This window comes from Orcinus orca, chromosome 4 (genome assembly GCF_937001465.1).
Source record: "Orcinus orca chromosome 4, mOrcOrc1.1, whole genome shotgun sequence".
In the NCBI taxonomy this organism is placed as follows: domain Eukaryota; kingdom Metazoa; phylum Chordata; class Mammalia; order Artiodactyla; family Delphinidae; genus Orcinus; species Orcinus orca.
The window spans coordinates 135,934,872-136,006,960 of NC_064562.1; the positions used below are offsets into that span (position 1 = coordinate 135,934,872).

General features: G+C 40.6%; 1 long non-coding RNA gene and 1 other non-coding gene across 2 annotated transcripts; one reads left to right on the plus strand and one right to left on the minus strand.

The window, feature by feature from the left end:
* Nucleotides 1-27,533: 27,533 nt before the first annotated feature.
* On the plus strand, nucleotides 27,534-32,078 carry LOC125964329 (uncharacterized). The gene is made up of 3 exons (XR_007477267.1): nucleotides 27,534-27,575; nucleotides 29,869-30,016; nucleotides 32,003-32,078. It is a non-coding gene; the product is annotated as an uncharacterized LOC125964329 (long non-coding RNA).
* Nucleotides 32,079-65,915: 33,837 nt separating this feature from the next.
* LOC117199603 (U6 spliceosomal RNA) lies at nucleotides 65,916-66,018 on the minus strand. The gene has a single exon (XR_004480876.1). It is a non-coding gene; the product is annotated as a U6 spliceosomal RNA (small nuclear RNA).
* Between the last annotated feature and the right edge of the window lie 6,071 nt (nucleotides 66,019-72,089).

Genomic DNA, 72,089 nt, shown 5'->3' on the forward strand with positions numbered 1-72,089 from the left:
TTTTTCTAAAATGTTATCTGGCTAAGATAAATTGGACTTTGGACTTGATTTGCTTTGAAGGTTGTTTGTAATCTTTTTACCGTAAAATAAAGGTATCGAGAGTATCCAGGTTTGGTCTTAAAGAGTAGATAAAAATTCTTACCAAAGATCAAGAAGTCCTCCCTATAATCATTAAATTCCATAGGGGAGGGTTCATGTGTAAACCCATGAAATACATATGGACTTGGGGTTGCCAGTTGGCACCTCAACATTGCCTGCATCACCTTTGTGCATGCTTTCTGTATCTGCTAGAGAGATGTGAGTCTCCTTGAAGACACTAACCACAGTGTTCAAGAGCTCAATTTCTAAAGCAAAGTGCTTGAATTCAAATCCAGGCCATAACAATTAATTGTACATATGACCCTGGATATGTTATTGCAAAAAGAAGGTAAGTATAGAATCTAATCATAGGGTGTGATGAGGCTTAAACAGACATTCCAAGTAAAAGGGCCAAGTACAGCACACAATAAAATCCCAGAAGATTTGTGTGCTGACCGTGGATGAGGGTAGAGAGGAGAATTTATAGAAGCCTGGAGACTCTAATGGATCCATGGAAGGAAGAACATGGGCAGGTCATCCAAAATACAAGGGTGTTCCTCTGCTGGTCATGAAAAGGTCAATAGTCTTTGGTGCTGCTTAGAGAGAATCACTCATCCCGACTCTGGAGTGCCTCACTACCACCCTAGACACCGCAGTTGCTCCCTGAGACCTCCCAGCCCTCTGCAATCCATCAGCCAGCATGCCAGGATCTCCAAGGTCCCACTCTAGCCTTAGGACCCAAGAGCTTTCTGAGTCAGATCCCCTGCTTTAAGTGGCATTTCAGTTGTTAAGCATTTTGAATATCACTGCTGGTATAGTAGGCTGAGTAATAATGGCACCCCAAAGATGTACACAACCTCATCCCTGGAACCTGTGAATATGTTACCATCACAGGTGACAAAAGGGACTTTACAGATGTGATTAAATTAAGGATCCTGAGATAATCCAGATTCTCCTGGGTTATCCGTGTGGCCCAATATAATCACAAGGGTCCTTATAAGAGGAAGGCAGGAGTGTCAGAGTCAAAGAAGATGTGATGCCAGAAGCCGAGGTCTGAGTGATATGGGGCTAGAAGCCAGAGAATATAGGTAGCCTCTAGAAGCTGGGAAAGATGGGGAACAGGTTCTTCCCTAGAGCCTCCAGAAAGAATGCAGCTAACACCTCAGTTTTAGCCCCATTAAGCTCATTTTGGACTTCTGAAATCCAGAACTGTATAATAACGAATTTGTGTTGTTTTAAGCCACTGATTTTGTGGTAATTTGTTACAGTAGCTGTAGGAACATTACACACCTAGGTATGGAATTTTTACTCTTGGAAGAAGGGTGGGAAAGAGGAAAGGGTGATAAGGAGAGAACTAGTAAAGGCTGGAATTTGGTTTGTTGGGCTTTGGAGGGTGCAGGTAGTGGGGACAAGGAATCATGAAGAAGAGAGGGAAGTAAGATTAGTGTAACTACCATGGGGTATGGGATATTAGGGAGAAGAATGTGTAATGAGGACTTTCCTGAAAGTCTCGGTGTATTATAACAGCTTCTTCCTGGCACTGAGAAGGCTTGCTCAGGAGTGACAGTGTGTTTCAAAGTTATGGAGCCCAATTTGCATTGCACTTGAATTTATCACTGTGTTGAGACGGAACTTAGGGTGGGAGTAAAGAGGCTCAGATTTACTTGAGTTATGTATTCTGCTTAGAAATACTAACTTTTTTGCTACCTTTGCAGCATCATTTCATTGGGATGTTAATGTATTTTTACTCTTTAAATTATAATCTTTTTTATTATTTAGATTCAGTCAGTCCTGCCGTTAACACTTGTAAGGAAAATGAGAATTTATTTCACTGTGACTAAGATACCAGGGCACAATTTGAGTATAACAAGAACTTTGTATTTCCTTATATGTGATTTTGTCTGCAAGAAATACTAGGTGAATGCAGAATCCGGCATCCAACCGAACCGAGCCATATAGGAATGTACAAAATGTACACACACCTCAAACACCCACCAGTCACCTCAGTTTACTGAGTGTGTGATGAGCCCCACCTGTCCACATCTGGTGTTCCATCCTGGGAACCCTCTGTTGCCATTTCTCAATAGCTGGTAGCTGCAACCTCCACGAACAAACGTCAGGTCTTTTTCTAGGTAAAATGCCATATTTATTGTAGTATTTATGTGTTTCTTAACCATTTAACATGTGTAAGACTGCTGTCTTTTTTATTAGGTTCCTGTCATCTTTTTAATGTGTCACTGACAAAGTTTTAGTGTTGTGCCCCTAATCCCATTTCCCCCATAAGCTCTGTGGTTGTTATTGTGCGATTTTATATAGTGTAGTTGATTTTTAGAAAAGTGTATGTCACAGTGTACCGGAACTGACTCTATTTTGTCTGGAAGTGTCACACTTAAGTCTCAACAGCATCTAGTTACATCCAGGTAAAGAACAAGACTAGGATAAAGGATTTATTCCTAAGAAAGGAGAAAAGGGGGACGAGGGAGGAAGGCAGAAAGAATGAAAAACAAACTCTTTCTTATTTTTACACATGGCTTATCTGAGCTCAGATTTCAAAAACCCTGGTGGTACCGCTCCTCCCCTGGCCCCTCCCCATTAGCACAGGGAAGCTCATCTTGGCCTCCATGAGCCTCCTGAAATTATTTGCAAAATGTTGTGTTTATGTTTGTGGGAAGAAGAAAACCTTAAATTTCATTCTTTTCTCCAAGGAAATATCAGGCAGCTGCTATTTTTGTTTTCTAGGTTCCAGAGACTTCTGTGAAGGGCAGTGCGATCCACACTCCTTCAGCACGTCCAGAGCACTGTGCACAAGAGCGACAGCTCCAAACTTTCTGTACAGGACAAGTGAAGGGACAGCAGTCTGGCTGAAATTACACTTGTGTAGTAAGCACCCTGCTTTTACTTAGCTGCCATGTTTATTTGGTACCTTGGAGTGAGGTGTTGGGTTCTGCTAGATGCCTTCTTTCCAGGAAGATAACCCAGGTCGTCACCATGAAAGCATGAAACTTTAGTCACCCACCCGAGGGGATTCGTGGACATATTTCAAGAATTTCTCAAATGGACTGTGCTTATAGACCCCCTGGTCAGTGTAGGAAGGAGGCCAGGGCACTGAAGGAAGGCTTCCAGCAGGGAGAGCAGGCTGAAGGTGAGAGGAATAAAGGGAAGGAGGGGCTGAAGTCTGAAAATGAATGCTGCTAGGTCATGGGGAAAGATGTGCCAGGTCTAAAACAGTGCTGGTCACTCTCTGCACCCAACTCTTCTGCCCTGTCTATACAGCTCTTCCTTGTGACCGCTGGGTGTCAAATACTCCCTTTCTGCTTTCACTTGCTTTGGCCACTCATGGGTAGGATTAGATGTCCTGCCTGGCAAACTCTGCAAAGAGAGGTCTCCGGTGTTTAGAGTGATATATGTTATTATAATATGTGCCACTCTGACATGCCAAAGGTATTCCAACAGGTGGCTTGTCTATAGACAACTATGACACCCATCAATGAGGCTAGAGATCAGATGTCCATCATTCCACGACCATCAGGCATAAAGGATGGAGAAAAAGAACCAGAAGATCCAAACTGTCCACCCAAGTTCCATCCTGACCCCACAGCACGAGATGTGACACGTTCCACTGGACTCACGGCCTGCACCTGTTTCCTTCCCTAGGGTGAGGGGCTGCTAAAAACATCTTCTGTCTTGACCTTGCAGCTCCCGACACATGGTCATGAAAATAAAGAAGTACACCATTGGCCTTTGCTGTGTCCTCTTCCTAAGTTGTCTGCTGAGTTCCTCATTCATAGGAACCTCCTTCCCATGTTCTCCAAGGGGCGGCATCAGGATCTCAGAGAGAGGAGTCTGCAGATTGAATGCCACCCTCATTCTGGACAGTTATTTCTGTTTCTAGTGATGAGGATCATTTTTTGGAAAATCACTACTTTTCATCGTTGTATCTACAAAACTAATACATGTGTGTCATAAAACAAAGAATTCAAAGAACATATAATTGTGTAAAGTAAAAAGCAAAATTTTAAATTGCTCTCTTTTCTTCCCTAATTTTCACTTGCTGGGGGCACTCTTGAGAGTTTACAAAGTATCGTTATAGACTCTTTTCCTATGTACTTAGAACAACAGAGAGGCATAGATATAGATACATACATATTGAAGGAAGTAGAATTATAAATGGACGTAAAGAAGTATAGAAAAACAAATATAAAGATATAGACATAGAAAAAATGTGTTTTTACATAAAAATTTAATCTTACCATACATATTCTACAACTTTCCTTTTTCACTCAGCAATATGTCAGAGACAGCAATCCATACAGTACTCACACAGGGCTATCTCATTTAAATAGGTAGATTGATATTCCATTGTATGGCTGTATTATGATTTATCTATTTATAACCCTGCTGATAGACATTTAGAGTGTTTCCAATTTTTATCTCCTACAAACAGTGCTGCAGTGAACATCCTTAAACATCTATGTCTTTAGCATATGTGAACTATATTTCTTTTAGGTACATATCCCACATTTCACTTCCTGAGTGGAAAGATTACATCCTTTTAAAAATGTGATAGAAACTGCCAAATTGCCCTCCGACCTGTCATACCAGTTTATATTCCCACCAGCAAAAGAGTCTCCTTTCCCACTCCATTCTCACAAACACATTTTTTAATAAATACTTTATTCATTTTTTAAATTAATTAATTAATTAATTGGTTGCATCGGGTCTTAGTTGCAGCAGGTGGGCTCCTTAGTTGCAGCTCTCCAGCTTCTTAGTTGTGGCATGTGAACTCTCAGTTACGGCATGCATGTGGGATCTAGTTCCCTGACCAGGTATCAAACCCAGGCCCCCTGCATTGGGAGCGCGCAGTCTTATCCACTGTGCCTCCAGGGAAGTCCCTCATAAACACTTTATATTGTGAATATTTTAGATGTTTGCCATTATGCTAAGGCAAAAAAAAAAGGCAAAAAAAATTAGTATCCTATCATTGATTTGCCTTTCTTTGATCAATAATTAAGTTTGGCATATTTCATAGCTCTATTATCAGTGGTTTTTTGTTTTCTTCTGTGAAAAGCCTTGTTCATATTCTTTGCCCATCTATTGGGTTGTTTCTTACCTGTAAAGGCTCTTTTTCTCTTAAAGATATGTTAAACATGTTTAAATTATTTTCTCTGTGGTGTCTTTTGCCATACAGAGATTTTGTTTTTATGTTACTGGATCTGAGAATCTTATGTTTTATGACATAAGCTCCTATTGGATATCAAAAATGTCTCTCCTTCCATAATAATAAATGGTAGAAATTGGTTTAGTCTTCCTCTTGCTTGAGAAATCCTAATGCCAATGAGTCACTATGAATTTAGGAGTACTTTTAAATGAATTTGCATTTAATTCATCACAAGACTAGTTACATACTTTTTTGAAAGTATGAATAATACATGTATGGTTGAAAATGATTTAGTTTATAAACAGTGGCCCACACATCACTGGATTCATGGCACCTGAATACCATCGTTTTAGAACAAAGTTGGATATGATATATAATTACTATATAAGTCTAATCTTATACCACACCCAAGGGGACAAAGCACTGCAGAATCCTAACATGGCATCTGAGCCATCAATTGTCGATTGTGTTTGCTACACTTTTAGTGCTGAGTGTTTTATTTTACTTAGAGTCTTCAAATATGGATTCTGCATGTACAACGTACACGGTAGCTCTATAATCAAAATTGACTGATTAACAAAGTGGACAACAGGAAAACAGTCTCTGAGATTTGCTCAGTGGACTCAGAGGTTGCCCTGAAATCAGCCTTTAAACTGAAAAATAGTTACACCTGAGAGCCACTTCTGTCACTAATAAAGGGGGTGGGGTATCTCTGGGAAAAGACCTTGGACCAGTCGAAAAGATACTAATACTAATAAGTATTAGAGCAAACACTTATATAGTTAAGTGCTTTACAGACATTATCTCATTTAAAGCACCAACATGAGATGAGGTACTATGATTATCCCTCCTTACAGATGAGGAAATCAAGGCACAGCAAAGTTGAAGTGATTGGAGGACAACTGTTTGCAGAGCTTGACCATTTCTCTCCATGTAAGGAAACTGCCACTGGTGCCAAGGCCATTGGGTTATAACAGAATAGCCTCTGCAGTTCGTGAGACCCCATAATGGGATTAAACCACAATGGTGATGCTTCTGACATGTGGATTTGGAGAGAGGTGAGGAGTCCTTTTGCAGAATTATTCTTGGTGGTATCCAGAATGTAAATGTATACCTTGTCAGAGTTAATTAAATAATCAGCTTCCCATCTGAGTTGGAATATCCAATTGCCTGTCTTTTATTTTACCCAACCAGGTCCAGTGTAAGATTTGACTTTTTATTACACTAAGTGTAATAACTTTCTGGCATTTTATACCCATACAGGAAGAGAGAAAGAAGTGAATAAACCCTTGCAATCATTTGGATCATGAATAGCACAGACAAAGTCAATCAGGAAAATCAGCTATCTTGACAACTTAATGGCCAAAATGTGATTAAGTTAGTTACATGTATTTAATCAATTATTGTTCATTTGCCATGTTTTTTAAGCCTTCTCACGGTAATGAAAACATCAGAACACTCATCTTCTGCTCCAGTTAGCTTCCACAACTTTAAAATAGACACTGAGGGGGCAATCAGTACAGAGGAAGACAAAAGAAACGTGCTTACAAAGAGAGCCAACTAAAATTAAGTCTTCATGAAATTAAGAGATGGAAGCGTCAGTGTTTTGGTATATCCACAGTTAAGTCATCACAGGGCACGTCAGTGTATTTAAAAAAAGTTGTCTGTTACTTCTGCCATCTGTATATGTATCACCTGGAAACTTTAATGGCATGACAGGGATGAGGGACTCCTGCCCTTGACTTGATTTTCATCCAGGCCTCAGAATGACTGCTTTGATCCTTGCTACTATGTTCAGAGAATAATTTTTAATGGGGTTAGTGTTCAGGTCAACATTTATTTTTATTTATTTATTTTTGCTTTTTATTGGAGTATAGTTGAGTTACAATGTTGTGTTAGTTTCTGCTGTTCAGCAAAGTGAATCAGTTATACATATACATATATCCAGTCTTTTTTAGATTCTTTCCTCATGTAGGTCATTACAGAGTATTGAGTAGAGTTCCCTGTGCTATACAGTAGGTTCTTATTAGTTATCTATTTTATATGTAGTAGTGTGTATATGTCAATCCCAATCTCCCAATTTATCCCTCCCCCCTTTCCCACCCCCGGTAATGATAAGCTTGTTTTCTACATCTGTGACTCTATTTCTGTTTTGTAAATAAGTTCATTTGTACCATTTTTTTAGATTCCACATATAAGTGGTATCATATGGTGTTTGTCTTTCTCTGTCTGACTTATTTCACTCAGTATGACAACCTCTAGGTCCATCCATGTCACTACAAATGGCATTGTGTCATTCTTTTTATGGCTGAGTAATATCCCATTGTATATATGTACCACATCTTCTTTATCCATTCCTCTGTTGATGGAGATTTAGGTTGCTCCCATGTCCTCGCTATTGTAAATAGTGCTGCAATGAACATTGGGGTGCATGTATCTTTTTGAATTATGGCTTTCTCCGGATATATGCCAGGAGTGGGATTGCTGGATCATATGGTAGCTCTATTTTTAGTTTTTTAAGGAACCTCCATACTGTTTTCCATAATGGTTGTACCAGTTTACATTCCCACCAACAGTGTAGGAGGGTTCCCTTTTCTCCACATCCTCTCCAGCATTGTTTGTAGATTTTTTGGTGATGGCCATTCTGACTGGTGTGAGGTGATACCTTATGGTAGTTTTGATTTGCATTTCTCTAGTATTTAGCAATACAGGTCAACGTTTAGGATGGAGACCTTAGAAATGTAAGGATTAAGGTGTCTAGAGAAGGTCCTCAGTAATTATGAAGAACAATGACCCCAGCAGCCCACAATCCAAGTGAACCACAATACCTAGAAAAGTTTTGAGTGTCCACCTCTCCCTCCTTTGATCTCCTCCTGGCTTTCTCTCTGGATCTCTCTCTTCCCCTTTTCTCTTTTGTTGCTCATTCACTCCCAGTTTCTCCTCCTCTTTTCTTCTCTCTCCCTGGCTTTGTTTTCTTTCATCCTAGTTTGTTTTTTGTTCAAATCCTCACACCATGTATGTTTCTCATAAACTCATAACTAACACACAATAATAGTTTATTAAATTTCACTTATTATTGGTTGGAGTCCTCCTGAGAAAGAGCTCAAAGAGGGATTCAAGAAAAAGACATTAGAATTAAAAGTCCTTGATAGCAGAAAGCTTTATGTGGAACAAAAGTGTGACATCCTTCACGCTGTGTCCTCTAAGAGCATTAAACTACATCTGGGGAGGGTCATGAGGTGACTTGATTGAGATGGAAGGATGGTCTCAGTCACATGTGACAGATCGGAAGGAGTTTGAAGACCCAAGTGGAGGAAGATGAGAAAAGTACATTGAAAATATGTTCTGTGCAGTGCATGTGTTGGGCACTAAGTAATGCCACTAAGGTGGCATTCGGTGAAATGCCACAAATAAAGTGACATTTCAATAAGGTGAAATTTGACAGGGTTTTGTGTGATTAACAAACATCCATAGGAGTTTTAGAGACTCATTATCTCAGCTACGACAAGGAAGTGATATTGCTGCTCTGAAAGGACTCCTTGGGGGGGCTTCCCTGCAGGTGAAGGGGAGGGAAAGTAGGCAGGGCTTTGTGCCTCTCCACCCCTGCTTCAATCAGAGAAAATCTTCTTTCATTTGTTTTATACATTGCGTCCTGTGTAAGATTTAGTTTTAAAAAAGGTTTACCCACTAGGGAAAAAAAAGAAACAGTTTTAAAGTGACTGATGGTGTTCCCTATTTGTAGAGCCCAGGGTGGTGGTATCACCTACCTGTGCCCAGGTGTTCTGCCTTGGATAAGGAAGCCATGCCATGGTCCGCAGAGGGCATGGAAAGCCCACTTTTGCACTGTGGTTAATTGGTTGCTAATAGATATTACAGTTAACAATTTATTGGGCGCATACTATGTGCCAGGCATTATTCTGATGATTTTTGTCCCTATTCTATCTTTTAGTTATTACTGTATTAAATCAATTCTTGGACAACACATTTGTATATTTATGTCTTGGAAGCCAGGCTGCCCTTTATAATCAATGGCACCTTAAGGTTAATAAAGTCCAATTAGCCACCTACCCTCACATTTATGAGGTAACTGCTATTGTTATACATTTTACAGATGAGAAAACTGAGGCACAGAGAGTTTAAGAAACTTGTCCAAAGGGGCACTTATAAGAGGTGATGTGATGGCTACTGCTAAACATCAAGATTGCTACTGACTAGGTAATAAGATGGGCTAGGATGATGCCTGTTAGTGCTGAGAATAAAAGTTTTGATATGGGAACCATGATGAGGGTGGCAATATAGCACAGCCATAATATGAAATTATGCATAACTTGTCGGAAAAAAAGAAGACTAAGTCTTACCTTTCTGTATATTTTCTATAAACTCTGCCCTCTCTAACTTCATTATTCACAGTAAAAATTATCTATTAATGAATAAGATGATGAGAAGGTTTTTTGCCTTTAAAGGTTATAACTTAGGTAAGTCCATCAAAACTGTCTTTGCACATAGCAGGGACCCATTAAATGTTAGTTCCCTGCTTTTTTTCAGGGGTCAAAAAAACTGTCTTGTGGATCATACTTTTAAAATGTCATGGTGGTGGCTACCACCTCGGATATTAAATTTATTTGCTAAATAGAAGTAAGCATGGGGGAATATTGCAGTTAGAGCTTTGATGATTCCAGTTGATTTCTAAACAGATTTATCATGTGTAAAGCAGTTTTCCTGACTACTCGAGAAATAGGAAGAGCATTTAGGCAATGGAGGATCGTCTACAATTTTTTACTGTAAGTTCACTGGAACATCATGGAGGGAAGGTGAAGAGAATTAAAATTAATAGCTATGGTCAGGGACAGAATGTCTTGATTGTTAGAAAAGTGAATAAGAACAAAACCAACAGGAGAACTCAGTATACGTCCACTTTGTGTGAGCGTGAGGTGGGGAAAATACAGTTTCCCTGTCACCTAGTGAGAGCAAATAGGCAAATGACGTGAGTTTAGCACACGTCACCTAAGAGGTCTGTGGCTTAGGAACATGCTGAGTCAATTTGCTACTTGAGAATTTACATCACCTTGATAGTGGACTTCCCCAAAAGTGGAATTCTAAGCAACCTCATATCCCTACCTGGGGAGAGCAGAGATTTCCTTTTTCCTCTGTCTCTGACTGTCCAAATCATGCGATGGATACAAATCAGACCTCATTCCCTCCACCCACATTTTCCTTTACATAATACCACAGTAAGATTTTTCCTACAGCTTAGTCACCGGTAGTTTAAACAGTATTCTGAAAATTAGGAGGCAAGGTGACAAAACTGCTTTCAAGGAATTTTTTTTAATCTCTAAATTGAGGATTCTTAAATTCATTATTCAGCAATTACCATAAGAATGTTCCAGTCTGAAAGATAAAGTGGCTTGCTATTTAAAACAATAAATAGGAAACATTACATCATCAGAAAACATTTATTGAGGCTGTGTGTATTTGGTATCCTCCTAGATGCTATCAGGTCACTGCTCTACAAAGATACAAAGCAAACCTTAATTATACACATGATTGAGGAAATGAAAGCATGCTGGTCTTTACGTGTGAAAATGACACTAAATATGATCAGACAAATGTGCATTTGAGGTTTGTTTTACATTTGCACTGAGTTTTCTTTCCACAATTTCTTTAGCACATTTACTGCTGGTGACCTGTGTCATAATTCTAAGATGATTAGCGCAGGTTAGACGTATAGTCTTTGCTCACGAAATGGTTTTTGGCTTTGAGATCTTGATAGTAACTAAAACCATGAGCAAGTACTATCATCGTCTTATGACTGATGCTTCAGTAAAAGTAATCTGGACTTATATGAATTCGGGAAAGGTTAGTAAAACCTACATTAGTGTAAGACACTAGTAAGATACAGAAGTTACAACAATATTAATTATATATGAATTCATCTACCAGAAGAAAATTAATTGGGGGAATTATGGAATAAGAACTTCAGCCATTAATATGCTAGTGGGATTCCTTTATTAAGCTTTGCATTAGAATTCATCTTGATAATATTGGCTTAAATTCGTGGTCATTTTTTCCCCTTTTGAGGCAGGAGAACCTCTGATAACTGCCTTCTGCCACAGTGGAGTGTAGAGAACCCATGTGACTATCTTGCTCACTGCTGTCTTTTCATGGTCCAGCACAGTGCCTGGCACAGAAAGGCACTTAATAAATATTTGTCTCCTGAACATATGAATGATTGGTTGATTGATTAAATGAATGAATGAATGAATTCATCAACTGATTATTGGCCTGTATTGGGTTGGCCAAAAAGTTCGTTTGGGTTTTTACAAATGAACTTTTTGGCCAACCCAATACAAGAAATACAATTGGATATAGCAGAAAACCAATCACTAGCTCGACCCTGATTCTTGCAAACAGAAGAATGAGACTTAGTGGACACCAAAATGGGAGGAGACCACCCACAGTCTGTTTACCTAGTATCACAAAAACAGATAACTCAGGTTTTAGAAGACAGATGGTGACTTCCCTACAGTTACATCCACAGAAAAAAGCCAGCAGTTGTTCCCTAGATAAGACAAACTGTTTCCATTCGTGAAACAGAAGTATTTGTTAATCAACAAAGAAGTGGTCACTGGAGCAGAAACCTAGGCAAATGCCTTGAGCAGTTAAAATGAATTTCCTGCAGAAAAGCATTTCTTTTGATGATAACTTTAAAAAATAATTTATGTAGTTTCTTTTTCAGTAGCCGTGCTCCATCTGTATCATGCAGCATTATTAGCATTTGTTCACATCAGAAGTGGTAAAGAAATTACTCACCACAATTGTTAGACCGGCTTATTAGAGGCAGAGAGAAAAAGAGTGGCCTTCATGGGTACTCAGTTCAGATGCTGCAGTCAGCAAAGGTGTGGGCCACGGTTGGGGAGGATGTGAGAATGGAGGAGGGAACCAGCTTGCTTCAGTTTCTGGTGAAACATTAAAATTTGTAATGCAAGCCAGCTAGCCTGACAAGAGTGATTCGTTTCTTTCATTCTAGAAGAGAAGGGCTGCTGGGGAATAAATTCAGATAAATAAATATGGCTCTAAACTTTCTTTGAGTGTGAATTTCATGAAAGCCTCGCTTATGACGTCTCAGGAAATAAGTGCATATACTGGTTTTTTTTTTAACTTTTATAGAATGTGCAAAATTAGATTATATCAATCATTTCTCATGAATGGCTTGATGCCATGGCTTCGGTCTTCAGTTATGAATTTGCATGTCCCATGCACTTTGATCCTTATGTGTCTGTGTATAATGAGTGCATCTTTGTTCATTTAAAATTCATTCAACAAGTATTTATTGAGCACCAACTAGTCACGCTTTCTCCTCTTGTTTTTCCATGTGTGAAAAACTGGGATGGTCTTTAGCTGTGTTTTATTGGGCACAACTTTATTGGGCAAATGTTTTAGCAGGGACTTCCTAGCACATATGGTACTTTTGTAGAAACGAAAAACAAAAACAAAACAAAAACCCCAGCCCCCTCTGTGTGCAAAAGAATTATTTGCAAAAGTGTCTCTTCCTCTCAGAAGATGAAGCCCTGGGCACAGGGCTTGAGGAGGTGAGTGGGGCATGCTTCAGCCCCTTCCTGGGCACCATTTCGCAATACACAAGAGGCATACCTAAACGTGGAAACTCATCTAGATGAAGCCTCACAGAAACAGTTTGGGTTTTGTTCAGCTTTTGGTGATTTGGACCAAGAGTGGGGAGAGTTCCTTCAATCCATGTTAGTCAGAGGATCTCTATACCAAGACTCTGTTCTTCATTGTCCATCTGCCAAATAAAGGAGTTAGACTCAATGCCTTTTTTCCCCCTAAAAAATATCTATTTTGATTATATAGTAGAGAGGTCAAGGGTGTGGGCTTTGGAGTCAGGTGCTTGAGTTTGAATCCTGGCTCTGTGATTTAAGAGCAATTTGGCCATGGAGAAGGTCTCTGAGCCTCAGCTTGTTCCTTTGTAAAATGGAGATGATAGTACCTAGTAGCCAGTTCTTAGAGTTACGATAAGAATTAAATGATATAAGGCACATAAAGCACGTAGGACCGTATCTGGAGTAAGTGCTCAATAATCGTTAGTCATTATTATTGTTAGTATTATTTAGTCAATGTGATTCCATATCTCCAGAAAGCCAAGGGCAGCCATCTGCCTAGCATCAGTCATCTTACTAACACTGAATAGTTTATCCACACTTGCCACTCAGCCAGTTAATACACCCTCTGGGTCACTTATCTGTAGTAAATAAGGGCATTCATTTGGTAGGCCTTGACAAAGTTACCGCCCTCTATCTCCTAACACTATTGTAATACCCCTAAGACATTTTTGATCTTTCTAGGGAAGGGTCAGGTGGCAAGCAGTTTATCCTGAATCAGATAATTGGAATCTGTACTGACACCTCAACATGCTCCTAAAAGCAGCCCCTGGAGATTCTTAAGAAGTAATCCCTCAAGCAGATGAATTCCTGAAGCACCCAAGGAGTACAGTGTACAGTTAGCCGTTGCTGTATGACCAGCAATCCCAAAGCATAGTGGCTAAAAACAACCACAATTTATTATTTCTCATGAGTTTATGGGATGGCTTAATAGCTCTGCTGATCTTGGCTAGGCTCACTCATTTGTCTGTGATCAATGGCGGGTTGGCCTTGGCCCAGACAACTAAGTTCTGTTTTACTTGGCTCTCACATCGCTCCAGCCTAGGCATATTCTGATGGTGGTTGCCAGGGTCCAAGAGAAAAAGTGGAAACAGCAAGTCTTTTTCCAAGTCTTTGCTTGGGTCAAGTCATTAGCTAAAGCAAGTAAAGTGGCCAAGCCCAAAGTAAACTTGGAAGAATATGGGTAGAGGGAGGCATGAAAAATTGGGGCCATAACTATAATCTACCGTACTCGGCAAATATTATTTTAAGGAATTTTCTAGCTTATAAACTTGTCTAATAGTCAGCTTCATTGTTTTATTGTTCGTTCACTAATATGTATATATACTCATGAATACGTACATATATACGTATTAGTGACTGAATGTGTATACAGCATATATGTATTATATATATAGTATATAATACTAATATGTATATATATCGTTTTTTCTTGTTTTAGTCACAGGAAATGTCTTGAAAAGCAGTACAAAATCCAGAAATAAGTTGCTAGTTTCTAATCAAATGATAAAATCATGTCTGAAACGTTCTGTTTTGTTTTATACTTCCTTGCATGGCTCAGTCTGGGTCTTCAGAAAAGTGGTCACCACAAATATACTTGCCAGCAGCCAGAGCAACTGAAAGACTTCCCTATGTTCCAAACAGCGTCTTATGGAGGTCCCCAAGAGCCCCGTGTGCTCAGAACATGAACACTTTAGACAAAGAACAGAAAGAAACCTGGCAGGCATTTTAAGGAGTGTTGAAGACTGGGTGAAATCTTGATCAAGTTCTGTTCATGAGCTTTTGCTTTGCTCTTTCAGAAATCAGTTAGCAAAGTCCTTCTAAGGCAGATTAAAAAATTAAAAGGTAGGGTGAATTTATCTCTACTAAGGTAAGACTGAAGCATTGAATTATGCAGTTAAGTGACATGCTTGGGGATGCCAACACCTAGGACAGTGTGAAAGATGGAGTTCCCACTTCATAACAGCCGGCTGTCCTGGTGCATAGAAGCCAGCTGGAGAGGGCAGAGGGTAGCCATCAAGGAGCTGGTTCCAACTAGTTTGCAAAACCACAGTTATAATGACCTGTAAATCCTCCAAGTTGCTAAGTTGTCTCATAGGACATTCATTTAGACCTGAACTTTAGGATCTAAAAAAATCCTCTTAAAATTGGCAAATATACTTTCTAATTTAGTTTATGTCTCCAAATTCTGCCACAGAAACACAATGGCTCATACCCTTAAATATTTGAAGACACTGTGTGGTCTGCTTCTCTCTAACTTGTTAACCAAACTTGTTTAATATTTTCCTACAGGACCTAGTTTCCAATAGTACTATCGTTTTGTTCCCCGTTTTTCTCTAGACCCTGCAGCTCTTTGCCACATCTGCTTTTAAATGTGGTGACAGTGCTGTCCCAGCTGTGGTAAATTGGGACAGTTCCCAGGCTCTGCACTCTGCCACACACACACACACACACACACACACACAAGTTACAATGACAGGTGGGTAGGAAATGACTCAGGAGGTGCTGTGTAGAGGAACCAGAGGAGGCTTCCAGCACAAGTGTGGGGAAAACCTTGAGGGTTTCAGACATAAGTGTACTCAGTCAATAAACTCATCCTTCCTCACCACTGCAGATAACAGCAGAGTCCCTCGCTCTTTCCACAGGCTCTTCAAGATGCATGTGTCAAATTAAGACTCCTGTCTCCTTCCAAGTTTATCCTTGCTATTCACTGTAACAAGAGGTTGCCTATAAATGAGAAGTCGGCACCAAATGATATGATTTACCCTCACCTGTCTCACTGCACTAACCACAATGACCCCCAAGGAGTAACCAAAATCTCTTATAACTGTAATAACAGCCAAACAAACTCAAACTCCAGCCTTAATAAGTCATTCTTCTAACGATGCAGCCTGATAGGTGTTTTTCTTTTGACCAGTACTCCAATGCTCACTATACTCAGCTTAAACTATGACAACTCCCTGGTCTTTTTTTTTTTTTTTTTTTTTTTGCTGTACGCGGGCCTCTCACTGTTGTGGCCTCTCCCGTTGCGGAGCACAGGCTCCAGATACGCAGGCTCAGCGGCCATGGCTCATGGGCCCAGCCGCTCCGCGGCATGTGGGATCTTCCCAGACCGGGGCACAAACCCGTGTCCCCTGCATCGGCAGACAGACGCTCAACCATTGCGCCACCAGGGAAGCCCCTCCCTGGTCTTTTTTTCCCCGCTCCCTCCCTTCCTTCCTTCCTTCCTTCGTTCCTTCCTTCCTTCTTTCCCTTCCTTCCTTCTTTTCCCTCCTTCCTTCCTTCCGTCCCTTAACTACTCAAACCTTAGTCTTTTCTCACAAAAGTAGCTGGAGTGGGTTGGCTGAATGCATGAAGAGGAGAGTTATCCCTGCAGGTTCTGCTTTACATACTTGCCTCTAGTGTACTTCATCCTACTCTAATGTGGAGTTTCTAAAAATGCATTTCAAGTAAATACTAAGGAGTTGCAAACAAAAGCTTTCTGTGATTAAATATGCATGGGAAAAGCATTAAGCCAGGCTTCTTGATTGCAGGACTTGCTGACTGTTTAATATGCTGTTGCATCTGTGACTTTCCAGCAGTGTGCACGTAACCATGGAGACCCTTCCTCTTGGAGCATCACATGGGACGAGTCGTACAGGATTGACCCTGGGAACTCTGGTCTAACTCGTGAAGGTACATCCCCAACACAGTTGTGGAGCGTCCCTCCCAAGGGGTGCCGCTGAACAGAACGAGCTCCCCCACCCAGGTTTCCTTTTAGTTACTGACTCTCAGTGGTCTAACTTCAGCTGCCACCACACAAAGGCAAATGAGGAGAGTCTATAGAATACCATTAAAGTTCTCTTTGTTAGTGATCTAGTGTGGAAGAAGGGTACTTTCTATGTTTTCTCCCACTGATTTTCAGAATCTAAAGTTTTGGATCATTCATTCAGTCGAGAAATGTTTATTGAATACACAGTTTGTGCCAGGCAGATAGACCAAGAATCCCAGCCTTTATAGCGCTTATATTCTGGTGGTGGAGTCAGATAATGAACAGATAATAAGGTAAACTGTAAGGTACGTCGGACACGGAGGATTGCTTAGGAGAGAAAAAGCAGAGGAAGATAGGGAATGTGGGGTCTGAGAGCAGGAGCTATTTTTCACCACGTTCACAAAGAAAGCCCTATGAATGAAGGAGTAAGGAAGTTAAACCATGAGAATATCTGCTGGAAGAAAACGTCAGGCAGCGGACATAGGTCTGGAGTTTGGGAGAGCACTCAGGGCTGGAATCTACATTTGGTGTGATCAGCATGCATATGGTGTTTAACACTGAGAAGCTGGTTGAGACCACCAAGGGAGTTAGTGTAGATGAAGAAAAGAGAAGGTATGAGAATTAAGTCACAAAGTGTAAACACCTCAAAAGTTTAAAGTTCGCCCTGATGAGGAGGAGCAATCAGCAAAGGAAACTGACGTGAAATGGTCACTGACAAGGGCGAAAACCCAAGAGAGTGGCAGCCAAGTAAAGAAAGAGAATGATGGACCCAATGAAATGCTGATAGAGGAAGTGAGATGTAGACTTCACATTGACCTGGATAGAGCAATGTGGAAGTAGCTGATTTAGGAGAACAAAAACTCAGGGAATAGTGGGGTTAGAGAGAGAATGGAAGGAAAGAAAATAGAGTCAGTAGGAAGAGATCGTTATTCAGAGAGTTTTGCTGTAAAGCGTAGCAGAGAAGTGAAGTAGTAGGTAGAGAGGGGTGAACAGTCAAAACTATTTTTAAGATGGGAAAAATAATAGTCTGTTCTTATGCTAGTGTAAGTGATTCACTAGAAATGAGAACACTGACGATAACAGAGAAGGGGCAGAATGGCTGCAGCGGTGTCCTTGAGTGACCAAGTGGAGGTGGAGTCCAGAGCACATGTGGAGGACTTGCCCTTAGATAGGAGCACAGTCTGTTCTTCCAGGACAACAGGAGGGGAGGCTGAGAATATGGACACAGATGCAGCCAGGTGAGTAGATATGGTGGTGGGGGCACGAAGAAGCTCTCCTCTGATTGATTCCATTTTTTCTGAGAGAAATGGAAGCAAGGTCATTAGCTGAGAGTGCAGATGGGGAAGGAGGTATTGGAAGATAAGGTGTGAAATAATCATATGGGAGTGGAGGTAGTGAAAGGACTAGGGAATTTAGTGAGGTTCTCAGATAACCCTATGGCCCACTTACGGCGGTTAGTCATGCATTTTTAGTGAGAGTAGTTGGTATGGATGCATGTGTTTCTCCAGCCAAGCTCAGTTGTGTGCATATGAGCACGGAGAAGGTGAAGAGGTGGATTTAACCACGGTTGTACTTTTGGTAGATGAAGACAATGAAATGAGAAAGTGGGCGATAATAATGACGAATAATGAGGGAAGTGATGACAAAAGGCTTGAGCAAGGGACAATCCAAAGTTAGTAAGAGCAATAAGTTGTAAGTGGTGAAGTGAAGGATTGTTTGGAGTTGGGGCACTAGAGAGAATAAGCCGGAAAGATAGAAGACGGTGGTCAGAGGGTGGGATGCTTGCAACTGAGGTTATAAAGGGATTGAAATGACTGATAATGACAAGGGCTAGTGTTGTCAAACCCAAGTTCATGTGCCCAATGCACAGTGAGGCCAAACAAACCTAAACGTCAGAGTTTGGAGAAGAGAAAGTTTATTGCAGAGCAGAGCAAGCAAGGAGAACAGGCAGGTCTTACTCAAAAAACCCGAACTCCCCAGTGGTTTTCAGGGAAGAGGTTTTATACGCAACATTTGCGGGGATGTCTACAGGGTCTGTGACCTTCCTCTGATTGGTTGGTGGTGAGGTAACAGGGTGATGTTCCAGTAATCTCAGTCATGAGCTGTCTGGTTCCAACCAGTCTGGGGTCCACAGGCTTGTATTCAGCCTGAAGTTACCCTTCTCCACCTGGGTGTGGGCCTTAGTTTCTGTAGAAGAACTCAGAGATATATTATTATGTACATCCCTTGAGGAGGAACCAGGACTGCTTTATCGCTGCACTATTGTTTCTTGACTGCTTCTCCCTTGTTTCTGCATTCCTCCCTTCCCTGATTAGTAACTGTTTGAATCTGCCCTTTGGAACTCAGGGAAGGTCTAGGAGGCTGAGGCCTTTTTCCTACAAACAAGAAACAGGGGATATGGAAAGGCTTTGTACCTTGGGAGGGCCCCAGTCCTGCTTGGTTCCACTAGTAGAATGTGACCATAGAAGTGAGAGGCAGATGAGGTCAAGGAATTGATGTCAATAACTTAAATCACCAAGAATTGTCAGGAGCAACGTTGTAGGAGGTGAGTGACAGTTAACTAAGAGTTAAAATTTCAAGGAATGAGGGAAGGGACCTGGGTGGAGGGAGAGTGTAAACACTGAAACTAGGAGACTAGCTGGAGGTATGGGCCTTGTAGTCTACAGTTCAAAGCAGGTGTTTTGTTTTTAGGGTGGAGGAAGCAAGAATAATCTGGGATTAGCAATGAGGAGCCAGTCATTTGACATCTTGTCTTCTTTTCTCATCGTTTTATACCTTCTATAGTATATCCTGCTAGCTGGGTATTTTAGAGGCTTTTTATTGCTTGGTTTTCTTTTCTCTTAAACGTGTTTTCTTGTTGTCTTCGCTTAGTGCCCCAGGGCTCTAATCCTCAGCCCGACCTGTTCATTAGAATCACCTGAAGTGGTTTTAACATTGTACCATACCCAAGCCCTACTGTGATCCGTACTGATTTAATCGTTCTGGGGTGGGGCCCAGGCATCGTTTAAGCTCTCCAGGTGATTCTGATGGACTGGCACTTTGAGAACTACTGCCCTAGGGAAGAGTTTGACAGTGTTTGAGTCTTTGTAGGCATAGGCATTTTTACAGAGAATGGCCTGTAGTTTTCATTACATCCTTAAAAACATTCCTGACTCAAGATTAAGTCTAAGCTCCTCATTTTTCTGATGAGAAAACTTAACTTTAATTGATTTTTTAAATATCTTTTTCACTGGAGCTGGAGCTAGGAGTTGGGAAAAGGGAGTTTGTTAAAAGCCGCATAGCACAGGGAGATCAGCTGGGTGCTTTGTGACCACCTAGAGGGGTGGGATAGGGAGGGTGGGAGGGAGGGAGACGCAAGAGGGAGGAGATATGGGGATATATGTATATGTATAGCTGATTCACTTTGTTATAAAGCAGAAACTAACACACCATTGTAAAGCAATTATACTCCAATAAAGATGAGAAAAAAAATCAGTTTGAAAAAATTTTTTTTAAAAATCTTGGAAGAACAATATCATATTAAGCAAAATCATGGTGTCTTTTCCAAAACATCAGCAGGGCTCTGAAACCTCCATTAAGTGGAATCCATAAGGGGAGCCCGCCACCCTGTGCATCCAGGATCCTCTCGTCCTCCCTTCCTGCCCTCTAAAACTGCGAAATGTACCCAGGTAACAGATTCCGGGGGTTCTCTCACTGCTGGTTTCTGCGTAGGAGTGCTGCACACACCAGGCTCACTTAGCACCTGCGTTTTATGATGTGAAAACTGCACATCCACCATATGAGCATCACCTCAAATTGTATAATTTTTTTCTCACAAAGTGGAAAAAAGAAGTTTCATAATATGCATTCAACCGCTCCTGACCTCCTGAAGGAACAAGATGAGTTAAGAATGGGGTCACGAAGTTGGAGAGCCCTGGAGGCAGAAGCCCTCTCCGAGCTGTGATGGCCTGCACTGTGCTTTGCCTGCTGTGTCCAGGCTCTCACCCTTTGCCTGCTGCAGCAGGGCCAGCCCCAGCCACCAGTGCACTCGGTTTCATGAATTTACTTGCTTATGTATTAAAATGCTTGCCAATGTGAACTCTGCGGACCTGGTTCCTTCACCACAGACCTTAAGCCTTTGATAGGGAAGGCAGGAATGTCTTGGAATCATGCACTTTAATTATAGCCATAATCTTTACTTAGCCATCCTTTATCTAGTCAGTTGGGATTCTGAGATGCCCAAATTAAAACATGACATTTATTTTTTTTAATTAAAAATTTTTTTAAATTCTTTTTTTTAACATTTTTATTGGAGTATAATTGCTTTACAATGGTGTGTCAGTTTCTGCTGTATAACAAAGTGAATCAGCTATATGTATACATATATCCCCATATCCCCTCCCTCTTGCATCTCCCTCCCACCCTCCCCATCCCACCCCTCTAGGTGGACACAGAGTTATTTGTAGTGAGGTGGATGGACCTAGAGCCTGTCCTACAGGGTGAAGTAAGTCAGAAAGAGAAAAACAAATACCATATGCTAACACATATATATGGAATCTAAAAAAAAAAAAAAATGGTTCTGAAGAACCTAGGGGCAGGACAGGAATAAGGATGCAGACATAGAGAATGGACTTGAGGACACAGGGAGGGGGAAGGGTAAGCTGGGACAAAGTGAGAGAGTGGCATGGACATATATACACTACCAAACGTAAAATAGCTAGTGGGAAGTAGCCACATAGCACAGGGAGATCAGCTCGGAATTTTTTTAATTTTTTACAGAACTTTTAAAGGTTACTTTCCATCTGCAGGTATTACAAAATATTGACTATGTTCCCCATGTTGTACAATACGTCCTTACAGCCTAGTTTGTACCTCCCACTCGCCCACCTTCATATTGCACCACACACACACACACAGACACACACACCCACACACACACACACTGGTAACCACTAGTTTGTTCTCTGTATCAGTGAGTCTGCTTCGTTTTTTGTTATATTTGTTAGTTGGTTGTATTTTTTAGATTCCACATGTAAATGATATCATAGAGTATTGAAGACATGACATTTCTAAGCAGTTAGCACAAAGATGATAGGAAACAACTTATAACTTGTTAGGGGAAAAAAGGGTTCTGGAAAGCACTAGCCAGAAGAAATTCCTGAACATACCTGCCTTAGCCTGTAGCTGCCATCTTTGACCTAATGAGTGCTAACACCTCCTCATCCCTGCATGTAGTAGGGGAAAATAGACATTGGCAGGTAGAACGCGTCCACAAATGAACTGGGTGGAAGTGGCTTCTCCCTTCTCTCTCCTTCTCTCCCTTCCTCCTAACATTGGCTGGCATCCTCCTCCCTTTTCTCTTTCTGCACGTAGACTCTACACCAACCTCAAGTGCACGCTTGACTCACACCCCCACTGCCATCCACTGACGCACTTTCTCACAGCCACCCACGCAGTTGCTCACTTGTGCTCCTTTCATGTCCATTTCTGTCCAAGATGCCTTGGTTGTAAGCATTTTCCTGACACTCAACAGCAGTAGCCTGTAGGTCTGCAGGCCTCTTGGACTCCGAAGCAGCCAAAGCAACCATGGGTTGACCTGTGACGCTCCCCACTCCTCCATAGTATTTGGATCAACTTTTGGAGGAGCCTGGGATGACACACATAAATGTGAAGATTTCAGCACGAGGTCTCCAGAGTGGAGGCTGCACGTTAGCTGTCCTTAGGTGCCTCTGGTCAGAGTTCTGTTTAGCTCACGTGGCATCTTAAAAATATTGTTGGGGTCACATTTGGCAAAAATATTGAGATGACATTTAAAACTAGGAGGTGCCACAACTTCTTTTATGTAACCCTGGGTCTGAATTCCAGCCAGGCAATCACTGGCTGGAGTTGATTAGCTCCTGTGCCCCTTTGACAGGGTATCTCCCCAGTTTGCTGTACTCCCCACCACTCCTTATCCATCCCAGCCCCCTGCCTCTTCATGTATTTGCCGTACTTGTCTGGCTTATGGAGGCACTTGTGCTGGGCACCTACCCTACAGCTAGAGTCTACAAATGGAATCCAGTCCAGTCTGATGGGAAGCCAACCCCAAAAAGATAACCTACATTTTATCTTTATTTGGGGTTGTGAAAACCCAAGAGGAAGGGCAGCCCAGGGGGGACAAGGCTGCCCCAGGCTCTTTGGTACAATAGAAAGAGCATCTGCTTCAAGAACAAACAGCCCTGGGTCTAAATCTAAGCTCAGCTACTTGCTAATAGTTTAACTTTGGGTGACTCAGCTGCTAAGAACCTGTTTTCTTTTTTATAAAATGGAGGTATTAACTGAAACATGTTGTGAGGATAGGAAATAATATATATAAGAAAATACCTACCACCGTAAATGCTAGCTGCTGGTATTATCTACTCCTCCTCTCCTTTCTGGCCCATGCACATTCTGAGTACTAGAGTGTACACGTACACAGTGCTGGTGACCATGTCAGCAGGGAGAGAGGGTGCTGCCAGTAATACTGGCCAATAATGATGACGCCAAACAAACTGAAAGGTATTCCAGAGATCTCTTGGCGCCTCAAAGAGCTAGGTGCGCAGAGCTCTTGTCATAGCGGGTGGTTTCTGAAGTACCAGGACCCTAAAACCAGGACCCTGAAACTGATCAAATGTTTTGTGTCTCTGCTGTGCTGATAGGCCAGGAGAGAAAGGCCAGGAATCTGCACTAGAGCGGTGGTGGGAGAAAAGGAAAGGAAGGGACATATTTAAGAATTCTGTAAGAATTAAAACTGAGATATGTAAGGAGTGTGTTGGTTTTGTACTCTGTCTACTTCGCTTAGCTTGGAGTCAGCATTTCCCAGAATTCCCTTCTTTGTACGGTTCTGGGTCGGGGATAGCCACACAGGCATTTTGGTGTCATTTGTAAGGTGGAAGTGAGACAGCAGCCACCCTGTGGCCACTGATCTTCTGGCTCCCCTGGGCAGCAGCTGACCCACAGCCTCCGCGAGTGCTGGGCTGGGCACATGAACAGCTCAGACTTGTGGTTCCAGCTTTTCCTGCTGGTCATCAGAGTTAGGTGCAGGGAGAGACAGACATGAGTTCCAATGTTTCCTTGTAGGTTCTAGTTTATCCTTGTGATTCTAGTTTTCCCTCACTCTTCCCCAAGTGTGTTCAACTTTCCTTCCTGACTGCCAGCCCTCCTGACCAAAAGTGACGCCACGGGATGGCTTACTGGAGTAGCCGGAGGCAGTTGCCATAAAGGGCCAAGAGCATCAGCCCTCATAGTTCCACGCTAGCAGCTGGTTAGTATTTTTCTCTGGAAATAGCTAATTCAAATCGAAATGTACAGTTTGTTTTCAGTCGTTTACTTCCCTAGCTTCTCCCATAGTTGTGTGAGGTCTGATTCCTACAATCAGTTCCTCAGTCCGTAATGTCCGTAGCTGTTCTTCTCCCATGGAACCCTGACCGATACACGGAAGAAGGGAAGGAAACGATGGAAGGTTTCCAGGTCTCTGGCTTGGAATATGAACTGGATGGATGTGTATGAAGAGTCTCCAAAAAATAGCTAAAGATACATAGCCAAAGCTTTTGAAAGGAAGCCCCTAATGGCTCTGAAACGAAGAAGCATTGAACTAATCTAGAGAACCCAGAAATCTAGGGAAGCTTCCTTTCCCAACTCAGGACTCATTTTCATAAGGCTTCATCTCCAGGTCACACCTTCATCTGCCTTACTACTCCGTGCGAAAAGAGATTTATCTCTAGATGAATTTGTCTTTGGTGGATCAGACCACCACTGCCCTCAGAAATAATGGCCAAAACTATTTATCCTTGGTCCACATAAATATAACGTCCTTACAATCCATCTGTATATTTTTATTTTTATTTCTATATGCCTATCATATACAGTCTGAACAATTCTGGCAGAGAAGGTTTGCATAGCAAGGTGGCTCTGTGACCTTAAGGAGACTAAACTTGATTGGGAGAAGGAGTTACAATGGAAGGAGGGTCTCGCCGTCCTTTTATTCCTTTTATTGAGGGTAGAGAAGATTACTAAGAAGAAATAGCTAATCCAGTTTGAAATGTGAAGTTTATCTTCAGGATCCGTTTTCACGTCATATCATGATGGCCTCCCTAGTTTTCTCCAGCTACTCATTAACCACACTGTCTATGGTGGTTGCACGCTTTTATGGTGGGAAGGAGAGGGAGCTTTGAGAGAGGTGCTAGGGAGAGCACTTGGTTTTTTCTCTGATCCAGGACTGAAGACTTGAGGCATAACTCGCAATCATTGTGTGTGTTTAAGTGTGGTTTTTTCCAGTTGGATAGGAATGACTTCATAGTGTATGAGCATTTTGGAAATGTGCAGTATATCATAAATTTGTTCCTAGAGTATCAAAAAGTTGTTTGTCAGCTGTTTTTCTTTCTGAGAATTAAAAAAAATTTTTTTTTAATCTAGGAGAAAGCTACAAAACTGGAGAGCAAATGAGTATACTCACATCCGTCAACCTCAGAAGACGTTTTAAAGCATTTTATTGAGGCATGAATTGAATTGAAATACTACTGAGAGAGGTAAAATCTTTGTATTATCTGACCACTTCTCACCACCTCCACTGCTGCCATCCTGCCAAGCTCTCATCACCTCTACCTGGAGTATTACAACAGCCTCCTACATGGGATCCCTGCTTCCCCCCTCTCCTCCTACAGTTATTCACAATGCTCTACAGCCAAAGGGATACTTTTAAAATATGTCAGATTATGTCAGTCTTCTGCTCAAATTCCCCAGTGGTTTGCTTTTCCCTCAGGGTAAGAGCTAAAGTCTTTGCAATGCCCAAAAAGGCCCCACATCATCGGCCCTTTGACCCTCACTCTTCTCCAAATACACTGGCCTCCTTGCTGTTCCTTGAATATGCAGGCACACTGCTGCCCCAGGGCCTTTGCACTAACTGTTCTCTTTGCTTGGAACACTTAGCCAACTTCTTCAAGGTTTTGTGCAAATCTTACCTTCTCTATGAGGCTATGCTGACAGCCTTATTAAATAGCAAACTTCCACCTACTGCCTCACTTCTCATCCATCTTACTCTGCTTTTTCTTTTTTTCATTGTAATTATCACTTGTTAATATCCTGTATAATTTACTTATATGCTATGTTTATTGTTTATTTTTTGTATCCTCCCACTAGAACGTAAGCTTCATGGGGCCAGGTATCTTTGACTTTTTGTACATTGATGCAGCCAAAGTACCTAGAATTGTGGCACATAGTAGGGGCTCAAAAAATAGTTGTGGAGTTGAACTGAATGCTCATAGTAGATACTGAGATTCAGCAGTTATAGTATAATGAGCTTTATTATATGTACAATTGATCTTTGAACAGTAACACGGGTTTAAACTGTGCAGATCACTTACAGGTAGGTTTTTTTCAATAAATATGTACTACAGTACTGCACATTCCATGGTTGGTTGAACCCGTGGATGTGTTCCCCTGGATACGGAGGGCTGACTGTAAGGTAATACACAGTTTTCCACTGGGCAGAGGGTTGGTGCCCCCTAACCCTCCAACTATTCAGGGGTCAACTGTTCAGAGTCAGAAACAAGTGTGCAGAAAGATATAAAAATGATTTGGTTGTAAGAGTTGTCTGTCACATATGATATGATATAAATCAGAATTAAAGTGCTTATGGCTTTTGTGTCCAGAGGTGATGAATGTTGTTCAATGTCACACCAACATCACGGCCACCTCGTTGTCCTAACGATGATAGAAGAAGCTGTCTCAAAATATCAAAAGAGACAAGCAAAGCATGTTTTAGGAGGGATACTCAAGTACTAGTATCTGAAGTCAGTTATCCTTTGTATAATAAATTTCCCGTAATCTAGATATAATAAACTTTAATAGCTGTTGAACACTTTTCCAATGTGGCTGGCACTATGTGAGTCGCTTTCCATGTTTGAGATCACTTAACCCTTTCACAAGCTAGCAAATGGATGTTATGATTTTGCAGATGAGGAGACTGAGATAGAGTAATGCTCCCCGACATCCTCAGTGTCACACTGATAGTAAGTGGACTCGCCTGAGCCAGGTGGCCTCCTGAGACGGGTTTCTTTGCTGAGCATACCAATGAAAAAAAAAAATTGCAGGGAATTTGTTTGCTTGTTTGTACTTGTAACATGGACACTCTCACTCTCTCTTCCCCATTCTTTCCCTCTAACAGAGGATTCTTTGCTTTCAGGATGGCTCTTGGGTTCCCTTTTGTTGTACAGAATGCAATTGATGAGAAGGTGGGACCCTGAAAAGACAGAGGTTAATATAGATCCACATAGTAAAACTTTAATCAAAGAAGGGAGTGGCAAAAGCCTACTTGGCTTGAGCTTATGGTAGCATTTTTTTTTTTTACATGATCCTGAAGATAAGTTTTGGAACTAATTTAATATTAAGGCAATATTGAGGATAAGATGGGGAAATCAGATTTTAAACAGATTTAGCTAAGTGTGTATTTTGAAAGTAATCCCCCTATGACACATTCAGGAGAGACTATTGTGAGAGATAAAATAGTGTTTATCTACTTTTCAGTTGCTGGACAGTTGTTTCTTGGAATTTCACATGGGATTGTATCACAAAGTGGCTTGCTTATATGGATTATTATGTTTTGAAAGGAAGGAAAATGGTTCATTAGCTCCACCATCACCCAAGCTCAAAATCACAAAGTAACCTGATGCCTCCTCTATTGCTACATAGTAAATCACCCCAAAATTTAGTGGCTAAAAACCACAATAAGCACTTATTATGTCTCACAGGTTCATTCCCCTGTGGACCACCCCACAGGACTTCTGGAAAGCCTCACAGCATCGTGGCTGGCTTCCCACAGACTGGGCAAACCAAGAGAGCAGGAAGCTACATCGTCCTTAGGACCTCGCCTTGGAAGTCACACACCATCACTTCCACCATGTCCCACTGGTCACAGGTCAGTTCCAATGTGAGAGGGACTCACCAAGGCATGAATACCAGGAGGTGAGGATCACTGTGGGAAGGGGGTCATCTTAGAGACTGGCAACCACACCGCCCTTTTTCTTTCTCCCCAAATCCAAATGGTCCCTGAATCCTGACTCTTCGTCCTTTATGGCCTTTTCTATTTCTGCCGTCTCACTATTTAACTCCAACACCCCATGCTGATCATGTCTGGACTAATGTAGTGGTCAGAAGGCCCTGACTCTCAAGTTCTCTTTCTTCAGCTTCCAGGGACTGCCTGTAGGGTCCTAGAGCAGCGCCATCCAGTAGAACTCTCTGCAATGATGAAAATATTCTCTATCTGTACTGTTCAGTAAAGTAGCCACTCACCACAGGTGGCTATTGAGCATTTGAAATGTGGTTAGTGTGAGGAAGTGTGTTTTTAATTGTGTTTGCTTTTAATTAATCTGAATTTAAAAAGCCACATGTGGTAAGCGGTTACCAGAGTATTCAAGACAGATCTAGAGCCTATAGTTCTATAGATTTAAAAAACTTTTTTTATTGAAGTATAGTTGATTTACAATGTTGTGTTAGTTTCCACTGTACAGTAAAGTGAATCAGGTATACGTATACATATACCCTCTCTCTTCTAGACTCCATTCCCATATAGGTCATTACAGAGCACCGAATAGAGTTCCCTGTGCTATACAGTAGGTTCCCATTAGTTATCTTTTATATATAGTAGTGTGTATATGTCAATCCCAATCTCCCTTTTTAATTCCCCCTCCCTAGTTCTATAGTTTTATAGCACACAGTAGGCATCCCACTAGACAGACCTTCTTTCCCTCTTCTCTGTGGCCAGCTGTGGTGCTATAAAAACCGCTCTGTGAAAATCTGAAGTCGAACGCTTAGAGATAGAGCAAAGAGAGTGTTCTAATTCCCACACAGACTGACTTACACTCCTTCTGTGCCCATGAACCAGGCATGCTGGAGAATAAAAAGATGTGACTCTGTCTTGAGGAAGGTATGATGATCTAGGGAATTCAAGCTGCACAGACACCAGGAAACATCTTGGGTTAATACGATAAGTGAGAGAAAATAGTTAACTTGCAGTTGCTATTTATGATTTTATTGTCAACCGAAAGCTTTTTAATATAATCCCATTTACATCATCCCCACCACCTTCACCATCCCATCCCCAGGCCCTCTGGACCATATTGTGTGTAACCCTCACAAAGACCTATGGTGTAGATGTATTACCCTCCCTCATTTTTATAGATGGGGAAACTGAGGCTCCGGGAGGCTGGGAAACTTACCTAAGGCCCACACTGTGAGTGAGTGGCAGAGAAGGGCTTTGACCCCAGGACTGTCCTGATCCAAAGCTTATTTTTTCAACCATTCTGCTCTACTGCCTCATTCTTTATAATACGTCCTTCACATTGCTTACTTGGTTTTGAGTGTCTCTGTGTATGATTCCTTTTTCTCGATATAATTTTAAGTATACAATTACATAAATAAATACAGTTTGAATTTGGCATTAGTTGTAGCCTGGTTTACCCATTGGTGAGAGTAATCACAGAACATAATTTACTACCCAGCCTGTCTCCTCTAGGGAAGCGGGAGGCAGCCCAGTGTGACTTGTACGCTTAACATTTGCTTACAGGGTCAGCTTTTTGTATTTTCTCACATCTGCACATTGGACTGTCAGAATCTGAAGGGAACGTATGATTATCAAATGTTTCTAGACCAACTTCCTCATTTTCAGAGGAGAGAATTAGAAGGCCCATGAGTTTACATAACTTGCAATGGTAATTCTCAAGAAGGTTAAATTATCCCTCACCAAAGAAAAGGCAGCAGAACTTTTAGAAATCCCTCTATGCACATATGGGTTATATTTTATTTTATGATATTCCCAAATCCACTTGTTCACAAATTCAAAGTGACAGTCTATAGGCAGCTGCTGCTGCCATCTGTTGGCGATGAGCAGAGCTGATGCATAAGATGGTTTATATCTATGAAAGTTCTTAAGTTGGAACTTCATCACAGGAACCTCTGCATTCATCAAAAAAAAAAAGAAAGTAAAGCGTGTGGAGTCAGATAAACCCGGGTTCAAATCTCGGCATCATGCGAGAAGTGTAACCACTTTAATTCTTGGTTTTCCGTTTGTAAAATGGGGATAATATCTAGTTCACAGAGATGTTGTAAGCATTAAGTAACAAAAGTATATTCGTTTGGGTAAATGCTAGCCAAAATTTCAATGGCTTAACGTAGTCTCTTGTTAACATCACAGTTTCTTGCTCACATCACAGGTCAGAGTGAGTGCTCTAGATCACCACGCAGCTCTCCTCCAAGCGGCAATTCCGGTCCAAGCTCCTTCCATCTCATGACTCCACCATCTTCACCTTTGGCCTCCAAGGTCACCAATATCCACCAGGAGCAAGAGGAGAGGGCGTGGAGGTGTGTAAGGAGGTTTTTGTGGGCCAGGCCTGGAGCTGCATACATTACTTCTACACCCACTCCATTGGTCAGAGTTCATCTCATGGTTGCATCTCACTGATGGGAAGATGGGGAAACATGGTCCAGCAGTGTCTGCCACAGCCATAATTTTTAGCAATAGAAACATAAGCATCACTTTAGTGAAGTTACGAATTTTTCTTTAGGTATTATATAACACTATATTTTTCTCAGTTTTTAGTATGAGGCAGATCTGAAACTAAAAGGTAGTGTAGTGTGGTGAAATGAACAGTGGTCTTGGAGATGTGGCTTCGAATCCTGTGTGATCTTGGACATATCACTTGGCCAATCTGAACCTCTTCTGGAGAACGATGGGGGTAAAGCCAGCTGGTACCTGCATAGTCTGCCGTCCCTCCCATCTCTCCAGTTCTACAGGTTTACAGCTTTGTGCACAGAGGTAATGCAAAACAAGACAAAACAAAACATGCCAGTGACTCTCAGAGTAGACAAGTGATAGGACACAAGTGTGGATGGGCTTAGATGGGAAGATTTCTAAAAGAGAAGTCACTTTAAGCCCATTCTTGGAGGAGGTGATGGTCCTGAGTAGAGGGAATGAGGTATGGGATGCTGTGCAAAGAAGGCATGAAGAGGACCATACAGAGAATCTGTGGGAGAGAGCATGATGAGGGGAAGCGCCTGGCTGAAAAAGGAGAATGTGTTGGAGTAGGGCTGGGGGTGCATTAAAGATGTAGTTTGATAGGAGGGGGAAAGAACAGGTTAATCATAGGCTGCCAGACTCGGGTGGTCACATTTAATACAAAAGGATCCCAATAGGAAGCCAGTTATGGTTTTTGTATGGGTGAATGACATCGTGAAAATCTGCTAGTCATTGTGAAAAGCAATCTGATTAGATCATAGCTTGCCCGTGACATAGCACTTGATGGGACAGTACTCCTTATTAAGTTGCTGAAATTCTTACGTTTAAATGCTCCATAAATAATCTTTCAAATATGTTATCTGAATTACATACCCATTTCAAGGAAAAAGAAGGAGTTTTACCTGGTAATGGAGGAAAGATGAGGATGTGGGAAGAATCAAATTGTTTACATTGAAAGAGAGCCCTCATTTCTCTGCTTTATTTTATTTTATTTTATTTTATTTTTAATTGAGGATATATACGTAGGTAAGACATGAGTCAGAGCAAACTCAGAAAGTACCTAGAAGCCTTCAGCATTTGAAACATGCTAGCTAGTTTCATGTGGGTGAAGCCTGGTTTTCAGGAAGACAAATTGAAAATAGAACTTGTTTGTTTAGATTTTGCCATTCTCTGGGGGACAAACATACAAGGATGGTCCATGAACCAAGAGCGGGAAGAATTTCTTCTTGGGAACTGCTGCAGAGCCTTGATTGGAGAGAATATGGCCCCAGAGCATCCCCTGAGCACGTTGCAGCTTTTCTCTGGACCGAGTTTGGGGAGATGCTGTCTTAGCAAAGTCTGAGCAGAAGTTCAGTCCAGTCCTTCAACCAGGTCTCCAATAAAGGCCTCTGTCACACTCTCGAGAAACACTAGAGGATTGAAACTTTCCACGGGAAAGCTGTTGATGATGCCCTTGACTCTCCGTCAGCTCTAATAAGCTCGTGGGAAGCATTATTTCTGTTTGTTTGTTTGTTTTTAAGAAAAAGGTTACATTTTACATGAGTAACTATTTGTTATTTACTACATATGATTTTTTTTTTTTACAGAAATGTAATATTCTACTCTTAAATAACCACATGAGCTTGGCGAGTCACGAGCCTTTTCTGGGCTTCGGGCTTTGGTTTTCTTCTCTGTAAAACACAGAGACTAGATTATATAATCTCCGAAGTTTCTTCCTGATCTGAAATGATAAGTTCTAATTCAAACAACTTCCTCTTTCTGGTGAACTGTCATGAAGCCTGAGGTTACTTTATCACACTGTTCTAAATCTCTATCACTCTTAAAATGTATAGGAAGAAGACTGGCAGCTCATCGAGCGTGCACTGCAGGAAGGATCCTCAGTTCAGCACAGCAGCAGGTTGGTGGGAGACTGAGCTCAGAGCTATTTCCCTCCCACCCCCGCAGTCAGGGGGGTGTTCACACCTTTACGCTTCTTAGAAACACCAGTGTTTTTATTGCGGCTGTGCAGTAGATTCTCTGGCTGAGCGCACTTCCCAGTTTGGCAGTAGTTTATTTGCTATCTACTCTTATTCTTTATCCACTTCCATGTTTTTAAATGGGTTTTACTTCTTTCTCAGAAGGTAATTTCTTCTACAGCAAGACCGTATCCTAAAGAAAGCAATTTTATATACAGGGTCCAGGACAGAGTGTGATGTGATGATAATATGGTAGTCAGTGATGGGAGCTAGAAAAATACCGTAGGATTTTAGAGCTGGGCTAATTTGGTAGCCATCAGCCACATGTGGCTTTTAAAATTGAAATTTACTAGAATTGAATTAAATGAAAAATTCAGTCTCTCCACCATACTGGCCACATTTCAAGTGCTCAGTAGGCACACGTAGCTAGTGACTGCCATTGTGAACAGCCCAGATATGGTACATTCCCATCACCGCAGAAATTCAACTGGACACTGCTGCCTTAGAGCTCAACTAGTCATAGAAACATATTCTTAAGAGATGTCAGGGAGCTTGAAAACCACCTAATACACTCTTCTATCCAAGATGGTTCAGATCTTTCCAGGACCAAAGACTTTATCACCTTGCAAAGCAGTCCATTCCATTTTGGGAAAACATTATACTAGAACGTTCTTCCTTACACTGAGTCAAAATCCATATCCCTGTAACTTCTGCTCTCTCTCTCTCTCTCTCTCTCTACATTCAGGATAAGTGTAATAATTCTTCCACTTAGATCTTCATCAGAGCAATAATGCCACTATTGTGTCAGCTTCCCCTCGTCTTTTCCAGTTAACCCATGCCCCCGGGGAGGAGGGTGAGGCCAGGAGCAGTTCTGCCTCACGCCTCGCAACTCCACGGCAGAGCTGGGACTGAGTCCAGGTTCCCATCTGGTGCGTTCCAGTCAAACCTCACTGCTTCCAAGTCTACCAACTACACCGTTAAAAAATGTGTGTATATGAGTTTATGGAGTTGCAGTTCTTGGTCTTTTATCTTTCTTTCCAGTTTGCTGTTGTTCTCTAATGTTTTATTCTCTTTTTTCACCGCGTGCTTCCTAAGAGACTCCAGGCTGTTTCTTCCCCAGTAGAACAAAGATTACAGGAACTCTGCATGAGTATTTCAGAACATAAAACAGTTGCTTCCCCGGTCCTAATGACCCCAGCTGCCAAGCATAGAAATCACATTGAATGGCTTGCTTCAGTTTGCCAGTTTGAAAGCAGTATGAGGATAGAAGAGGAAGCTGGAAGCATTCAAGGTAAATGATCTACTTCCAAATGGTGTCTAGAAGAGAGGATACTCTTGATAACTGTTCACTAAGAAAGGGCAGCTACCTCTCCATGGGCTCTGTGGAGACTTTGCAAGTGAGGTATTGCGTTAAGTGCCAGTTAACAGCTTCAGATCTGTTTGACAAACGCTCATCCAGGTGTGGGGTCTGTGCCGGGGCAACAAAGATGACTGACACACGGTCTTTACCCTCCAGTCATTGGCAGGGGGGCCAGGTGGAGTCAATGAACAGGCAAGGACCACTCTAGACAACCCCACTGAGCACTTGGATGTGTGTGTTTCAAAGCAACCAACAGATCAGTCTCGGAGCTCAGCTGGTCACAAGCAGTTGCTGTCACAGGAAAGCAACTGAGAGTCACTAAATAAGGGGAGCCACCAACCAAGCTTTCTAGGGAAGAGGACTCTGGACAAACCAGCCTGGGCCCAGTGGGAGGTCTGGCATTGCACAAACAGCTATCCTCTCCACCAACAAAAAACTGCTACCTGATTTCACTTCATTAAATTTGGCATACCATCAGAAACAATAATAATGTCACCAACTTCCACTGCCAGCCATGTCCCTTAACATCCAGTGCTAGGTCCATGGTTGACTCCATGTATGTATGTATATATTCTTATGTGTATGTGCACATAGCACATATAAGTAGGATTTTATAGAGAATTATTTTGTGTGTATGTATACATATACATACATATATAGGCATGATTTTAGGTTATATGTTTTACATTTTAATGGTCTTATAATTTGTGCATAAATGTATATTTACATAATACATATTTCTAGTTGTGACACTGATATAATATTTTTATATAACACGTATTATGTATATGTATGCACACATAAACACTAAGGACATTCCTGGAAGGATACACAAGAAATTTTTCCTGGTGGTTACCTTGGGGGAAGCAGAATGAGGATCTTGGGGCTGGAGTAGGGAAGGATACATTTGTATTTCATTTTATAGCCTTTATTTTTTACTGTCTATTACTGTTAGAGCAACAGAATCATTTTTATTAATACTGGGTTACACTAAGGACACCGTCATCTATCTTCGCCCTGTTTTCCAACATGAGCTTCAAAGTGCAAATAGAGTTAAAAGACCTTGTTCCAGCCTGCATTTATCCAGACACCTTACCTTAGATGATTGAAGTTGCTGTGTTTTCTCCCACATCTGCTAACCTGAGATAACTGGGCCCAAGTTAAGATCAAATGAGATGATATATGTGACTATGTGACAATGCTCTGCGAACTGTGAACCCCTCATGCAGATCCATAACACTGGCTGGTCAAAGAGAGCTCACAACTACCCAACTTCACTGAAGTCATCTAGGTCCTGGTCCTTTTCATTGGCCCATTTTGGAAAAGGGATATGCATGGTTGGGGGAGGGCTGTGATGCAATGACAGGGAAAGTAGTGGGAGCACGAAGAAAAGAAATGAGAGGGACAGTAGTACAGGCTAAGCTAGCAGAGGGTGGGAGAGGAGGCTTCCGGGAGCCTGATGTAATCCAGGCCTCCTTACGGAAGGGCGCTCCGCTCTGGCATGAGGCCTGAGCTTCCATAACTTGCCCCTATTCCCAGCTGATCTGTGAAGATCTTTGCTGGGACAACAAGGTATCATTCTCGATAGTTTCATGAGACTATAGTGAATTCGTGTCTCTCTGTCCAAAGGCTGAGCTGCCTCCCACTGTCCTCTGCCAGAGTCCTTTACTGACCCTCTTGAATCCTCTTATTTAATTATTAATTCAATCAACATCTATTGAGTCTCTCCTCTGTGCTCAGTCCTATGGATATGGGATGAATATGATAATATCCCAGCCTTCAAGATAGTCTCTGTTAATCATGGGTAAGGACATGGAAATAACAATTACAATGCAGTGTGTTACCTAGTATGGCAGAGAGCTGTACAGAGTGCTGTGACAGTGACTAACTATGAAAGGGACAGAGAAGAGACATTGAAGGGTAGGTAGGAGTTTGCCACACAGGAGGTTTTGAACAGAGAGGTTTGAAAATGCATGAGAGAGTCAGAGGAAAGTCAATAATTGGGTTTGGCTGAGATACAGAGTAAGGGCAAAGTGACAAGAGGCAAATCTGAAAAGGCTGGGTAGGGTCAGGTTCTAAATGGCATTTTGTGTCATGCTAAGGAGTTTGCACTCCGTCCAGTACAGAAGAAAGGGCTAGGGAAGATGGGATTCCGTTCCTTTGCTTTTTACATCTTTTCTAAAGGAAAACTTGTATAACTACACAGTTATTTACCTTTAATAATTCATTCATAATAAGAATCTTTCAACCTACTTATTTCATTGCGAAGTGTAATTTGTCATTTATATTCAATTTCTTTCAGATAATTGATTTCGGCCACTCAGTATTAGCAAGCATAAAGCACGGAAGAAATTCTAAACCTGATGGGAATCAAAATCCCCAGTTTGATGAGCTGATGAAACCTATGATTTTTCTCCCATAAAAATGTAGTTACAAAATATTGCATATAATTCTAGGGACTTTTTTTTTTTTTTTTGGCTGCATTGGGTCTTCGTTGCTGCCCGTGGGCTTTCTCTAGTTGTGGCGAGCGGGGAATACTCTTCGTTGCGGTGCGCGGGCTTCTCATTGCAGTGGCTTTTCTTGTTGCGGAGCACGGGCTCTAGGCGCGCAGGCTTAAGTAGTTGTGGCTCGCGGGCTCAAGAGCGCAGGCTCAGTAGTTGTAGCGCACGGGCTTAGTTGCTCCACGGCATGTGGGAACTTCCCGGACCAGGGCTTGAACCCATGTCTCCTGCATTGGCAGGCGTATTCTTCACCACTGCGCCACCAGGGAAGCCCCCAGGGACTTCTTGGAACTCTTTTTAAAATTCCTGAGTTCCGGGTTTATAGACAATCAAATAACAGTTTTGTTTTGACAGTTTTGTTTTTAACAAGGGAATTATGTACAGAGACTTAGAAACATACCTAAAGCTTCATATTGAGTTCAGAAGCATGAATTCAGAATCTTACTTAAGTGATAAAGTCTGAGGTCATCTCCCAAATACAGTGTGGAGTGTCGAAGTATTTTGAAGCCTTTTTGATTAAAAGAACTCTAACTCATATTTTATTAAAACTGTATGGAGAGGGTCATTAAGCTATTTTAGGATGCCCGAACAAGACATGAAAGAGGAAATAATCCTATAAAATAAGGTGAAAACAATTCCATGAGATGTCAGATTTTCAAAAGTCTTCTCTAAACTGCTGTCACGTAAATGCTAGAATGAGTCCATGACCATAAATAAAGATCTCTCCAATTGTAAGATTTGCTAACTTTCAGAATAAAACGTAATTCTTTTATTGATTTATTAACCCTAGAGACCCTTGAAATTGTGTTCCCTTTTGCACACGGAGGGAGGATGACAGATTTCGGAGATGTTATCACTGAGCTTTCCTGTTTAGGGCCTGCAGAGAAAGGGAGGTGGGGGGCAGTGGGGGTGTATTGGAACTTTTTGTGGCCGGAGTGCAAAGAAAAAGATTCACTGTTTGGCTTCTGAGAACCAAAATAAGCTTTTTTTTTTTTGGTGGAGACAATAAAACCTGATTTTTCACTGAAAAAAAGGATAATTTTTCTAAACTCCTATTTGTCCTATTAACACGGGAAGAACGTGATCTGGTGACTTGGTCTTGAGGTTTGGTATAAGGAAGGAGGATTAGAAAGCTGGTGGAAGAGTGTGGAAAAACCTGTGAATGGGTAAGGGTGGGAGGAGAGAGGCAGCTTAGGAGGGACTGAGTCCTGGCCTCCTCCCTTGGCTGAAGTCCCACCAGGGACAGGTCTGCTGAATTAGCTGAGCAGCCCTACTCCTGTTTGTGAAGGTGGGAGAAACTGGCTTGCAGGGCATGTTGGGCTTCCATGTGCTTGGGCAGAGTCTGGGCTGGCCCTCTTGAGCTGCCCTTGGCATTCAGGTGACACAGAGAGTTCAGAGTTTCCTGCTGGCAGGAGGAGGGTTGCAGGTGATGTTGACTGTCCAGCTTGGCAGAAATCCCCAGGCAGAAACAAAGTGGCTCTGAAGCCAGGTTGCAGCCAACCTTCAGGGGCCAGGTCACCAGAGAGGAACCTTGGTCTCAGGTCAAGCTGAGAGAACACAGGCCAGTCATACCAGCCTCAGACTTCAGCAGCGGCCACCAGCAGCATGCCCGGGGCAGAAGCAGGGCAGCCAGAGCTCAGAGGACAGCAGCCAGCATGTGGCCAGGGACACCACAGAGAGCACAGCAAAGCCCCTCCCTCACCCAGCTGCTGCCCGAAAGGGAGAGGAGAATTCTGAAAGTCTGATCATGTACTGAAGGACTGAGTCACCCAAAAGAAACCATTCGAACAAGCTCTGATTCATGGTATCGTATCATATATGAATAGATTGAAATTTAGACTGAAATAGTACTGTTTAAATAATCAGTTATTTGTTGATGTGTCTAAACGTCCTCTCCATCCAATAGGATGGGAACACATAAGGAGGATGAAATTAGCCACAGAGAAACGAAGCTACATTTTCTTGGCACATGGAAGTGCCAAGAAATGCGCTTGGCAAATATCATTATATATGTTTAATAAATGTGTGACTCTTCTGTTACATAGACCATATATTTTGTGTATGTGTGTGTGTGATACATACATGTATATATCTTAATATTCTCTATTTCCTTTTTTTGTTGTTGTTGTTACATTTCCTGTGTGCTGAGCTGGGGTATTTATTCTTCGGAATGATGCAATGGGTTAACAAGATAGTATATCAGGAAGGAAATCTTTTAAGGTACAAGGACCTTGCCACTACAATTTGTTTCGGTTTGATTAAACAGATGGAATTCCACGCAAGTGGAAAGTTGTGAAGGCGGACACCTATAGCACATGCAACATCAGTGAACAAAAGTGGTAGGAAGTCACTGAAATGAAAGGCAACAGGATGGTTTCTAGCAACTCAACTTTTACCAGCAATATTCTGCTGCTTTGAGGCTTCATGTTCAAAATCCAGGTTTTGTAACAATAAGAAAAAGTGATGTTTTCACTTGTGAAATGCTAAAACTCCCAACCACCAGAGAATGCAGTGGGTGATTACCTAGAACATTTCTCTCGGAAAGTAATTCTTTTATGAACATGTAGAGGAAGCATTGGAGACTACAGTTAATGTGGGAGTTTTCTTCTGAATAAAAACTACTGAAATTTATGATAAGGATTATTCTTCATTTTGTAAATTGATGTTAGGGAGATGTCAAAAGTAAACCAAAATTTTAAATGTAATATTTTGGAAAGTTTGGTGTGACCTAATTTTAGTAACTGGAAAAAATTTCTAATTAAAGATGAACATATTTGAAGTGACAGAATGCTTAAAGGACACATTCTTTCCAAGTAATTCTATTATGTTGAAATAAGAATTAATGAAAAACAGTAATGCGAGGATCCAAATTTAACTATCTTCTTCATTTTTGAAAAGGATATAAATCTTGCCAATTTAACTAGAATCTATTTTCTTTCTGCTTAGTTACATTTTTACAGCACACAGAGAGTTGGAGAAATCTACCTTAAGTATTTTAACATCATATGAAGTTTAGATACATTATTTCAAATGAAGAAAAATATCCAATTTAATGCAGAGGAAATATCCTTAATGTTGGTGGGTGTTAGAAGGGGTGATATCTGTAAAGAGAATAGCAAAGGGAGAGCACGTGCTTTGGAAGAGGATCCATGGGGGGTGGGGGGGGTAAACCAAGAAATTCTGATTTTTGGCATTTAACACTTGTATCATTTTTGTATACTTGATTTCCTTTTGTTTTTTCTTCTGTTTAGTGGTACAAGTGGTTTGTGGCCAAAGTGCAGACTGCTTGATTATGTGCCATCATCCATATTCACCAGCACTCTGAGAAGCAATAAGTTACTTGGTAATGGTAAACAGCACTCGTGAGGAAACCACTTCAGAAAACTCAGGTCAGTGTTGGCGAGAGGACAGTTTTACTGCAAAGCACCACAGAGAATAAAAATTGCTTCTAAACAGAGGAATGCTGCCAAGTAAGGGAGGGTGCAATCATAGTGAGATGGTGTGGAGGAAAGTGCAGGGATTTGGAGGACTGATTGCCCTGGGTTTCAATCCCAGTTTCAGTACCAGCTGGGAAAAGTCACTTCAGCTCTCTGCACCTGTATCTTCTCATATAGCAAATGAGAGTAAGGATACAAACCTTTAAGATTGTTATGAGCATTAATTAAGTCAAAATAGGTAAAGTGCTAAGCTCGGTGATTGGATTTCAGGGGGATTTATTTGTTCCCGTTCCTGGTATTTCTACTTAAAACAAATTAGGGGGACTTCCCTGGTGGCACAGTGGATAATAATCTGCCTGCCAATGCAGGGGACACAAGTTCAAGCCCTGGTCCAGGAAGATCCCACATGCCACGGAGCAATTCAGCCCATGTGCCACAACTACTGAGCCTGTGCTCTAGAGCCAGTGAACCACAACTACTGAGCCCACGTGCCACAACTACTGAAGCCCGCGTGCCTAGAGCCCGTGCTCCGCAACAAGAGAAGCCACCGCGATGAGAAGCCCGCGCACCGCCACGAAGAGTACCCCCTGCTCGCCACAACTAGAGAAAGCCCGTATGCAGCAACGAAGACCCAACGCAGCCAAAAGTAAGTAAAATTAAATCTTTTTTAAAAATACGTTGAAGTAAATGAAAATAAAACATAACAAAATTTTTTTTTAAATTAGGGGAAAAGCATATGCAGATTAAATGCTTGAACATCATCATTTACTCATTTCGTGAGCACAAGCGCCATCCTCGGCTCTACCGCTGGGTGAACGCGGGCTGGTGTGGGGAGTCATTAGTTCCTGTCCCCAGAAGCTCCAGAAGCCTCACATCTCAAGGATTCCCCACGCTACCCCCAGTTATAATTCAGGTAATTCAGGTGAATCCTCTGGCCTATATCAGGTTTATGATTAGGTTCTGCTCATCCAGAGAAAACCAAGTGTTTTTTACTCCTTTCTAGAATAATTCAGAAATAATCCTCAGAGGGCACTCACTCGCCAGGGGCTTTAATTTCCTTTACCTTCTTCTCCCATTTAATGATGATAATAATGGTAGCAGTAAACATAGTGACAGCTATCATTTAGTGAAGACCTGCTACCTCCCAAACACTATGCTAAGTCCTTTAAATATATTATCCTTCCAACAATTCAGAAAGGTGTGTGTTTTTATCCACACATGGGTTTCTTGATTTCAAGGACTATCCCTTATAAGGCAACCTTCCTGAAATATCTGGGACTCCCCGAGAAGCAAGCTTTGTGAATATTTTGGTTCTGCAGGCCAGAAGCCCCCTCACCTGAAGCAATCACTTTTTGCCACTGGCCATCATAGAGAATATGGACCCCCTCAGGCCATGTGGCCTTGTCCAGTGGTGACTTCTCATTCTGGTCAGTCACATTGTAAGACCATACTTCCCACACCTCTCCCTGAACCTGGGATACAGGGAAACCATGCTGGTCCAATTGGAACCCTTCTTGTTAGCCAAGGGGGCTCACTTAGTCCTTCAACTTAGGCACCTGTTCTTAGCCCAGAGCTCCTGGGAAAGACTCTTGAATGTCCTCTTGAGTCTCTCACCTCCTTTCACCATGCATTTTCACCATGTAAAACATTACTTCCACACCTCCCTAAATTGCACTGTATGAATGAATCCTTCTCTGTACTGAGCACTCTCACATAAAATAATCTCTCTTATATAATGCTAATGGTAAGGTTAGGATATTATAGAGAAGGCCATGACTGCAGTTCAGAGGTATCAAATAGCTTTGCCTAGGATGACACTGGCACTAAGATCTAGGTCCTTTGACTTCAAGTTTAGGACTTTTTCTGCTATACTTGTCTGCTTACTGATCTTGTCAACAATTAATATATTTTCAGGAATGTCAGAAATAAGGCAATATCCATTCATATCTCATTTAAATACTCATTCAATTCTGTGGGAAATGATGATCTTATAATGATATTTAGGATCATTCACACATAGTAGCATTTAGCAGATTTATTGTGCTGAATGCGAAGGAACATACGTACTTAAAACATTTTAAAAGAGTGATTCACTACTGTTACTAAGAAAATATGCGATGGGGATGATTCACCATAGAAAGTTTAAATGAGACTTTGAAATAGACAAGGTACGAATCACAAATTAAAAAATGTAAAAAGAGAGAGGAGAAAAAAACCCTTTGTGGTTGCTTTTCTTACAACTAAATATCATTTTACTAGAAAAGGGCTTGGCCAATCTATTGATTCATCCTGGACGGATGCTGTTTTTTGTTTTAGATTTTTTTTAAAGACCCATTGTTCATTTTAATAATTTCATTTCTTTTCTTCTCCTTCTTCTCGTTCTTGTTCTCCTCCTACTCCTCCTTCTTTTCTTTTTTTCATTTCTTTGAGTATTAAAATCAGTTCATATAAAGAAATCACATATTTAATATCTATCACAAAATTTAATATCTAATCACAAAATTAATATCTATCAAAATGGATTTTATGTTTGGCCTTATTTGTTTTTTTTCTCCTTGCCTATAGATAATGCCTATAATTTTTCTCCAAGGGAGATAAAGGTATTAGAATGGTCTGCCTCTAAAGGGTAGAATAGGAGAATAGTCAGTATTGAGATGTTATGAACTCACTCTTCAGGGAAGTTTCTAAGCTTATGTAAGATAGTGTATTGTCAGGATTCTCCAGAGAAACAGAACCAACAGGAGATCTATCTATCTATCTATCTATCTATCTATCTATCTATCTATGTATCTATCTATGAGAGAGATTTATTTTAAAGAATTGGCTCACATGCACGTGATTGTATAGGCTAGCAAGTCCAAAAGCTTCAGGGTGGGCTGGCAGGCTAGAGACATGGGGAAAAGGCGATGTTACACCTTAAGTCTGAAGTCAATATGCTGGCAGAATCCCCCCTTCTTCAGGGGAGGTCAATTTTCTTCTATTTAAGTCTTCAGCTGCTTGCCTGAGGCCCACCCACATTACGGAGGGTAATAGGCTTTACTCAAAGTCTGATGATTTAAAGTTTAATGTCATCTAAAAAACACTTTCACAGAAATATCTAGAATAATGTTTGACCGAATCTCCAAGTACTGTGGCCTAGCCAAGTAGCCACATAAAATTAACCAACACAGATGGCCAGATACTCCCTGCAGAGAGATCATTAACCCATGTCCTGTTTTCAGCCTTATCAGAGTAAATAGACTGGTCCCTTAATAAACAGTGTCAGACACAACTCCTCTCTCTGGCTTAGCCAGAAATTGTTATGTTTTTCACAAACTGAAACCTGGTTCCCTACATTTATGGAAATTTAGAAGGGAAATTGTTGCCTCAACTCCAACTATGGTGTCACAAATAGCAATTTAATTACTAACAAAACTGGTAAATGTCTTTCCTCCAAGCTCTAAAGATTTGGCAGTTCCTTCCCTACTAGTCACTGAACAATGGTACTAATCTATGGGGTTACTAGAGTCATTATTCCAGAATATCCCAAGAATTCCAATTCTCCAACTGCTTTCTTCTAGCTCCTAAGGACTCATCCCTTACTCTGTTCTGCATTCTGTCTTATAGATGTAAGAATAGCCCAACATCAGTGGAGTCAGAGCCTGGGAAAGCAGGATAAGTTGTGGGTCCTGACTCCTCACAGTCCTAAGTAATCCTGTCCTCCCTGGGGGGTTCCACCTGAGGAAGTTGCTACTGTGTGTGTGTGCATGCACACACATGAGTTTATCTCTGAGGGTGGAGAGCAAGAATTGAGAGAAGGATTCAGAGGACGTAGAAGAAAGAGGGGATTGGAATTTTCTTTTTCTTGTTTCCAGTTCATTGTCCCTAAATGCTTAAAAAATTAGGACTGAGAAGATGTAGTGAAATTTAGAAAAGAGATGCTTGCTGTAATGTAAAGAGTTCATCTAAATCCTTCTCCATCAGGGTTGGCATTTGGCTGGCACTGTGAAGAGTGGGATATAGAAGAAGGAGCTGGAGGATGAAAAAGGCATTGTGGGCTGGGGGCATGTGGGAGTGTTGAGGGTTTGTGGGAAAGTGGCCTGAACAGACTAGACAGCAATAAGAAATAAGATTGGATAAGGAGCATAAAGCCATATTTTGGAGGGTCTTAGAAACCCCACTGAGATGAGACTTGTTACAATTGTGTCATGAGAAGTAGAGAGAGACTGGATGGATGAGAAGTAATGAACAGAGGACCAAGGAGTGAGCTTTGGGAAATCCCCACTCCTAGAGGGTGAGATGAGGAGGGTGGAGGGGTGTGTATCTTCTCCCATTGTTACCTAACTGAACTTGGGTCCATTCACCTGATGCACAGCAAAGCCAATCTACTGACACCAGGTTGTGGTGAAGGAAAGTACAGAGTTTACTGTAGGCACCAAATAAGGAGAACAGGCAGCTCAAAAGATCCAAACTCCCCTGTGGCTTTCAAGAAAGGGTTTTTAGAGGTAACAATAGGTGTGTGATTTGCAGGGTGCCCATTCAGTTCATGAACATTCTTCTGCTTGGTTGGTGGTGAGGTAACAGGATGATGTTTTAGGAGTCAACATCATCAGTCTTCTAATCCCAGTTGGTCTGGGGTCTATGTGGTTGTGGTCAGCATTTTCCATCTGGTGGGAGTCTGGTTTCTGTAAAAACAACTTAGGAATGTGTGTCAGACACTGTTATCTATGTCCTTCAGGGAGGCACTAAATGTCCTGTGACTCTGCTATGTGGCTGATCTTTTGTTTAAATTGTTACCAGTTTCCCGGCCCAACTGCTATTTTTTGTTTCTACATGTTCACATTTTCCTGATCATTAACTCCTGAGCCAGCCTTCTGAGACTCAGGGGAGGCCTGAAGCAAAGCCTTTTGCTTCAAGAGACGGGGGACACTGCACTGGGGGTGAGGCTTATATAGCCAAGAGATCCCTAAGGGTCCTGTGCTGTTTCACCACCATTGATACTCTTCCTAAAGTTAGAAAGTAGGTCTTCTGATGATGGAAAAGGCAAGAGGTTAGGGTTAAGGGCTTGAGAGAAGGTTGTTCAGTTTGATTCCACAAGCCATTTTTGAACTTCTGCTCTTGACTGGCCACAGTGCTAGGTGTTAGGAATACAAAGATGGATAAAATACAGCTTCTCTCCTCAAGAAGCTCCCAGTCTTCCAGCAATCAATAAGAAAAAAATATTTTTTTTTAATGAGTCAGCAGCACAAGTCAGGCTTGCTCTCCTACTCGACAATGAGTATTGAGTCCTACCAGTCCTGTGTGGGGTGAGGTCAGCTTACCATGGAAGCCAGGCTGGTGTTGACCTGTCATGTCAGAGTGAGCTAGTGACTGAAGATTGATGATTAGAAGTCCCGGGTGGGGGAAGAGCAATTTCCATACTTGTAGGGGGTAGGGGTTGTGGCTTGAGATTCAGTGTAAATTCTGAGATCTCGTAGTGAGGCGCAGGGAGTGAACATGCAGATGTGGTGCTGTTCTGAATAGGAATGGAGGTCAAGAACCAGAGTGGATAAAGAGCCTTGGGATCCAAGTGTAGGATGAGTCGTTAATAGACAATAACCCTTCTGTGCACTTGTGACAAGGTGAAATTGCTCCCACTACACTCAGATTGGACTGAGAAAATATTTCCTTGTATCTCCATAAATTGTCTCAATTTCATCATGACCTGACACTCGAGATAATAAGAAAAAACAAAACAAAACAAAACCCTAAATGTTAGTTGAGTCTCTAAGTAATCTTATGACATTGTAGTAAGAAGAACCAGCTACATAATTGCAGGGCTCAGGGCAAAATGGAAATGCAGTCCCCCTTGCTCAAAATTAAGGATTTCAAGATGGCAACAGTGGAGTATTAACGCAAGCCTGTGGCCCTTGTGGCCGAACACCCACAAAGCTGGCCCTGGTAATAAATTCAACAGTCCCTTGAGATGACGGCTTCATCTCTTTAAAGTGCCCTGGGTCTCTCTTTCCTCTCCCTCTGGCTGCTCCTCCGCAGGTGGGGACAGGGCATGGCTTACACACCCTCTCACAGGACAGAGACTTTTTTGCTTCCTACACTGGTGGCCACTGAGGTGCAACTGGCTCATCTGGCTTTGAGGGTTCAGGGCTGGCCTGCCTGCTCAACTCTGTGATTCCAACCCCTGTCCTTCTGAGTCAAAATCTGGGCTCAGGGCAGCCTACTTACCCTGGCCCTGGGCTTAGCCAGTCCACCAGCACTTTCCACACTTCTGTGGTTTCTCATCAGGGTACTTTGGAAACATCCAGTCCCCTGACTTCCGAGCGATCTGCGGGACACTGTGAGCCCTGCTGAGGCCCATCTGTCTCCATCCTTCCCACACTCTTTCCTGAATCACCTTCAACCAGTGGTGATGTGTGCTCTCTCCTGTTCATCTGAGAAGGTGAGTCGTGCGCCCTGATGTTCGTGAGCCTTCTCACACCTGCTTGAATGTTTCTAGAAAATCCACCAGGTTAGGCTTTTAAAGGAAGTGCAAAGACCTGCCTACCTTCCCCATGTCCATCTCTGCCCACAGCTTCTGGGTCTTCTCCTTCCCACCATTTCTCCAGCTAAAAAGAGATGTTTTGATCTTTTTGACATTCTCTTTGTCATATCTCACTTTTCTTTTATGGTCCTTAGGTGCACAGAATTGGATTAATCAGAATTTTTTGTTCTTAATGCATTATCTTCATTGGTTTCCTGCATGTCCCTCTTTTATTTTTAGCTGGTTGTTTATTAATTAAATAATATAATGAACATGGTGAAACCATCGCCCAACCCAGGAACTAAAACATCATCAATAACTCACATCTACCTCACCCTACCCCCCACCTCTTTATTCTCCCCCCACCCACTCTCTCTCTCTCTCTCTCTCTCTCTCTCTCTCTCACACACACACACACACATACACACACACACACACACACACACACACACACACACAGTTTTATCTCATATGTAGCCCTCAGTGTACCGTTGCTAGTTTGTACCGGTTCAAGAGAGTTAACAGTTATGTAGTCTATCCCTTCTCAACTCTTCATTTAGAGATATCATGTGAGTAACTTGAAATCTGCCAAGGTGAGAGTATTTGCAGCATGAAATCAGCAAATACTACAAAGCAGAGCCTTTTCTCCAGAGAGCTCACTATTAAACATTTACCACCACACCACTGTATGGACATTCCTAAAAAAAGCCTGCGTCTTTTGTTTATTTGCTGAATTCCTAACACTTTGAATGATGCCCGGGACAGAGAAGACACTTCATTGTTTAACATATGAATAAATATCCTTCTCTCTCCCTAGGGCAGCAAGTCTCATGACCTAGATAGCACAGTGGAAGGTATCCTCCCTGCCTACAGGAGAAACTCAATTATCTGAGAGCTAAATGAACTTAGAAAACCCTATCTCTTAATAAAGCCTGACTTCAGTAACTATTGTCTTTGCCCTAAATCCCGTATTATATATTATAAACTTTTCTCTTTACATTCCTGCTGGAACATTCTAAATATCGTTAGGCAAATAGATGCCTCTGAAAAAGGACTGGGAGAATAGTCTGTACAAAGGAATGCAAGAGGAAAAATATTTTTTAAGTATTATCCCAGATACAAGTTACTTTCCCCAAGAACCTAAACCAAAGAGAATGACCCCATGGCAGACAATTGCAGACACAGAGGAGGCCAGGATGCCATGAAGCCAGCCAGGGAGGGAGATTATGTTTCTCTCAGGGATGTGTCTAGGAGGCATTCAAATCATTTCATACAGTGGGGGTCTATTGCTACCATGTAAAGGGAAAAAACACACTCTTCCTGTGTGTCTCTCCTTTACTACCCACACAGAACACTTCACTTCTGACACTTCTGGTCACCAAATGTATGGGGATTTTTCTACCACCAAGCAATTCTCTGAGATACCAGCTGGATGTCCTATAATTCAGTTCAATTCTGACACTAACCAAAGTTGCAGACCCCACAGGTTAAGGCCTCAATCCCACAAGACGGTTCCCACACCCGCTTCAGATGCCGACCACAAGTTGTGGGTCCCCAGGTTACCCACAACTTCTGTCTGACTTGGCTACACATCAGAGGTTCCTACGACCTTCCTCCTTGGATTCAATCATTTGCTAGAACAGCTCACAGAATGCAGGGAAACATGTTTTCCATTTGATTGTATAATTAAAGGATATCATAAAGGATATATATGAACAGCCAGATGAACAGGTACATGGGGTGAGGTCTGGACGCATCCTGAATGTGTCCACAGGAGCTTCTGTCCCTGTGGAGTTGGGGTACACCACCCACCCCATACGTGGGTGTGTTTACCCACCTTGAAGCTCCCCAAACCCTGTACTTTCCTCATGTAGGCATGATATATCATTAACTCCATTTCCAGCCCCTCTCCCTTCTCAGGAGAATGGGGCGGGGCTGAAAGTTCCAAGCTTTGAATCATGGCTTGGTCTTTTTGGTGATCGGCCCCCATCCAGGAGCTCATCCGGGGTCACCTCATTAGAACAAAAGACACTCCTATCATCCAGGAAATTCCAAGGAATTTAGGAGCCCTGTGTCAGGAACAGGGGTCAAAGAAAAAATATGAGAAGAAAAGATGCTCCTAGTGCTGTTTTTGCCTAGGAAATATAAGAGTTTCAGGAGCTCTGTGCTAGGAACTGGGGGCAAAGACCAATATATGTATTTTCTATTATCTCCCATGTAAGCAGGACCAGCCACACCTCCCCACATGTGTGAAGCCATAGTCTATTTGCAAGAAGTGCAGAATTAAGGAAATGCTCTCAGAGTTTTTAGATAACAGATAACTAAAAACGACAAACACAAATGCCATCGGTCTTACCAGTACTGCCTCCTTCTTCTCTCTCATCCTGTCTCCTTTTTCTCCCTCGATTCACCTCTCGTTTCTCCCCCGATTCACCTCTCCTTTCTCCCCCTGCTGTTTTTCATTCTCCCCTTTTTCCTCTGTACGTCCCTCTTTGGCCTCTCCCTTTTCCAGGAAGTCCACAGTAAGGCAAATTTCTGCGTACACATGAAAGGAAAAAAATATGGAAGTGGACCAACGTTCCGCCTCAGAGCATTAAATTTACATTCCTAGGAGCTGAAACACTGGGTCTTCTGGGTGGGCACAGGCAGATCTGTGACTCTTTCTGGGTGTCTTGTACACTCTGGAAAATCTTATATTAACTTTTTTATGGAAATAAAAGATTAATCCTGATATTTTATGCATCCTTAAATGATTCAACAATCTTACTTTTTCCTAACCCTCCCTCATGTGGCAGAAAGAATCCCAAGTGTTTAGCAAATCTTGTTTCATTTTCCTCTTCCCAGGCATATAGGGCTATATTTCCTACCTCTCTTGGGGTTTGTCTGGAACCACATGACTGGGTTTTGCCCACTGGAAATAAAACTTGGCCACTCAACGTCCAAGACTAACCATGTTCTCTGCCCCTTTTGCATTTGCCGTCACTTGCTTAAAATGGCAGTGTGCAAGGTGCTAGATCACTGAATCACCACTTGGAGGAGAGCCCTGAGGGGAAGCCTCCTACCCCATATCAGACTGTAACATGAGCAAGAAATAAAACATATTGAGTTAAGCCACTGAGATTTGATATTTTTAATTTCAGCCTAGTCAATCCTATCCTGACTCTTTTCTCAGAAATGTCCTCACAAGTCCTAAGATTCATTCCACTTGGAAATACATGGGTCGTATGCCCATCCCTGAAACAATTATTATGGCCAAGGAGGAATTGGTGCATTAATTGTTCAAGTTTGTGTCACATGGTGTATTTCTGAAATTGGACATAGAACCTTGGCAAACAATTGGATTGATATTGAGGTAAGAGTTGATATGCCAGAAAGAAATCATGAAATTGGTTTATCCTTTTTTTTTTTTTAAGTGAAGGAGGCAGAGAAAGACAAGGAGTAGACTCTGGAATCTAAAAACATCATGGGCTTTTAGGAATTATGAGTAGGATATTTTATTTTATTTTAATAAATATTAGTGTCAAGAATTAGTTGTAGACAAGTCTAAACTGACAAACTAAACCCAATTTTGGAAACTCTAACTCTGGAATATCAAGGTAGGTTGTCTATTTTCCTATAAAATTTAGGGAGTCATGAATGTTTTTGAGGTAAGCAGTTATTTGATGTTTGATGAAAGCAGTTTTTTAAAGAATAATAACTTGGTAGCAGAATGCAAACTATATTGAGGTTGAAGAAAACTAGAGTTGAGAAGATTATAATAATCCAAGATGGCAACAATGAATGATGTTAGCAGTGGTGGTAGGAGTGAAAAGGAATTGATACCTTGAGATACATGAGAAAGGAAGACTTGACAGGTCTTCACGTCTGACTTGATGTGGGGAGATAAGAGGGAATCAAAGATGATTTAGAGGTTTGAAGAGATTATATTTGGGGAATATTATGTGCTTCATTCAGCACACTGAGTCTGAGATGCCTATTAGACATCTAAATGGAAGTTCAGCAGTTTTGCAGTTAAAATCTGGGGAACAATCTAGTCTGGAAAGAAAGATTTGGGAGGCATCTATGTAAAGATGTTTGCTGATAAAGTTACTCAGTGAGAGCGGAGATTATGTAAACCAGAGGCCTGAGGACATCTCCTTGGGCAATAACCACCACTGAGACAGAGTTGAGGTAGGAGAAATTGAATGAAGAAACAGAGGAGTAGGAGGACAAGAAAGTAGTGTGACAGGGAAGGGGAAATCTCAACGTCTCTTCAAATTGCTGAGCGCTGCAGAGAGTGACACTGAGTCACTGGGGATCTTGAAGTTTCAATAGAGTGAAGATTAAGTTACTGGAAAGCCAAATTTTGAAGTGTTAGTAAGATGGCAAATGGCGTTAAAAAGCAGGTAGGAAATAAAATAGTAGATTAAAGGCACATCACAGTCAAACCAGGGTTTCTCCAGGAGTGAGAAGACCTGTGCATTTTCATTTTTTTTTATTTTTTTCACTCCTAGACTTGCAATGCTTTTTTTTTTTTTAACATCTTTATTGGAGTATAATTGCTTTACAATAGTGTGTTAGTTTCTGCTTTAAAACAAAGTGAATCAGCTATACATATACATATGTCCCCATATCCCCTCCCTCTTGCGTCTCCCTCCCACACTCCCTATCCCACCCCTCTAGGCGGACACAAAGCACTGAGCTGATCTCCCTGTGCTATGCGGCTGCTTCCCACTAGCTATCTATTTTACATTTGGCAGTATATATAAGTCCATGCCACTCTCTCACTTCATCCCAGCTTACCCTTCCCCCTCCCTGTGTCCTCAAACTCATCCTCTATGTCTGCGTCTTTATTCCTGTCCTCCCCCTAGGTTCTTCAGAACCTTTTTTTTTTAGATTCCATATATATGTGTTAGCATACTGTATTTGTTTTTCTCTTTCTGACTTACTTAACTCTGTATGACAGACTCTATGTCCATCCACCTCATTACAAATAACTCAATTTTGTTTCTGAGTAATATTCCACTGTATATATGTGCCACATATTCTTTATCCATTCATCTGTCAGTGGACACTTAGGTTGCTTAGGTTAGGACACTTAGGTTGCTTCCAAGTCCTGGCTATTGTAAATAGAGCTGCAATGAACATTGTGGTACATGACTCTTCCGGAATTATGGTTTTCTCAGGGTATATGCCCGGTAGTGGGATTGCTGGGTCGTAAGGTAGTTCTATTTTTAGTTTTTTAAGGAACCTGCATACTGTTCTCCATAGTGGCTATAATCAATTTACATTCCCACCAACAGTGCAAGAGGGTTCCCTTTTCTCCAGATTTTTTGATGATGGCCATTCTGACTGGTGTAAGGTGATACCTCATTGTAGTTTTGATTTGCATTTCTCTAATGATTAGTGATGTTGAGCATCCCTTCCTGTGTTTGTTGGCAATCCGTATATCTTCTTTAGAGAAATGTCTATTTAGGTCTTCTGCCCATTTGGGGGTTGGGTTGTTTGTTTTTTTGATATTGAACTGCATGAGCTGCTTGTACATTTTGGAGATTAATCCTTTGTCAGGTGCTTCATTTGCAAATATTTTCTCCCATTCTGAGGGTTGTCTTTTTGTCTTCTTTATGGTTTTCTTTGCTGTGCAAAAGCTTGTAAGTTTCATTAGGTCCCATTTGTTTATTTTTGTTTTTATTTCCATTACTCTAGGAGTTGGGTCAAAAAAAATCTTGCTGTGATTTATGTCCTAGAGTGTTCTGCCTATGTTTTCCTCTAAGAGTTTTATGGTGTCTGGCCTTACATTTAGGTCTTTAATCCATTTTGAGTTTATTTTTGTGTATGGTTTTAGGGAGTGTTCTAAATTCATACTTTTACATGTAGCTGTCCAGTTTTGTCAGCACCACTTATTGAAGAGGCTGTCTTTTCTCCATTGTATATTCTTGCCTCCTTTATCAAAGATAAGATGACCATATATATGTGGGTTTGTCTCTGGGCCTTCTATCCTGTTCCATTGATCTATATTTCTGTTTTAGTGCCAGTACCATGTTTTCTTGATTACTGTAGCTTTGAAGTATAGTCTGAAGTCAGGGAGTCTGATTCCTCCAGCTCCATTTTTTTCCCTCAAGACTGCTTTTTCTGTTCGGGGTCTTTTGTGTCTCCATACAAATTTTAAGATTTCTTGTTCTAGTTCTGTGAAAAATGCCATTGGTAATTTGATAGGGATTACATTGAATCTGTAGATTGATTTGGGTAGTATAGTCATTTTCACAATATTGATTCTTCCAATCCAAGAACATGGTATATCTCTCCATCTGTTTGGATCATCTATAATTTCTTTCATCTGTGTCTTATAGTTTTCTGCATACAGGTCTTTTGTCTCCTTAGGTAAGTTTATTCCTAGGTATTTTATTCTTTTTGTTGCAGTGGTAAATGGGAGTGTTTCCTTAATTCCTCTTTCAAATTTTTCATCATTAGTATATAGGAATGCGAGAGATTTCTGTGCATTAATTTTGTATCCTGCATCTTTACCAAATTCATTGATTAGCTCTAGTAGTTTTCTGGTGTCATCTTTAGGATTCTCTATGTACAGTATCATGTCATCTGCAAACAGTGACAGTTTTACTTCTTTTCCAATTTGGATTGCTTTTATTTCTTTTTCTTCTCTGATTGCTGTGGCTAGGACTTCCAAAACTATGCTGAATAATAGTGGTGAGAGTGGACCTCCTTGTCTTATTCCTGATCTTAGAGGAAATGCTTTCAGTTTTTCACCATTGAGCATGATGTTTACTGTGGGTTTGTCATATATGGCCTTTATTATATTGAGGTAGGTTCCCTCTATGCCCACTTTCTGGAGAGTTTTTAATCATAAATGGGTGTTGGATTTTTTCAAAAGCTTTTTCTGCATCTATTGAAATGATCATATGGTTTTTCTTCTTCTATTTGTTAATATGGTGTATCACATTGCTTGATTTGTGTATATTGAAGATTCCTTGCATCCCTGGGATAAATCCCACTTGATCATGGTGTATGATCCTTTTAATGTGTTGTTGGATTCTGTTTGCTCATATTTTGTTGAGGATTTTTGCATCTATGTTCATCACAGATATTGGTCTGTAATTTTCTTTTTTTGTAGTATCTTTGTCTGGTTTTGGTATCAGGGTGATGGTGGGCTCATACAATGAGTTTGGGAGTGTTCCATGCTCTGCAATTGTTTGGAAGAGTTTGAGAAGGACAGGTGTTAGCTCTTCTCTAAATGTTTGATAGAATTCACCTGTGAAGTCATCTGGTCCTGGACTTTTGTTTTTTGAAGATTTGTATTCACAGTTTCAATTTCGTTACTTGTCATTGGTCTGTTCATATTTTCTATTTTTTCCTGGTTCAGTCTTGGAAGGATATACCTTTCTAAGAATTTGTCCATTTCTTCCAGGTTGTCCTTTTTATTGGCATAGAGTTGCTTATGGTGGTCTCTTAGGATGCTTTATATTTCTGCGGTGTCTGTTTTAACTTCTCCTTTTTCATTTCTAATTTTATTGATTTGAGTCCTCTCCCTCTTTTTCGTGATGAGTCTGGCTAATGGTTTATCAATTTTGTTTATCTTCTCAAAGAACCAGCTTTTAGTTTTATTGATCTTTGCTCTTGTTTTCTTTGTTTCTACTTCATTTATTTCTGCTCTGATCTTTATGATTTCTTTTCTTCTGCTAACTTTGGGTTTTGTTTGTTCTTCTTTCTCTAGTTCCTTTAGGTATAAGGTTAGATTGTTTATTTGAGAATTTTCTTGTTTCTTGAGGTAGGCTTGTATTGCTATAAACTTCCCTCTTAGAACTGCTTTTGCTGCGTCCCATAGGTTTTGGATCATTGTGTTTTCATTGTCATTTGTCTCTAGGTAGTTTTTGATTTCCTCTTTGATTTCTTCAGTGATCTCTTGGTTATTTAGTAATGTATTGTTTAATCTCCGTGTGTTTGTGTTTTTTACGTTTTTTTCCCTGTAATTTGTTTCTAATCTCATAGTGTTGTGGTCATAAAAGATGCTTGATATGATTTCAATTTTCTTAAATTTATGGAGACTTGACTTGTGACCCAAGATGTGATCTATCCTGGAGAATGTTCCATGCGCACTTGAGAAGAAAGTGTAATCTGCGGTTTTTGGATGGAATGTCCTATAAATATCAATTAAATCTATCTGGTCTATTGTGTCATTTAAAGCTTGTGTTTCCTTATTAATTTTCTGTTTGGATGATCTGTCCATTGGTGTAAGTGAGGTATTACAGTCCCCCACTATTATTGTATTACTGTCGAGTTCCTCTTTAATAGCTGTTAGCAGTTGCCTTTTGTATTGAGGTGCTACTATGTTGGGTGCATATATATTTATAATTGTTATATCTTCTTCTTGGTTTGATCCCTTGATCATTACATAGTGTCCTTCCTTGGCTCTTGTAACATTCTTTATTTTAAAGTCTATTTTATCTGATATGAGGATTGCTACTCCAGCTTTCTTTTGATTTCCATTCACATGGAATATCTTTTCCTATCCCCTCACTCTCAGTCTGTATGTGTCCCTAGGTCTGAAGTGGGTCTCTGGTAGACAGCATATATACGGGTCTTGTTTTTGTATCCATTCAGCGAGCCTGTGTCTTTTGGTTGGAGCATTTAATCCATTCACGTTTAAGGTAGTTATCAATATGTATGTTCCTATGACCATTTTCTTAATTGTTTTGGGTTTGTTTTTGTAGGTCCTTTTCTTCTCTTGTGTTTCCCACTTAGAGAAGTTCCTTTAGCCTTTGTTGTAGAGCTGGTTTGGTGGTGCTGAATTCTCTTAGCTTTTGCTTGTCTGTAAAGCTTTTGATTTCTCCCTCGAATCTGAATGAGGTCCTTGCTGGGTAGAGTAATCTTGGTTGTAGGTCTTCCCTTTCATCACTTTAAATATGTCATGCCACTCCCTTCTGGCTTGTAGAGTTTCTGCTGAAAAATCAGCTGTTAACCTTATGGGAGTTCCCTTGTATGTTATTTGTCGATTTTCCCTTGTTGCTTTCAATAATTTTTCTTTGTCTTTCATTTTTACCAATTTGATTACTCTGTGTCTCGGCATGTTTCTCCTTGGGTTTATCCTGTATGGGACTCTCTGCGCTTCCTGGACTTGGGTGGCTATTTCCTTTCCCATGTTAGGGAAGTTTTCAGCTATAATCTCTTCACATATTTTCTCGGGTCCTTTCTCTCTCTCTTCTCCTTCTGGGACCCCTATAATGTGAATGTTGTTGTGTTTAATGTTGTCCCAGTGGTCTCTTAGGCTGTCTTCATTTCTTTTCATTCTTTTTTCTTTATTCTGTTCCGCATCAGTGAATGCCACCATTCTGTCTTCCAGGTCACTTATCTGTCCTTCTGCCTCAGTTATTCTGATATTGATTCCTTCTAGTGTATTTTTCATTTCAGTTATTGTATTGTTCATCTCTGTTTGTTTGTTCTTTAATTCTTCTAGGTCTTTGTTAAACATTTCTTGCATCTTCTCGATCTTTGCCTCCATTCTTTTTCCGAGGTCCTGGATCATCTTCACTATCATTATTCTGAATTCTTTTTCTGGAAGCTTGCTTATCTCCACTTCATTTAGTTGTTTTTCTGGGGTTTTATCTTGTTCCTTCATCTGGTACATAGCCCTCTGCCTTTTCATCTTGTCTATCTTTCTGTGAATGTGGTTTTTGTTCCACAGGCTGAAGGATTGTAGTTCTTCTTGCTTCTGCTCTCTGCCCTGTGGTGAGACCTGTGAAGTTTTAAATCAGAGAAAAAGAAGCCAGGGAGGTGGAAAAGTTTTTGTTGTTGTTGTTTTGTCTGTTTGTTTGTTGGCCGTTTTTAAAGAAAACTACTAATAATAATAACAGTACTTTAAATTGTCACCTAATATGTGTCAGGCACTGTGATAGGTACTTTTCAGTTATATTTTTCCAATTATTGAATACCATTTTATAGATGAGAAAATGAAAAGCATAGAGTTTAAGTAAACTGGAAGGATCACTCAGCTGTTAAGAGGCAGAGCAGAACCATCCCACGTGTTGTGAATTCAGTTTCAGTGCTGCCCTGTGGTGTCTGAAGTGCCCGACAGTGCTGACATGAGATGACCCATTGGAAAGTTCTTAGAGAATGGTAGGTGATGTCTAAGAGCCTAGACAGAATATGAAAAGACTTCCAAGGATTTCTAACACGGGCCCATGAATTTATCTTGACAAAGGAATCAAGCCCTCTCTCTGGAGGCTTCTCTTCTGTGTTAACATGTAGTTACACATGATTTGATTTTTGTATCAGGAATGAATTGGTCTTAAAGGTAAACAAGCTTACTTTCTTTTATCAGGTTAAAAAAAAATGATATAGTCCTTTTGCCTTTTAAATTAAGAAAAGCTGAGAAACAAATTAAGAACTCTGCTGATGTTAAGAGATCACCTCAAATACTTGAACACATGCATTCCCCTGCAATTTTTTTTTTCTTTCGTTTGTCCTGTTTCATATTTATTTTGAATTTTTTCAAGTTGTTTGGGGATCCTTTGGGAACATCAGTGGTATGTATGTGGATTTATGTTGTATATACTGGTATATGCTGGCTGGTTCTTCTCTCTGGAGAGATCTGAAGGATGGGTAGGCTTTCAACAGGAACACGTGCTGGTGCAAAGGACATTCCAGGAGAGTTTGGACAAAGTATCTTGTACCACAGGGGAATGTTGATACTTCTGGCTGGAGAAGAGTAAATATGGTCTTCATCCATGGTCCATATGACACATGCAGGGAATAGGAGAGTTGGGGGCTGGGTGGAGGCAAGTCTGAGGACCATGAATGCCAGACTGAGAAACCTGAACCAGAGAAGCTTTCATAATGGATGTCCAGTCAGTCAGCTCTGTAGATAATTGACACTTCTCATTCCCTTCGTAAAACTTGTTTGCTGATGCTTCCTGCACCTGAACTTGGGAGACAGCTGCCTCTCTCCACAGCTCCCAGCACTGCTGCCTCCACCATCTGAGTTCAGGGCTTACCAAAAATTAGTTACCTTTGCTCCTGAGCCTGTTGGTGCCTTCTTTATTTGTAACTGGAATAACATAATTTAATTCAATGCTATGTAACCTGATGAAATAAGAATGTGGGGTGGGGGGGACTTCCCTGGTGGCGAAGTGGTTAAGAATCCGCCTGCCAATGCAGAGGACATGGGTTTGAATCCTGGTCTGGGAAGATCCCACGTGCTGGGGAGCAACTAAGCCCGTGCACCACAACTACTGAATCCTGCGTGCCACAACTACTGAAGCCCGTGCACCTAGAGCCCATCCTCTGCAACAAGAGAAGCCACAGCAATGAGACGCCCATGCACCATAACAAAGAGTAGCCCCTACTCACCGCAACTGGAGAAAGCCTACACACAGCAACAAAGACCCAACGCAGCCAAAAATAAATAAATAAATTTATTTTTAAAAAAAGAATGTGAGGGGGAATGATGGGGGGATAATTTCTATGACAGCTAAGTAGAATGCTTTGGAAAGAATTGATTAAAGTGAGGACCTAAAGAAATTGATGTTAAATTAGCTGTAGGGGAGAAAGTTATTTTAAAAACTGTAGAAAATATATAAAACTCCAGAAGGATTCTGGGCTCAGATTGCCTCAGAGATGTCTTTCAGATCTTGTTCTACTTTAAAGAAACTGCAACTTCAGATCATAAGATGATGCAGCTGACCGTGATGTAGGTAAGGAGGCCCCCCTGAACTCCACCAGAGGACCCCTGCTCAAGATGAGACCCTCACTCCATATCACACGTGGCTGCCCATGTTTCATGTTAAATTTAAAATATTAGGATGCGTTTACAGCATTTTCCTCATTTTAATTGATTTCTTCAATGGATCACTTAGGTGTGGGTCAATAGGGAACAACTGGAGATTTTGAAGCAAGGAAGTGACATATTCAACCCAACTACAGTGGAATTTGTTGCATTTAATAAGCATTTTAATCTGCCTCTCAAACATGAAGCATTTCAGTACACTTGCATTAAAAATACTTGACTTGATATCAAGGTACAAATGCAATATGATGGCGTGGGTCTGACTAATGGGTTCAAGTCCTGGCTTTACCACCTACCGGTGGTAAAAATAGAATCTACCTGAGAGGAATGAGATATACGTTAACACTATTATTATTAAAGAAAGGTCAGGATGGCTACCTCTGCTGGCTACAGAGTGGGCTGAGATTAGAGAGACCAATCCAGAGACTCAAGAGTATAGGATAGTTTGCCTAATGTAGGAAGATAAGGATTTTTGTGAATTTGTACTACACCTTTCTAAAGTAGTATCAGAAATAATTTCTATTATTTCTAAAATATCTACAAAGTGAACACAAAACCCTAAGACAACCACTTTGTCATCTTGCTGCTTCATTATATGCCAACCGAGCCCATTGTCAGCTCCTCTATCTTCATGTATAAGGGTGATCTGGTCAATTGGGAATCTCCTCTGTGACAAATGAAGTCTCAGCCTTCCCTCAGCTCCTTATACTCCTTATGGGGTCAGTTTTCTGTCTGGTACTGTTTAGATACAACATGTGCTACATAAACTTCAGAACAGAATAAAACGGTTTAATAAGTCAAAAGCAGTTATTATAATCTCCCATTGACCGAAGATCATACTGTAAATAAAAAGCAAAAGTTTTCCACTGAGCTACATCTTTTTACAAGACAGACTGAATATCAGATATATCTTTAGTAAAGATAAAAAATACAAATGATACTCTATCAAAATACTGATTTTTCTGAAGACTCAATCTTGATACATTTCTTCAAGACTCAGAAAAAAAATTTTTTAGTGTTAATGTGTATATGTATGCATGTGCATAGCCAGAATAAAAGACATGCAAAATTCAGAATTCTTCACGCCCTTGAGAAGATGTTCTAAGTCATACTTCGCAGCTTTCATGGTTAAAATGCCTTTTGTGAATGTCCCTGAGCTGTGTGGATGCCCATCACATTCAATCATGGTAGTTCTTACCAAGTTTCACAGTGAATAGTAATGAGGAATTTTAAAGGAAAGAAGAAGCAGAGAAGGAAGGAAGGAAGGGAGAGAAAGAGAGAGATTCATTGCCCATTGTTACCATAAGTGAAAAGGAAGAGAAACTGTAGGTGGGGTTAGTCTTTCTGGGACATTCCTGCATACAAACAGTCCCCCAGATATCAGCAGCTCCCTTTGGGCACCTCTCCTTCCCTCTGGTTCCCTGCTAGCTGCAGCTCAGCACTAGGAAAGCCCCAGCAGATGGAGGGCAGAAAAGGTGTGAGGCAGCAGGCTTTTCCATTTCCCCTCTTGGGCTCTGTTTTTTCACCTTACAGTTTGCCCTGATTCAGAACGAAAAGGTGAGAACCTACTGAGGGATATAGCACCAGCCCCTTTCCCTACTGTGACCAGATCACACAACAGCCAAGACTTGACACCAAGATGTCCATGAAACCAAGGCCCAGCCATTCAAGACAGACTGGTTTTACCTCCTGGTCCAGTTTTGCTCCATGAATGTCAGACTGTCCCAAAGGGAAGAGTTTGGAGCGGTTGTTGAGCAAGCTTCCTGGGAGCCGCAGAGGCGCTGGATTTTGTACTGCACACTCGAAGCCTGTCCTCCACTTGCCCTGACCCCTGTCTCCTTAGCCACTGATGATGATGCAGACCTTGTTTTCCTTTTACTCATCAGCACCCAAATCCATGGGGTTGTGATGGGTTAGCAGCCTTTCTCATGATAAGACACCGGTTGGCCATGGGGCTGCAGAGGCAAAATGAATCATGGTTAAAAATATTCATCTCCCCGCCTCCCTTGGTATGTATGATGCTGTCCTTTAAACCATCTAAATATAGAAGAACCTCTCCAATTTGTAAAGCCCTGAAGAGAAAAACTTGAGTTTGAAGCTTTCCTTAATTATGCCAATGTTTAACAGTAATCTTTGTAGTATGGCAATCTCACTTCACTTCCTAGTATATTCGTTGACTTTCCTTTCTACATCTAGAGAAAAATATATTTAAACTTTAATTAAACTTTCTTTAATAATCAGGGCTTAGCAAAAATATATATGCAGTCTAAAAATCTAGAATCACTGCATTGACTGCTTGTAGAGGTTTTGTTTTTTTATTTTTTAAATTTATCTTGTTAACCTTTTTTTTATTGAAGTAGAGTTGATTTACAATGTTGTATTAGCTTCAGGTGTACAGGAAATTGATTCAGTTATACATATATATATATATATATATATATATGTATAGTTCTTCAGATTTTTTTCCCATATAGGTTATTACAAAGTATATAGTTCCCTGTGCTATACAATAGGTCCCTGTTGGTTATCTATTTTATATATAGTAGTGTGTGTATGTTAATACCAAACTCCTAATTTATCCCTCCCCCACCTTCCCCCTTTGGTAACTGTAAGTTTGTTTTCTATGTCTGTGGGTCTATTTCTGTTTTGTATATTAGTTCATTTGTATCATTTTTTAAATTCTAAATATAAGTGATATCATAAGATTAAAAGATATAAGCAGAGAATAATGTTATTTGAATTAATGTTACTTTCTGCAATTGTCTGAAATTGCTACTCATAGGTTGAAAGGAATCCTTTATTTTAAAGTATTAGGGACTTCGCTGGTAACACAGTGGTTAAGAATCCACCTGCCAATGCAGGGGACACGGGTTTGAGCCCTGATCCGGGAAGATCCCACATGCCGCAGTGCAACTAAGCCCATGCGCCACAACTACTGAGCCTGTGCTCTAGAGCTCGCGAGCCACAACTACTGAGCCCGCAAGCCACAACTACTGAAGCCCGTGTGCCTAGAGCCCGTGCTCCACAACAAAGAGTAACCCCCACTCTCCACAACTAGAGGAAGCCTGCACACACAGCAACGAAGACCCAAAGCAGCCAAAAATAAATAAAGTATTAAAGTTTTGTGGGCTGAGTGGGAAGAACAGACACTTCTCCCTCACTCCTGCTATTTCCTTCCATTTTCAGAGGCTCCATTCCCATTGGCACTACTGGCCTCTCATCCCTTTACTCATCTGTCCCAGGAGAGGAGCTGGACTTTGGGGAAGATTGTTTGCAAAAGTGGCCACAATAATTCCTCCCTCCTCAGGCCCTTTATAATGTGACTTAGCCACTTCTCCCACCAAGAGGCAGGATTAATTTCCCACCCCTTCAATCTGGCCTGCATTTATGATTTCCTTTCATCAACAGAATACAGTGCAAGTGATGGGTTGTGGCTTCTGAACTTCTTTGCCTCCAGTGGCCTTGCAGCTTCTGCACTGGTCCCCATGAATGCTGCTCTTGCGTAACCCGGACTAGGCTTCTCAACAATGAGAGAACACATGACAGAAAGGCCCAACCAACAGCTGAAACCAACCACCAGCTGTATAAGAGAGCTCACCTGCAGACGACTGCAGCTATGTGTGTGACCCAGACAAAACCAGCAGGAAGACCTCCCACTGGGTCCAGTGCAAATTGATGACCCACAGTATTTTTTTATTGAGATATAATTTCCATATAACATTGTGTAAGTTTAAGGTGTACAATGTGTTGATTTGATTCATTTATATATTGCAATATGATTAGCACCATAGCTTAAGCTAACACCTTTATCATGGCACATAATTATCATTTCACTTTTTGTGGTGAGAACACTTAAGATGGAGTCTCTTAGCAATGAAGTATATTATACAGTACAGTTGACTGTAGTCACTATGCTGTGCATTAGCTCTCCACAACTTATTCATCTGCTAGTTGCAAGTTTGTACCCTTTAACACATCTCCCCAGTTCACCCACCTCCCCCAGTCCCTGGTAACCACCATTCTATTCTGTGTCTACAAATTCTTCTTTTTTAGATTCCATTGTAAGTGATATCATGCAATATTTGTCTTTCTCTGTCTGGCTTATCTCACTTAGCGTAATGCCCTCAAAAGTCCATCCATGTTGTGGTAAATGGCAGGATTTTCTTCTTTCTCATGGCTGAGTAATATTCCGTTGGGATATTTATATATATATATATATATATATATATATATAACAGCTTCTATAACCATATATATATATATATGTAAGGGAATATTTTCTATATATATAAAAATATATTTTATATATATATAGAAATTATTTAGCCATTCATCCATTGACACTTAGGTTGTTTCCGTATCTTGGCTATTGTGAATAATGCTACAATAAACATGGAAGTGCACATGTCTTTTCAACATCCTGTTTTCATTTCCTTCGAGTATATATCCAGAACTGAGATTCCTGGATCACACGTTAGTTGTATTTCTAAATTTTTGAGGAACCTCCACACTGTTTTCCATAGCAGCTCAACCAATTTACATTCCCACCAGCAATGCACAAGGGTTCCCTTTCTCCACATCCTTGCAAACACTTGTTATCTCTTGTCTTTTGATGACAGCCATCCTAACAGGTGTGAGGTGATATCTTATTGTGGTTTTGATTTACATTTCCCTAACGATTAGTGATGTTGAGCATCTTTTCATGTACCTGTTGCCTATTTGGATATCTTCTTTGGAAAAATGTCTATTCAGTTCCTCTGCCCATCTTTAATCAGTTTATTTGTTGTTAGTATTAAGTTCTATGAGTTCTTTATATATTGTCGATATTAACCCCTTATCCAATACGTGGTTTGCAAATATTTTTTCCCATTCCATAGTTTGCCTTTTCATTTTGTTAATTGTTTCTTTCTCTGTGCAAAAGATTTTTAGTTTGACATAGTTCCACTTGTCGATTTTTTTTCTTTTGTTGCTTGAGCTTTTGGTGTCATATCACATCCAAAAAATCATTGCCAAGACCAATGTCAAAGAGTTTCTTCTCTGTTTTCTTCCAGGACTTTTATGGTATGAGGCCTTATGTTTAAGTCTTTAATTCATTTCAAGTTAATTTTTGTGAGTGATACAAGGGTCCAATTTCATTCTTCTGCCCGTGGTTATCCAAGTTTCCCAACACCATTTACACCATCCTTTCCTTTTTGTCAGGATTGCTTTGACTATTCAGGGTCTATTGTTGTTCCATACAAATTTTAGAATTGTTTTTGCTATTGCTGTGAAAAATGTTACTGGATTTTTGATAGGTATTGCATTGAATCCATAGATGGCTTAGAATAGCATGGACACTTTAACAATATTAATTTTATCCATGAACATGAAATAGCTTTCCATTTGTGTCTTCTTCAATTTCTTTCATCAAAGTCTTGTAGTTTTCATTGTACAGATCTTTCACTTCCTTGCTTAAACTTATTCCTAATTATTTTATTGTTTTTGATACTGTTGTGGCTGGGATAGTTTTACTTCTTTTTCAGATATTTCATTGTTAGTGTATGGAAACACAACTGATTTCTTTTTTTTTTTTTCTCGATACGCGGGCCTCTCACTGTCGTGGCCTCTCCCATTGCGGAGCACAGGCTCCGGACGCACAGGCCCAGCGGCCATGGCTCACGGGCCCAGCCTCTCCGCGGCATGTGGGATCTTCCCAGACCGGGGCACGAACCCGTGTCCCCTGCATCGGCAGGCGGACTCTCAACCACTGTGCCACCATGGAAGCCCACAACTGATTTCTGTATGTTGATTTTTTTAATTTTTTATTTTATATTGGAGCACAGTTGATTAACAATGTTGTGTTAGTTTCAGGTGTACAGCAAAGTGATTCAGTTATACATATACATGTATCTATGCGTTTTCAAATTCTTTCTTATTACAGAATATTGAGCATATATGTTGATTTTTATCCTGCAACTTTACTGAATTCATTGATTAGTTCCAGCAGTTTTTTTGGTTGAGTCTTTAGAATTTTCTACATAAGACCATATGATTTGCAAATAATGACTATTTTATTTCTTCCTTCACCAGCTGGATACCTTTTATTTCTATACCTTGCCTAATTACTCTAGCTAGGACTTCCAGTACTATTTTAAATCGGAGCGGTGAGAGTGGGCACCCTGATCTTGTATCTGATCTTAGAGGAAAAGCTTTCAGTCCTTCGCCATTGAGTATGATGTTAGCTGTGGGTTGTCAGTATGACCTTCATTATGTGGAGGTATATTCCTTCTACACCCAATTTGTTGATGGTTTCTCTCATGAAAGGGTATTGTATTTTGTCAAGTGCATTTTCTGCGTCTATTGAGATGATCATATGATTTTTGTCTTTCATGCTATTAATGTGGTGTATAACATTTATTGATCTGCATTATGTTGACCCATTCTTGCATCCTGGGGAGGGATTATTCCCATTTGGTTATGGTGTATGATCCTTTTAATGTGTTGTTGGATTCAGTTTGCTAATATTTTGTTGAGAATTCTTGCATTTATCAGGGATATTGTTCTATAGTTTCCTTTTCTTGTAGTGTCCTTATCTGGCTTTGGTATCAGGGTAATGCTGGCTTCATGAAATAAAGAAAGTTGAAAATGTCCCCTTCTCTTCAATTTTTTGGGAGAATTTGAGAATAATGGGTGTTAATTCTTCTTTAAATATTTGATAGAATTCACCAGTGAAGTCATCTGGCTTTTCTGTGTTCAAAGGTTTTTGATAACTGATTCAATCTCACTCATTATTGGTCTGTTAAGATTTTTTATTTCTTCCAGATTCAGTCTTTTTTTTTCTTTTCCATAATGGTTTATTACAGGATATTAAATATAGCTCCCTTTGCTATACAGTAAGACCTTGTTGTTTATCCATTCTAATATATAATAGTTTACCTCTGCTAATCCCAAACTCCCAATCCATTCCTCCCCCACCCACCCCCCTTGACAACCACAGGTCTGTTTTCTATGTCTGTGAGTCTGTTCCATATTCAGTTTTGGTAGGCTGTATGCTTCTAAGAATTTATCCATTTCTTCTAGCTTATCCAATTTGTTGGTCTATTATTGCTTACGGTAATCTCTTACAATACTATGTATTTCTGTAATATCATTTGTAATGTCTCCTCTTTAGTTTCTGATTTTATTTGAGTCTTTTCTCTTTTTTCCTTTTTTTTTGTTTTTTTGGTTTTTTTGGCGGTACGCGGGCCTCTCACTGTTGTGGCCTCTCCCATTGAGGAGCGCAGGCTCAGCGGCCATGGCTCACGGGCCCAGCCGCTCTGCGGCATGTGGGATCTTCCCAGACCGGGGCACGAACCCGTGTCCCCTGCATCGGCAGGCGAACTCTCAACCACTGCGCCACCAGGGGAGCCCTTTTCTCTTTTTTCTTAGTCTAGCTAAAAGTTTATCTTTTTGAAAAACCAGCTCTTAGTTTCATTGATCTTTTCTATTGTTTTTCTGGTCTATGTTTCATTTATTTCTGCTCTGATCTTTGTTATTTCCTTCCTTCTGCTAACTTTGGTCTTTGTTCTTTTTTCTTTAATTCTTTGAGGTGTAAATTCAGGTTGCTTATTTGAGATTTTTCTATTTTCTTAATATATGCATTTATTGCTGTTAAACTTGCCTTTCAGAACTGCTTTTGCAGCATCCCAAATGTTTTGGTGTGCTATGTTTCCATTTTCATTTGTTTTGAGATATTTTTTGATTTCCCTTTTATGTTTGTTCTTCTACCCACTCATTGTTCAGGAGTATGTTGTTTAGCTTCCATATGCTTGTAAATTTTCCAACTTTCCTCTTATTGTTGATTTCAACTTATACCATTGTGGTTGGAAAATATACTTGGTATTATTTCAATCTTTTAAAATTTACTAAGATTTGCTTTGTGGCCTATCATATGGTCTATCCTGGAGAATATTCTGTGTGCACTTGAGAAGAATGAGTGTTCTGCCGCTGATGGATGGAATGCTCTATAAATGTCTGTTAGATCCATTTAATGTAGGGTTCAAATCCAATATCTCCTTGTTGATTTTCTGTCTGGATGATCTATCCATTGCTGAAAGTGGGGTAATCAATCCCCTACTATTATTGTATTACCATCTATTTCTCTTTCCACATCTATTACTATTTGCTGAATATATTTAGGTGCTCTATGTTGGGTGTATATGTATTTACAATTATTATATCTTCTTGAAAATTTGACCCCTTAAAAATATGAAATACTTCGTGAATTTGCATGTCATCTTTGCTCAGGGCCATGCTAACCTTCTCTGTATTGTTTAAATTTTAGTATATGTGATGCTGAAACAACAACAACTCATGGTATTATGAACATTTAAAATTGTTGTTGTTTTAAGTTACTAAGGGTTTTTTTAAATTTTTTTTTAAAATTGAAGTGTAGCTGATTTACAATATTGTGTTAGTTTCAGTTGTACAGCAAAGTGATTCAGTTATATATATATTTTTTTCATATTATTTTCCATTATAGATTATTATAAGATATTGAATATAGTTCCCTGTGTTATATAGTAAATGCTTGTTGCTTATCCATTTCATGTATAGGAGTTAACAGATAATTACAGACTCCTAATTCATCCCTCCCCCTGCTCCCTTCTCCTTTTGGTAACATAGTTTATTTCCTATGTCTGTGAGTCTGTTTCTGTTTTGTATATAGATTCATCTGTGTTATTTTTTAGATTCCACATATAAGTGATATTACATAATATTTGTTTTTCTCTGACTTGCTTCACTTAGTGTGATATTCTCTAGGTTGCTGCAGATGGCAATATTTCAAACGTTTTTATAGCTGAGTAATATTCCATTTTTATATATATATAATGTTCCATTATATATAATATAATATATATTATATATAATATAATGGAATATTTTATATATATAATTATATATGCACACATACATACACACACACACACACACACACACACACCTTCTTCTTAAACATGTCTGTCATTGGGCACTTGGGTTGTTTCTATGTCTTGGCTATTGTAAATAGTGCTGCTATGAACATTGGAGTGCATGTATCTTTTCAAATTAGAATTTTCAAGTGGTTTTTATCATAGATAATTGATAAATCCTTAATCTGATTGAAGAATCTAGAAAAAGATGTTGAGGGTGCATAGCCCAACTCCTTCCTCTCATTCTCCTTTTGGGAGGAAGCAGCCCACTGAGAATCCATGTTCTCTTTCTGCCATTCAGACCATAAATTGTACAGGGTGGATATGCACTGATGGATACTTTTTCCAAATGCTAGAGGACCAGAAGTTAAAGTCAATACTTGGCTGAAATCAAGGTCAAAACCAAGTATTGCCGTAAGAGAACTAGAAATCAATAATAAATCTGAAAAATAATTTAAAAATATAGAATTATTATAATAATTTTAGTAGTCACAAATTAAAAGTTGATTAGTGAAATTAAATGTGTTTTAAATATTTTTTCTAACAATGTATTCCATTCCCTTTCTCTTCACATTCTTTATTATGTCAAAATAGAAAGTAATTTATCCAGACTTTGAACTTTTTCCTCCTCATGAAAGTTTAAGGTGGCAAAATGATAATTTAATTCATCCTCACAAGATGTGAAAAATTCTCAAATAGGACTTTTTATTGAAGACACATAGCATCTTTGTACGGGATTTGGCCTTGACATTTTCTGTTACTCATTTCTATATGAATTAAGTTTTCCTGACTATCAGAAGGATATTTTGTTCTAACAACTCCTGTTGTTTCTGTGTGGTGTTGAGTGTATATATTTTTAATTTTAAAATGATTTTTCTGAGTTTTTCTTCCTCTATTCATCTGCCCCACTTTTATCTGGGCCTTCTCTTTCCTTCATCTCTTTTGTTCCTTTCTGCTCAATTTTGATTCATCTCTGACCATCTTGCCTGGGTGTAGGGCCCTATGGAAGGTGAGGAGGGTGTGCTGCTAAGCCCGTCAGACCGGCTTCCTGCAGGCCCTTTGCCTCTCCTGCTAAGCCAGGGGCAAACCCCTCTCATTCCTGCTGCTGCTTTCACTGTCCCACCTCCTCCTGAGGATCTGGTAGCCATCTTGGTGTCTCCTATTATCAGGTTGTCAGTCATCTCCTGGCTTCCCTCTGCTTTCTCCTGAACAGTTGCTGATTATGTGCTGATCTTGTGACTCTTGCTCGTTCGCACTTTGGGGTTCATGGAGTACCTTGTCACCTAGTTTTGCTGTAAATGTTGTACACTGGTTTGTTTTTTGTTTTAATTTCACTGTTTTCTCTATACTGGGATTTGGGAAGATCCAAAAGCTTGCCATTCCCACCGTTGTCATCTTCCCAGAATTTGATAATAAGAATTTTAACACAAGTTCAATCTTCATTACTTGCCCATAATTTGAAAGGGACTATCCAGATAGTTGTTCAGATCATTGATAAATCCAAATGACATCCCTTGTTCACAACTCTTGTTTGTGTTACTGTCACTGTTAAGCTGATCATCTATGATGGTCCCCTATGATTATGATATCACCCGACCTCTGATCACCCACAAGTTTCAGGATGTGAGAAATGCTGTGAAAGTAGACGTCTGTATGGCTCTTTCAGCAAAATACCAGGGCCAAGGTCAAACCTGGGCACATCTTGATTACATGAGTGATATATGTGTGATCTGGCTGCCCTGCTGCTGGATGGGTGAATTGAATTCTGGGCTTCAGTGTTTGGAAGCTCACCTGCATTCAGAAACCATGTCCTTCAGCCCAGCCCTTACTAATTAAACAAAAGTTTTAAGTTTTACCTCCAAACGCCAGCCAACTCCTTTATACTTCAGAACTTGGACAGGGAGAATTTTTCTCTTTATTGTTTAAAAAATAAACTAGGAGGAAAATATTGGAGAGCACCTTAACACATGAAGATTGAGGCATCTGGCAGGGCCAGGGAGGGCAACTTTGTTATGGTGACTCTTACTAAGTGTTATGGGTTGAATTTTGTCCCCTCAAGTAAGATATGTTAAAGCTCTAACCGTCCAAGCCTCAGAATGTAACCTTATTTGGAAATCGGATTCTTGCAGATGTACTTATTTAAGATGAAGTCATACTGGAATTGGGTGGGGACCTACTCCAATGTAACTGGTGTCCTTATGAGAATATGGCCACAAAGACAGAGGGAGAACACCATGTGATGATTAAGGCAGAGATTGGGTTATGCAGCTGCAACCTCAAAGACCGCCAACAAACCACCAGAAGTTAGGAAGAAGTGGGGAAGGATTGCCTTACAGGTCTCAGAGGGGGTGCAGGCCTGCCGACACCTTGATTTCAGACCTCTAGCCTCCAGAGCTGTGAGACAATACATTTCTGTTGTTTTAAGCCCCCCAGGTGGCTAATACACTAAGTAAAGGCTCTGGGAGCTTCTTATCTTTGTGGTTTGCAGCCTGTTTTGAGCAATGGAACTGGGTTTTGCAGTCACAAGACAACAGTGTAAAGAATCTCACTGACTCTATGATGAACACAGAACTCAACACCCAAGAATTTGAAAGCAGCTAATGTCAATTAACATCTCTCTGTAGAAAATCTTTTCCCTTTAATTGAATCTTTGCTTGAGCCACATCAAGAAAAAGCTCCAGTTAGGCAGTTCAATGTTAAATTACAACAGTCTGTTACTTGTGTCAGAGAATACACTAAGTGATGTGATGCAAATGAGATTGAGGAAAATGTTGCAGAGTATAAACTTAAAAAATCTCCTGCCAACCAAGAAAAATTCTCCACAAAAGTAGAGGAGAAAGAAAACAGTTTTGTTATTGAATAAGCATTAATCCAGAATGTGATGTGCATCACAGGCAATCCACTGAGAGACTGCAAAAACAGAAAGAAATCTCACCCTTTTACATAGCCAGGCAGATAACTACCCATTCCATACATGTTCTCAAGGTAAACGGTAACTAGCCCTCAAAAAAGAGGACTTGACGGCACCATTTATTACAGAGTTCATCTTTTATCTTTTTACATCTTTATTAGAGCATAATTGCTTTACATGTTGTGTTAGTTTCTGCTGTTTAACAAAGCGAATCAGCTATACATATACATATATCCTCATATCTCCTCCCTCTTGCGTCTCCCTCCTACCCTCCCTATCCCACCCCTCTAGGTGGTCACAAAGCACCAAGCCGATCTCCCTGTGCTATGCGGCTGCTTCCCACTAGCTATCTATTTTACATTCGGTAGTGTATATATATGTCAATGCCACTCTCTCACTTGGTCCTAGCTTACCCTTCCCCCTCCCCGTGTCCTCAAGTCCATTCTCTAAATCTGTGTCTTACAGTTCATCTTAAACGTATCTGGTAATTGAGGTGACCCTCTGCGTTAGCTAATTGGCTTTATCCAAAGGAAGAACAAAGTTCTTATTATCTTTATGAAAAAAGATCACTTTGTAATTTAGAGCAAGGTGCCCACTCAAGTTAGGCTCCTACTTTCCCACAGAAACTGGGAGATAGGGTTCTGTTTTTCTTGATGATTACATTTCAAAGAGATGGCTTCCCAGTGTTTGAGGAAGCATTCTGCTTTCAAATGAATTATTGCAATTGCTAAATGCAAATGAAATAACATTAATTCTCCTTTTCACGCTTCTGGTTCCTGTTTGAATTCCTTGGTAAATCAGTTTGCCAGTCCTGGTTCTCAGACTCTTCCAGTAGATTGCCTTGGACACTGATTCTTAGCAATTGAGAAAATACTGAGAAAAGTAATTAACTTACACCGACCTTTCCACACCTTTATTTTGTGAAGTGCTCCATGAAATAAAGAGTTTCATGGTTGTGGCAGAGACTATTCATGGTCCCCTCCTCTTCTTCCATACAAATATAATTTTTAACCAGGTATGTGGCTGCATAGAATAAAGCCTACATTTTTAGTTCTCTTTTTTAGGTAGACGTGGTCATGGAATTAAGTTCTGATCAATAGGATGTAATCTAACGTCACTTTGTAACCTCTAGGGAAGTGTCCTTGAAGGGAAAGGGGCTTCTCTTCTCTTTTTCATTTCCTCCTTCCTGCTAGATGGAATATGGATGTATAAGTTGGAGCTGGAGCAGCCATATGGGACCATGACGTGGTCTTAACAATGGAAACCTGAGTCATGACACCCTAAAGAGCTGAAGCAGCTCTGGACTAGCTATCTCTGGAATTTTACTTAAGAAAGAAATAAACTTTTATCTAGTTTAAGACATTAAGACACTGATATTTTATATTTTTTTCTATCACTCTTAGTTGAACTTAATCTTAACTGATACCATAGTCAAATATATCTGGAATATTCTGCATGTCTCATCTCCTGCACTACTAGGAAATACTGGCATATAGAGGCTTTTCAAAGACCTGAAGCAAAATAATATTTTGAATTTTGTTTAATTCTCTATTCCTCAGTGTTTTCTTTTTTTATTAACACTTTGCATAGAGAGTTGATTTTCAACTTATTATTACACAGTGGAAGTCCCTGATATAAATATAGTAGACCTTAATAACAATACAACGTTGCTAGCTTTGCTGCCACTTGAACAACTAAGATCTCCATATCCCGCAGCTGTATTCTTGATGAATATGTAACTCCATACTTTGTTCAGGGTGGTCTTTCAGATCCACATTATGCCACCCGAACTCTAGGAGCAAAGAGGGATGGGGGGTCGGCTAATGCTTCCGTAGGCTGAGTTAAGTCATTGCTTAAGTGATTAAGTCATCGATAGACATTTAGGTATGTATTTACTGAATTCTGCTAACTCTGATGTCAAGAGCTTATACTGGGCTTTTATTCATGCATTTCTATAAAAAGTGGTCTCACTGTCTAGGGTCTGTTCTTGGGTCACGAGGAATCACTGGAGGACTTTAGCATGAGCTACAGCTGTAAGTCAATCTTGTAACATGTCATCTAAGAGATACTCAAATTACGGTGTTGAGACTTAACCTCAGTTCTTCAATATATATATAGCTTTAAATGTAGCTTTAGCCAGACCAACAATGTATTTTATTTGTGGAATTTTAACATCTGGTGTTACTGAGAAGAGTGTCTTATTGGCTCCACAAGCTCATCAATATAACTGTTAAACTAATGTGAAGGCTCCTCGAGGGCCATGACTGATTTTTCTTTTCAGCCTCTTCAGTGACAAGCATGAGGCACATATAGAAATGCAGTTATTGCTAAGTGGGAATTAGGGAAAATGCCTGGGCTACCTTAACAAGCACAAAGGCAGTTTTGTATAAGCCATATTTCAATACTTTGCTTCAACAGTGCCTCCTTTTCTCTTCATGGAATGGTTTAAGGTATTTTTCTCAACACCGTACAGAATCTATTTTGGTTTCCCAACATTTGAGCCACTCTCGATGCACATATTCAGACATGAGAGGCAGGAGCGTTTTGAATTAC